This window comes from Lolium perenne, chromosome 3, assembly GCF_019359855.2.
Source record: "Lolium perenne isolate Kyuss_39 chromosome 3, Kyuss_2.0, whole genome shotgun sequence".
Taxonomy (NCBI): domain Eukaryota; kingdom Viridiplantae; phylum Streptophyta; class Magnoliopsida; order Poales; family Poaceae; genus Lolium; species Lolium perenne.
Genome location: NC_067246.2, coordinates 138655456 through 138727544, shown reverse-complemented (window position 1 = coordinate 138727544; position 72089 = coordinate 138655456). Strand labels below are relative to the sequence as shown.

General features: G+C 45.3%; 3 protein-coding genes and 1 long non-coding RNA gene across 4 annotated transcripts; 3 read left to right on the top strand and 1 right to left on the bottom strand.

Moving 5' to 3' along the window:
- The first annotated feature begins 6313 nt into the window (after positions 1–6313).
- On the top strand, positions 6314–8946 carry LOC127342579 (purple acid phosphatase 15). The gene is made up of 5 exons (XM_051368551.2): positions 6314–6918; positions 6991–7182; positions 7288–7845; positions 8017–8207; positions 8312–8946. Exons 1-5 carry the CDS (start codon positions 6678–6680, stop codon positions 8729–8731), a joined length of 1602 nt encoding a protein of 533 aa, XP_051224511.1. The 5' UTR covers positions 6314–6677; the 3' UTR covers positions 8732–8946.
- Positions 8947–14181: 5235 nt separating this feature from the next.
- On the top strand, positions 14182–19224 carry LOC127342578 (uncharacterized). Its single transcript, XM_051368550.2, has 4 exons — positions 14182–14874; positions 16498–16661; positions 16840–18342; positions 18522–19224. Exons 1-3 carry the CDS (start codon positions 14298–14300, stop codon positions 17926–17928), a joined length of 1830 nt encoding a protein of 609 aa, XP_051224510.1. The 5' UTR covers positions 14182–14297; the 3' UTR covers positions 17929–18342; positions 18522–19224.
- Positions 19225–34646: 15422 nt separating this feature from the next.
- Positions 34647–38230, top strand: LOC127342575 (tubulin beta-4 chain). The gene is made up of 4 exons (XM_051368548.2): positions 34647–34734; positions 35223–35626; positions 36409–36678; positions 37347–38230. The coding sequence occupies exons 2-4, from the start codon at positions 35233–35235 to the stop codon at positions 38021–38023; spliced, it is 1341 nt and encodes a 446-aa protein (XP_051224508.1). The 5' UTR covers positions 34647–34734; positions 35223–35232; the 3' UTR covers positions 38024–38230.
- Positions 38231–55420: 17190 nt separating this feature from the next.
- LOC127342574 (uncharacterized) lies at positions 55421–58127 on the bottom strand. Its single transcript, XR_007876736.2, has 2 exons — positions 55756–58127; positions 55421–55596 (listed from the first exon to the last, which is right to left on the bottom strand). It is a non-coding gene; the product is annotated as an uncharacterized lncRNA (long non-coding RNA).
- Positions 58128–72089: the final 13962 nt, after the last annotated feature.

Sequence of the window (72089 nt, the reverse complement as noted above, 5' to 3'; positions counted from 1 at the left end):
TTCGAATACGAAGAAAAGCAATGGACTAAAAAGTCGAGACGACGTACCGCGGTTCCGGAACCATTCGTGTGGATGTCTTTGTTACACACGTGAACGTGAAGTTCACGCGGAACCTTGATGAGGAGCCGGATCCTCTTGTCGATGGCGTCGGCGGATAAGTTGTCCTTTGTGGCGCGCATTGGGTCGTCGCGCCCTGAGTACTGGAACATCAGCCGGTCCCTGTGTTGGAGCGGCTGGATCCGTTTGGTGAACCAGGAAAGGGTCAAGTCCTTCCCTGACAGCCCCTCCTCCGTGAGCTTGCAGATCCGCCTGACAGCGCGAGTGAGCTGGGGCGACTCGGAGAGGTGGGGGCAGTGCGTCCATGTCGGAAGCTCGGTGGCGGGGCAGTTCTTGAACGGCGGCAGCCTCCTTGTGCTCGCCGGGTCGGAAACGTCCTTCAAATAGAAGAAGCCTCCGGACCAGTACCGCGCGGATTCGTGGCGGTCGGTGTGGGGGTAGACGCGGCCCGGGCGGATCATGAAGGTGATGGATCCGCATGTTGCCAGCTCGGTGGAGTTCCGGATCTTCTCCTTCTTGACGGTGAAGTAGTATTGAAACAGAGGAAGCTCGGGAGTTACCCGGAGATGGCCCTCGCACAGGGTGACGTGATTGCTGATTGCAAGCACGCTGTTTGGAGAAATGTTGTGGGGTTGGAGCCCGTAAACCTTCAGGATCTCCAGGAAGAAGTCCGAAGGCGGAAACGAAAAACCCCGCTCCACCAGTGCCTTCGTCAGCACCATCTCATTGTCCTCCGGAGCTGGGGCTAGTTCATCAGGAACCGACCTCCAGCTTCCGGGTTGCAGGAAGCCCTCCGTCTCGAGGTTCGTCAGCTCCGTCTTGGTGGTGGTGCAAGGCCACCATTTTCCCCTGGCTTCAGCATCTCGTTGGCGAGCCTTTGATTTTTTGGCAGCGGCCTCTTCCGCCTTGCGCACCGCCTGATCCTCCCTGGAGGCCTTTTCCGGTTTAGCAGAAGTCCCTTCGTTTTCCTTGCCGGAATCCTTTGAAGGACCCAGCTTAACTGGAGCGAAAGGTGGAGGGGCGGAGGAGATCGGGGTAGCCATGATCGGTTCAGAGGCTGGAGGCGGAGTCGTTGAAGACATCTGAAGAAAATACCGATGGCGGAAAACGTTCTTTAGTCGGATCCAACGTCATCCTCTCCAAGTTCATCCCTACCAACTACGGCGCGAGAGAAAAGCTCAAGAACTTACCGTAATGGCGTTGGCGGCGGTCGGAGTCGCCGGCGACGAGTTTTCCGCGCGGAGGTTCGCTGATGTTAAGAACAGGATGAACACGACGCGGCGGCGAAGTAACTCCGGTGATGTTCCGGTGAGATTCCGGCACGGCGGAGAGGGAGCTCGCGGCGGCGCTCGGCAGAGAGGTGAGAAGGGGGGTGAATGAGGGTTAAGGCGTCGACGGCGGATATTTATAGGCCGGCGGGACGAGATTCGTGCTCCGCATCCTGTGGTCGGAACGCAAGCGTCGCACCGTTGGATGCGTGACATGTGTCCTAAACCCTAAGCGGTAAAAATGGCTAGAGATAAGTTACCGCACAAATCGCGCGAAAATGGCGCCAGAATTGGCGGAACCGTTTGAGTCTTTTAAGATTCCGGGTAATTGCGTGAGGATAAGTTGGCTCTCATTCGCGAGCAGGGAATAACCCGGAAATGTTCTTTGGAACGTCGATGGATGAAGTCCCGCAGGATGGGAGCATTTTCCGACTATAGGTTGGAAAAAGAAGAAAATGTGAAGTTGGAGTTCTTCAAGTTTCTCCGCGTTACCAACGTTTGCCGGAGATCATGATGGACTGGCAAGGCGGAAACAGCAGGTGAAACTCAGAGAACTCTGGGGGCTATTGTTGTGGGTATACTTCATGGGTGTACCATCGACAGTGCCTGGATCCGGCAAGCCCGGGTGGCCCACAGATGGTGGTGAGGCATGTGGCCCATCGGGCGGCCCAGTTGCTGTTGATCCTGACGGAAGATGTCCGGCCCAGGAGCAGGGAGCCGGATCCAACCGACATTGAGGAGGAACCCGGATCCACGGAGGCTCATTAAGGGACCCGGATCTGGTACGACGTAGATGGAAGGGTGGATCCTTGGCGTACACGGCAAGACATTGTACCGTAGTTAGGAAACCTGTATCCGGGTAGGACTCTCCATGTAAACCCTAGATCCGTGCGCCTTTATAAGCCGGATCCTGGGAGCCCTAGAGGCAGAATCTCAACTCATTGTAACATCGCGAAAGCACCCAGATAATTCCAGACAAGCAGCAGTAGGCCCTGTCATCGTGCAGGTGTTCCGAAGCTGGGTAAATCGCGTACCACCGTCCCGTGTGCACTCCGCCCTATGGCCCCTACTTCTTCACCCCCTCGTGAGGATCCCTCCTCCGAGGTACCGTCGATTAGGCAACGACAGAGTCCATCCGGGACTACACCTTCCATGGTGATTTCTTCCGGAAGGTTCTAGAACATTCTAGCGCCTTCCATAAATGCACCGGATCATTTCCAAACTTGGAAAGTGACTTCCTATATATGAATCCTATTCTCCGGACCATTCCGGAACTTCTTGTGATGTCCTGCATCCCATCTGAGACTCCGAACAACATTCGAACTCCATTCCGTATTCCATATCTACTTATAACGACATCAAACCTTAAGTATGTCACCCTACGGTTTGAGAACTATGTGTTGGAGATATGTCCAAGAGTTAATAATAAAGTGATTATTATTATATCTTTGTGTTTATGATAATAGTTTGCATCTCATGCTATAATTGTATTGACCAGAAACATTAATACATGTGTGTTATGTAAACATAAAAGAGTTCCTAGTAAGCCTCTTGTTAAACTCTTATTGATTAATAGATGATCATAGTTTCATGATCATGAACATTGGATGTTATTAATAACAAGGTCATATCATTAGGTGAATGATGTGATGGACATACACCCATAGTAAGCGTAGCATATGATCAGGTCATATCAATCTTTAATATGCATATTAACTTAATCCTTCGACCATGAGATCTTGTTAATCACCTACATCGGATGAATGCTTTGATGACACCAAACACTACTGCGTAAATTGGTTGTTATAAAGGTGGCATTAGTGTTCGGAAAGTATAGGGTTGAGGCACTTGTATCAATAGTGGGATTTGTCCATCCTAATAACGAATAGATATACTCTGGGCCCTCTCGGTGGAATGATATCTGATTAGCTTGCAAGCATGTGACTGGTTCACAAGGGATATCATATCACGGTACGAGTAAATAGTACTTATCAGTAATAAGGTTGAACTAGGTATGAAGATACCAACGATCAAACTTCGGATAAGTAAAATATAGCGTCTGAGAAGGGCTCCGCGGATGCTTTCTTACATGGACGAGGGTGCCAGCACATCCGATTCGCACCCTTTGCGAAGGAGACGACACGGGTTATCGGCGCTTCTATTGAGCTCGGATCCACGCTGACGCTTTTGCAGCGCGCCGATGTGAGCCAAAAAACCATGTCAACCCCTAAATATCTATTGGGGGCACCGGCGCCTTGTGGAGATGCTCGCTGAAAAAAATGCAAGAAGATTCTAGCCATTCACAGAGAACCAAAGTTTGAAGACATGGGACTAAAGCAAAAGCCTGGCACACACACAAAAAAAGCCGAAAAAAACTCAAATTTGGTAAATTCTTTGTTCAACCCCACAACTGCGAACTCCATTCTCCAAACACCTATCATTAATGCAAATGACCAGGATACTTTGATTTGAAAACTAACCCCTGCAGGTCAGTTTTCATCCAAGAGTGCTTACAAGCATTGTTTCAATAATCTTCAGCTTCCCTCACGACAAAGACCCAAGATTGTTCCACCGCAGGTTATTTCGTTACTTAAACAGGTATGGAGTGATAACCAGATGGCACCAAGAGTTCAAACGTTCGCATGGAGATTACTTAGAAAAGCGCTTCCAACTGGAAAGAGGGCAAGCAGGTACTCAAAACACATTAATGAAAGTTGCTCTAGGTGTGGCAACCTTGAGGACGAACTGCATATGTTGTTTTTGTGCCCTTTTTCCAAAGCTGCTTGGTATTGCTATCCTTGGTTTATTAAAATTGAACTCATTTCTAAGCATCATCGTTCTATTCCTGATTTGATCCAAGCTTTGCTCATTTCCCAACATCCACAAAGTAACCCTATGACTCTTTAAACTTTCTTTTGGTGTCTTTGAAAAGCTCGGAACGACACTTTGTTTTGCAGGAAAGTATGCAAGCCATCTCAAGTATTTGCGACGGCAAATGCAATTATCACAGGAGCATCTCTAGAGACCAAGGAGATGTCCAGACTGCAAAACAATAACCTTTCACAAGACAAGAAGCAAGAAATGCAGCCCTCGTCGCAACTTCGGGAGGTTACCAATCCTACATCGACTGCTACCTTCTGTGATGCAGCCTGGGAGAAAGAAGCAGGAACTCACATGAATCATGCTGGAATAGGCATCGCCATCAACATACAAGACAATCAGCACCTCAAGCAAATACATATTGCTGCACTCTCACCCCAACTTCATCGCCTCTCCAAGTAGAGACATACGGTTTTCTACTAGCTACAAAACTAGCACATCTTCTCCAGATTCAAGACCCTGAATACTACAATGACTGCTTGGTGTTAGCTTCAGCGGTAAAGGTGCCATCAGTGTTCGCAGCTCCAGGGCATTGGGAGAACAGACCATTACTTGCAGAGATACAAACTTCTCCCTCTTTTCAATCCAGCAGGATCACTCATGTCAGGAGGTGCGATAATGTCAAAGCAGACCATCTAGCTAGATTAGCTCTTCGAATTCAAAACAGATCACTACTGATCCGTTGTTTAGGTTCAGAAGCAAGTGCACGTCCAGTTAAGGACATTATCTCTGTATCTAGCGTGAACGGATTCATGCTTCTATCTGTAAAATGCATGAAGTTAAATAAATTATGATGTGTTCAAAAAAAAGCCAGAAAAAACGAGATGTTTCTTTTTTTTTGGCTGCATGAACAAGTTGAATATGGAAACTGTCTCCATCGGTGGACTAAGAGCAGGTCTAACAGACCCCGTAAAAGGGGCAAACCCGTATAATAACCGCCGATTTGAGGGTTTCGGCTCTACCCGGCCGTCTAGCACGCCCCGTAAAAACGGCCCCCCGCATCGTTTTTTGCTGTTTTCGAGTACGGGGCGGGTCGTCGCCCCCTACTTGTGCGAGGTGGGAGCGGGGATAGTGGGCGAAACCAGTATCCCAATTCCGAAAGCGCGCGCGGACATTTCAGTTCCCCCCACCCATTTTCCCCCGCGCGCCGCCGCCACCCGCGCGCCGCCGCCGGAATCCGTCAGATCCGCGCCCCTCCGCCGTCCGCCGAGCCGCGTCGAGCTGCGTCGACGCCCGCCGCACCTCCGCCGCACCCCCGACGAAGTTCCGCGTCCCTCCGCGCGCGCCGCCCGCCCTCCCGCCGTGGTCTTCTCCGCCGTTTGTCGCCGGTGAGTATTCCACCGCGTTCTTCTTCGTTGCCGCCGAGACTCATCACCAGCTCACCCAAGATTTGATTGATCACCATTGGCAGTTGCATGGCCAATGATTTATTACATTCATTTCCCATTGTTGTATGTGTGGAACATTCATTTCCTATTTGTTGTATGTGTGAAACATTTGTTATTTGTTTAATTCTTCCATTAGAACATTTGTTGACATTTCCGAAAAACATTATTGTAATAATTATGATGATTATTGTGTGATGTAAAACATTTATTTTATGTGAATGGTGTGTTGGTTCTAATATGCAATTTGTCAAAAAACCCTGTTTTCAGGGGTTGAAAACTCGGATGAGCTAGCAGACCCCGTATCTCCACCCCGTGGGGATACGGGGTCTGCTAGCTCGTCCGAGTTTTTGGCCGGCGAAAAGTGAATACAGGATCCTCTACTCGCATTTTAAGGGGCGAAAAAATACGGAGCCTGTTAGACATGCTCTAACAGACTCAAGTAAAGAGCCATCATGCTGTGACGCTTTCTAGCTGTATATTTTTCGGGGCTCCTTTTGTAGAACATGGCATCGTGGAGAAATACAAGCTGCACTTGTTCACCAAAGAATTCATGGGACGCCGTGAGCGGCCGCAGCATGTGGATACTGGATAGCAAATCCAATCTCTTGAACTGGCATCTTCCCTGGCACCGCAGAATATTCCTCTCACCGCCGTCAGAATGAGTCCGTTGACGTGTGCTTGAGAACCGTCCCTAACTGTAAGCCGACATCATCACCATCAGTTTTCTTTGCTTTCTGTGCACACATTCGGAAATACTACAGGGAAAAGTGAGAAATGATTCGAGTAACCAATTTCTGCTTCAGGGAGTAAAACATACTATCGTCAATGTCAAGGCAACTGCTTGTCTCATCCTCTGTTTCCAAACTGGCCGGCGGCAGGTGAGATCACCCAGTTCCGTTTCTCAGACAAGGAAAGACGATCACCGAATTCCATTTCCCACTCCCAAATCTTGCCTGCTCGAATCCTATAAATTTCCCTCCAAAACCATCCCAGATTCATCCGTACCAATCCTTCTCCACACTCACCTCTCGCAGTACTGTCCCCCCATTGATCCTGGCGAAAGAGGAAGCGCCCGCACCAAGAAATGTGGTTTAGGTCGCTGCTGCTTGTGCTGGCGGCGGCCGTCGCGGCGGCTGAGCCGGCGTCGACGCTGACAGGCCCGTCGCAGCCGGTGACGGTGCCGCTGCTGGAAGACAGGGGCCACGCGATGGACCTGCCGGACACGGACCCGCGGGTGCAGCGCCGGGTCACGGGCTGGGCCCCGGAGCAGGTCACCGTCGCGCTCTCCGCCGCGCCGACCTCCGCCTGGGTCTCCTGGATCACAGGTAAGCTATTCGCAGGGCTCCAATTCGTGGAATCTGTTGTTGGATGTCATTTGATTCAGTGTGGTTCCGCAGGGGATTCCCAGATGGGCGGCGCCGTGAAGCCGCTGGACCCCAGCACGGTGGGCAGCGTCGTGCGCTACGGGCTCGCCGCCGACTCCTTGGTCCGCGAGGCCACCGGCGAGGCGCTCGTGTACAGCCAGCTCTACCCCTTCGAGGGCCTCCAGAACTACACCTCCGGCATCATCCACCACGTCCGACTCCAAGGTGACAAACAAACAAACACCTTTGTCTATGTCGTTCCCCCTCTCCACAGTCCACACCAGTGCGAGGCAAGACGTGGCGGCGACTGAAGTTCTAGCTTCCTTGCAGGTCTGGAGCCTGCGACGAAGTACTACTACCAGTGCGGCGACCCGGCCATCCCGGGGGCGACGAGCGCCGTGCACGCGTTCCGGACGATGCCGGCCGTCGGGCCGCGGAGCTACCCGGGGAGGATCGCCGTGGTCGGGGACCTCGGGCTGACCTACAACACCACCTCCACCGTGGAGCACATGGCGAGCAACCAGCCCGACCTGATCCTCCTCGTCGGCGACGTCAGCTACGCCAACCTGTACCTGACCAACGGCACCGGAACGGACTGCTACTCCTGCTCCTTCGCCAACTCCACGCCCATCCACGAGACGTACCAGCCGCGCTGGGACTACTGGGGAAGGTACATGGAGCCCGTCACGTCCACTACGCCGATGATGGTCGTCGAAGGGAACCACGAAGAAGAGCCGCAGGCCGGGAACAGGACGTTCGTCGCCTACAGCTCGCGGTTCGCGTTCCCGTCGCACGAGAGCGGATCCTTCTCCCCGTTCTACTATTCCTTCGACGCTGGGGGCATCCACTTCGTCATGCTCGCCGCCTATGCTGACTACAGCAAATCAGGTACTAACACGCCTCAATCTGAGACAGCTGCATAGTAAGCTCCGGTGGATAGGTTCATACTCTACTAAGAATTTAGTAAGGAAGTTGGTCGGAAGGAAATTCAGTTCTGAGCTGACTTTAGTATTGCAGCAGTGAACCTTTACTGATTCTTTGCACCACAAACGAATTCAGGGGAGCAGTACAGATGGTTGGAGAGGGACCTGGCAAAGGTGGACAGATCGGTGACCCCATGGCTGGTCGCCGGCTGGCACGCGCCGTGGTACAGCAGCTACAAGGCTCACTACAGGGAAGCAGAGTGCATGAGAGTGGCGATGGAGGAGCTGCTCTACTCCTACGGCCTCGACATCGCCTTCACCGGCCATGTACTAACTAACACCTGAATCTATATTCTCTGACACTGACTGACTTATCTCTGAATACTAGTACGGAGTAGTTGAGAGTGACTTGTGTGCTCTGGCTCTGTCAGGTGCACGCCTACGAGCGTTCCAACCGGGTGTTCAACTACACGCTGGACCCGTGCGGCGCCGTGCACATCTCCGTCGGCGACGGCGGCAACCGCGAGAAGATGGCCACCACCCACGCCGACGACCCGGGCCGCTGCCCGGACCCGCTCTCCACGCCTGACCCCTTCATGGGCGGCTTCTGCGCCTTCAACTTCACCTCCGGCCCCGCCGCCGGCCGCTTCTGCTGGGACCGCCAGCCGGACTACAGCGCCTACCGGGAGGCCAGCTTCGGCCACGGCATTCTTGAGGTGAAGAACGAGACGCACGCTCTGTGGAGATGGCACAGGAACCAGGATATGTACAACGGTGTCGGAGATGAGATTTACATTGTCCGGGAGCCGCACACGTGCTTGCTCAACTCGACCAGACCGGCAAGCTATTGATCATCCGACACTGAGCAGATCAAATTGTTCCCATGTACTACGTTTTGTCATCGAACGAATTCTCTATTCTGTAGCGAACTCTGATGAGATAATAAGATAGGTTCTGAACTGACCCATCAAACATTCTTTCCCATACAAGAAATTATATGGAAATTAGGAGATTGTTGTACTACTCGATGAATTGGCTATTAATAATACTTCTCGGAGTTAGATCATGATAATCCGATGCTCACAACCCAAAAGGTTATTATCACAAAGTTTTGGAAGTAAAGAGTAAATTGTACTCCTCCAATCTTTAAGTATCTTTAGCGGTCCGGCGCAAAATGACCGACGCTCCGTACAAACGTATTTAGGGCATCTCCAACCGCGCGACCCAAACGCGCCCGCGCGTCCGTTTGGGTCGAGCCGGACAAAAACGCGGCTCAACGCGGGGACGCACCGCAAAAGCGGACGTCCGCGGAGTCCGGAACGACGCAAACCCGGCCCAAATCTGGGCCGGTTTTGCGTGGCCGCGGATGGCACGCGGCGTCCTCACGTGTCCGCCTCGTCCGCGTGGCTGGCCCACCTGTCGGTGCCCCAGTCCTATTAAATGTGGACTGGGGAAGGGGACTGTCCCTATCCAGTCCCCACTTTCCACTCCGGCCGCACGCGCGAGCTCGAAGCTTCCGCGCCGCCATGGCCCCGAAGCGCGAGTTCTCGCCATCCGCCAACGACCACGAGGCCGGCAGCAGCCGGCCAGTCGCGCCGGCGCCGTTCGCCATGGGGCCGCGGCGACGCCCGGACGCGACCGGATCTACGTCACCGTAGCGGTGGCGCGGATGTTCGGGGACGCCGGCGTCCCAATGCCGTGGGGACGTGCACCTCCCCACGGCCGGGCACCCGAGCCCGGATCGGGTTCCGGTGCCGCCCATCCCGGCTCCGCCGCGCCGCTACGCCGAGATCCGGAGGCGCCGCGCTCAATCGCCGGCGGACCTCCAGCGAGACCCCGCGTACGGCGACGCAAGTCCCAATCGGGACTTGTGGTTCGAGGTGGAGCACGATGCGCGCGGCGCACGTGCTTCACATCCGCGACGGCGCGGCCTCGCGCGCAGCCGCGCACACCCGCTAGGCGGGCTGGCGCCGCCCCGGCGGCCTCTACATCAATGAGCCCGCGCCCCGGCCCGGCCACGCCCGCAGCCCCAGGAGGAGGAGGACGACCCGGAGCCGCAGGGCGGCGCTCGCGGCGTCCCGCGAGCAGGCGACCTCGACGAGCCGGCCAAATGGCCGCACCTCGCCGAGACGCTGCGCACCTCCGCGCCGGAGGAGGCTGCCAGAAGGCCCAGAGGACGCCCATGCGGAGGCGTGGGCCTTCCTCGAGCCGGCGCGCCGCCGGGAGGAGGCAACGCGTCGCGGCGCTCCGGGAGGAGGAGGAGCGCCGGCCGCGCGCCCGGCCACGCTCCGGCTACGTGCGGAGCCGCAGCCGCAATGAGGAGCAGCTCCGCGGTGAGTCCGCGCGGAGGGCACGGCCGCGCAGCAGCCGGCGAGCCCGCCGAACCCGGACTCCGTCCGGGAAAGGGCGCGATGGTCGCCCGGCCGAGTCCCCGGTGCCCTCCGGCGTTTCGAGCCGGAACAGCGCGTCGCCGCCGGGGGGCGTCGTCGTCATCGACGCCGACGACGATGAGTACTACTGGGGGTAGTACTGCCGGCGGCCACCGCGTGCTCGCAAACCCGCGTGCTAGGATTTTTATTTAGTTTAAAGCCATATATGGCTTTCTTTTGTGTAAAATTTGCCCAAAATATGGCTAAGTTTAATGACCAACTAGTTTAAATTTATGTTTTGTTCTTTTCCTTTTTTATTTTCATTTTTGTTTTATTTTATTACAAATGCGCTGCGTCCGCGCGTTGGGCGCAGCGCGCGACCCAAACGGACACGCGGACGCGGGCCGCTGTCCGGGTGTCCGCTTGGCCATCCAAACGGCCCAAAACGGACGGCCCAGCGCGTCCGTTTGGATCAGCCGGTTGGAGATGCTCTTAATGCTCTAAATTTGGACTGCAAATACGTCACCGCAAAATGACCGGCGTGTCTGCTGTCTAGAATTCGAGTGATCAGCTTGCGCGTCCGCTGTCTAGAGTTCGAGCCTTCAGGACCGTGACTCATGACTCAGATAAGCAAAAAATCTATACCTATACTAATAAAGGATGTAAGGTTTCTCCCCAATTTTTTCGTCTGTTTTGAAATTATCCTCCGTTTTCAGCTGAAATTACGATCAGTGCCACCGGTTAGTAAATAATGGTTCGCGGAACACCCTTCTGCTCTCTCCGCTTCCTCCATGGCTCCATCCAGGGCGCCTCCGCCCCACGCCTCCAATGTCCCCACCGGCGCCCCTCCCTGCCTTCCTGCATCTCCCGCAATTTGACGATCCTCTCCAGATCCCCGCACGAAAGGCCGCCCTCCTCCCCCGTGATCGAGCGCCGGCACGGCAAGAGGACCACATCCATGTCCTTCCGCGATGCAGCCGTTGGCGGAGGGTCGCCGCTTCAACCTCCCTGACTCCTTTGTGGAAATCACTCGTGAAGGACTCGGGTGGCAGGGGATCTCGACCAGGCTCATGGGGCGGAGTTTCTTCAGCGAATGGATGCGCCGGCCACCGGGGAAACAGAGGTGGTAGACTACAGCGGCGTCAATGCTAAAAATTCAGGTATAATGTCTGACTGGTGAGGCTCTGGTTCGTTGCCGGCCCTTCAACGGGTACGTTGGCGCAAAATTTTCGAGCGAACTGCGTGTCTGTGTTGTAAATGTTTGATCTCCTCGTTTTTATTATTAATATTGGTTGGCTAAAAAGACTATCTTTACATGGATGGTTAGAGTCGAGTTAACATAAACTAAGACGCCAATATCTACTCATCGTCGCGCGACGTATTGGCCGTCAAAGTGCCCTGACCCGACGATGTCATAGCTCATCCGCGCGGCGTGAGCCTTCCGCACCCATTGGCCATCGAGACGAGCGGCGTAGGCATCCCGATGGCGCATGGTCTTCTCCACGGGGGAGTTGGGACCCCTGACGGCGGCTACGTCCTCTAGCCGGCGATACGCCTGCCCCTCGACTACAGTTACATCCCAACGGCTCTCTTCGCTCTGCCTCTGCCGCTCTGGTCACCGCCGGGACCATCTCCCTTTCGGCCTCAAAGCGGGTCATGTCCCTCGCCATGATCGCCTCCGTGCTAGCCATCGCCGCGAACGACTCCTCAAGCTCCCGGTTCTCCCCGTTCACTCGCGGCTGCTCCTTCCTTCTCGCCGCAACCACCTCCTAGCGCGCCGCGCTATGAACCGCCGTCGGGCCCGACAACTCGTACGCCCTCCTGATAGCACACACTTGTGCCTTTTCCACCAGGGCCTTATGGCGATCGGCGTCCCACGGGAAGCTATCGAACAACACGGCCAACGTCACTTCATATGCCCTCGTCGCCGCTGAAGTCGAGAAAGACGACGATGGTATCCTCGCCCCAGGGCGCGCAGGGCTTCTTGCGACTCCCGCAGCTGCGCCCTCGCGTTGGCAAGCACGGCATTGGTCCGCGTGGATGCCGGGTCTGCGTGGATGCCGGGTCGAATCACATTATTACAACTACCTGAATATATCTTGGGTGTTCGTGTATATGCAAATTTTTCGAAATGCATACACAGTCCCTTCACGGCTCGCCGACGGCGAAATGGTTGAAACCATGAAGACTTGGGAGGGTGGTGTGTTAGTGTTTTAGGATAATGATGGTGCCCCGCTAGGGGGGTCGGATGTGTGTTATATCGTTAGGGAAAAACCTCCTAAGTGGCGTTACAAGGTTGTACGGTATACGCTTGGAGTACTACTCTGTATCATATAAATACAGATATTACAGCTCTAACACCCCCTTAAGCTAAATTTCGGAGAGGTTTAGATTAAACTCATCTAATTTCTTAGAATAAAGAGTTTTGGTGAAGCCATCACCAATCTGGTCTTTACTAGAGATAAAACTTGTTTGCTAGCAACTCTTTCTTAAACAAAATAAAAGTGTATATCAATATGTTTGGGGCGGGCATGGAAAACAGGATTGACATACAAAAAGTGGCACAAAAATTATCACACGATAAACATGGTTTTTCCTTAAGCGAAACATCAAGCCCTCGTATAAGGGCTTCAACCCAGAACAGTTCAACATTTTCATTCCAGTGCTTTGTATTCTGCTTCGGTGCTGGATCGAGACACATGTGGTTGTTTCCTAGCACTTCAGGATATGAGATTGGGACCAAAGAAAATGGCAAAACCACCATTAAACCGTTCACCTTCACCTGCCCAATCTGCATTTGAAATAGCACTAAACAGTTTAGAGGAGGACTTCACAAAAGTAAGTCCAACTTTGTGTATACCATGAATATACAGTGATATCTGTTTAACCACTATCTAGTGAGTGGTAGTATAAGCATGAAAACTTGACACACCTTATTAACTGAAAATGATATGTCAGGTCGAGTCAATGTTAAAGCTCTAACAATGCTCCGTAGTGGGTACTGTCCTCAGAGCCAAGAGGAGAGCCATCATGCAAGGATAATCATGCAAGGATAATGCATCATTAACAGAGAGAAGTGTAGGACATGATGTACAATCCTTCATGCCAACTCGAGTAAATAAATATCCAGAGCATATTTGTCTTCATTCAAGATCAAATCATTCTACCCCAGAAAACATGTAGATCTCCAAGATCCTTAAGAGCATACTCATTACCTAAATTGTGTAGCAAGGTTGAGATAGCTGATGAGCTTGTCACTATAATGTCATCAACATAAATGAGTATGAACATAGTTATACCTTATTGATAAAAAAATAAACGATGATGTATCTCCCTTGGAAGGAACAAAAATGTTCATATCTGAAAAAAAATCAAACTGAAAATTTATTTAAATTTTTTTGTTCATGTTTTGTTCATTTAAAAGTTTTTTAAGAATTTAAACTAAAAATTTCCAAAAAGAAATTTCAAATTTCTTTTGTTTACAAATTTTCTACTTAAAAATGTTCATATTTAAAAAATATTAAAAATTTAGAAAATATTAAATAAATTCAATCACAAAAGGAAGAAAAAGAAAAAGAAAAGAAAAAGAGAGTAAACAAAAAAACCTAAGAAAAGCGTGAAAGAACATGAGAGAAAAAAACGAAAAAAACCAACCAAAACTTCTGGATTATTCCTAAAACCGGAAGAACCAAAACTATCACAATTAATGGGCGGCGGCCAGGTCATCCTATTAGGGAGCGCGCCGTATTAACACACGCCAATGGGCGGCACTCGGCACCCGTGCGCACCGATCTGGTCGGTGTATAGGAGCTCCGCAGGTGGAGACCCAAAATCCGAAAACCGAAAAAAAAAGACCATGCGCAACCAAACTCGCCCATAGTGGCTGGTCCCAGGAAGCCCAGCGGAGCATCTTCGTCCAAGGCTCGAAGCCCAATCCCTACCGAAACCCAAAACCTCACTTCACACCTCGGCCCACTGCTTTCTCTCTCTCGACTCCGGCGATCTCCAGTTCTCCACCACCACTGCCACGGCGTCGCTCCCAAACCCAATGGCGCTGCCTCGCCGCCGCTCCCTCCCGCTGCCCCTCCTCCTCCTCCTCTTCCCCGTCTCCCTCTCCGCCTTCCTCCTCCTCCGCCGCTCCTCCTACCCGGCGCCTCCGCTCCCCGCCACCGGCCCTGCTCCGGATCCCCGCCGCTTCTCGCTCCTCATCAAGCTCCTCGCCTACGACCGCCCCGCCCCGCTCCTCCGCTGCCTCCGCTCCCTGGCCGCCGCCGACTACGACGGCGACCGCGTCGCGCTGCACGTCCTCCTCGACCACCGCCCGCCCAACTCGTCCCTCGCCGCGTCCCACGAGATCCTCCACGCGCTCGACGCCTTCCGCTGGCCGCACGGGGAGAAGCGCGTCCACTACCGCGCGGCCAACGCGGGGCTCCAGGCGCAGTGGATCGAGGCGTGGTGGCCCGGCTCCGACGACGAGTTCGCCTTCGTCGTCGAGGACGACCTCCAGGTCTCGCCGCTCTACTACAGGTTCCTCAAGCGGGTCGTCATGACCTACTACTACGACAGGGACAACTACAGTCCCTACATCTTCGGCGCGTCGCTGCAGCGCCCCCGATTCGTCGCAGGTCAGACCTTACTTAGTAAGCAGTGTCAATGCATCCCTGAATGCATGATTTGCTGCACAAATGTGGTTGCTAAGCTGGATAGACCATCTTGCTGCTTAATGCATTTGTGTAAATGTGGTTGCTAAGCTGGATAGACCGTCCTCTGGCTTAATGCCCAATTGGGAGTATATTTTTAGGACCCTTGGGTTGGTTAGAACACTATTACATGGGGGCGGGGTGTTTTGCCTTGCGTTATCATGATCTATCCCTTGGAGCTCCCGAGATCAAAGAGGTTTTCGGGTAATAATGAAGTTCATTGTCTTATTTGAAATTTGTGATGCTAAATCCATGAACACCGAACCAGTTAGTTCTTGCTAGAGTTTTAAAAGATAGATAAGATAAACTGGATTAGATGCTGCTATTTCTCTGCTGTCATCTCGTGTATCAGCTATGGGCAGCTTACCAGTTTCTTCATTAGCCCCTCCACAAGCTGGCCTTGTAAGCATTGATTCAGAAATTTCTTGTAGAGTTGTGCTAATAAACTCTTTTCTGCCTGCTAAAAGATAGAATGTGCATTGAGTTGCTAGAGCTCTGTGTAATTGGCTTGGACAACGGAGCTTTGATCTGTTAGCAAGCGGTGTGGGTGCGCACGCTGCCCACCCAGGTTTGAGTCTTGGTCTCGGTGGGTGCTCATGGTTGTTGCTCCTATAAAACAACACCAGCCAAGGGCTAGTCCTGGCAGGTCTCGTTGTTTTGTAATTGGCTTGGTAGCTGGAGTGCATAGGAGCTTTGGGATTCTCGGAATCCCATTATTGTTGTTTTCCTTCTTTCTAGGTTTTGTTGACCTTCCTTTTATATGGATCTTCAATTCTTAATTTCCCGTAAAGAAAATGCTAGGGCTAGTCTTTCTTCTGGTGTAGTTGTCTCATTTGTTTTGGGTGACTACAGTTGGGTCTTCAATTCTTAATTTCCCATATTGTGAAGGTTTGGCTTGGGAATATGGAGATGTGATCATTGTCCCTAGATTCACTTTGTCATTTGTGCAATGTCATATCATGTGGGCATAAAGCCCTAAACTATCTTAGGTAAAATACATAACAGTTAGACTTTGAGGTGAACTTGCAGTACTTATTATATCTTCACTGTTTTCTTATTACTCGTATTTTATAATTAAATTTGTATGAATCTGAATGAAACTTGCACTGAGTGTGAGTTATCAAACGAGTTCTTTCGGCTGTGTATTAGATGATGAGGATTGGCTTGAGGTTCAGTTTAAGCTAGTATTATCAGCCACACTTCGCTGTGGATTTGTTTGATGATAATTTCTTTTATTAGCACTAGTAAATGTGTTCTCAGACTATTTATAATCTCCAAAGGTTGTCATGCAGACGCCTTTTCATCAAAATAACTTCCTTCGAACTAAAAGGTGTCTAATCAAAACATATGTTTGATCTAATGGTTATGTTGTGTTATAGCATAATTTGGATTTGGCATTACAGTCGATTTTAGAGTTAAGAGAGCTTTAAACTAAACCAAATCCTAACCAAAATCCCCACTGCCGAACATTACTTTCATAGTTATTAGTTATTACATTAAGTACTAGCAGTTGTTCAGTTATTTACTAGTTGACTTTGAACTAAATAGGTAAACATGGAAACAAGATAGAGCTGGACAGTGAAACTAGGCTATTCTTGTACCAGATGGTTGGTACATGGGGACAACTTTTGTTCCCCAAACCATGGAAAGAATTTCGATTGTGGTACGATGAACAAAAAGCCAAAGGAATCAAACCTATTCTCCAAGGCATGGTAAACTCTCTTCTTAATTACATTACAGTGTGCTTCTTCAGTTTATGCATTACATAAATATCAACTAACCTACGTATTATGTTTAGTGGATTAGTTTTGTTTGGATTATTTTGATGTCTATGTCCTGTTGGATTTGTTTGATTGTTAGTAATTGTTGTTCCACTTTCATCCTCTGCAGAAAACTACAGGATGGTACAAAAAGATGGGTGAGAGAATATGGACCCCTTGGTTCATTAAATTTGTCCACTCACGTGGATACTTCAACATCTACACAAACTTCCTGAAGGAAAGGGCCCTCAGCATCTCTCATAGGGATGCAGGTGTCAACTATGGAAGAAGTGTTGGACCAGATTCTACACTGTTAGATCAGAATAATCTCAATTTCAATATATGGCAATTGCAACCTCTCAAAGAGCTAAAATGGTACGATTTTTGCTTTGCTGAAGTTCTTCCAGGAAGGGCTGTTAGGAAATTTAGTGAACTTGGTTCTGTGCTCAAGTCTGTGCAACTAGAAAATAATGTTTTACTCATAAGTTTGTATTCAGTGGAACAGAGGATTGTGAGAAACCTCATTTGCCATCTTGAGAAGGCAGGCACGCGGAATCACATTTTCCTTGGTGACAATTCGGAGTTTCTGGATGACCTTGCTCATAGAGGGCATGCTGTCATTGATGCTACTGAGTTGTTGCGCAGCAGCAAAATGAGTAGTTCTATGAATTCTGATGGTTCTGTTATGGAAATTTTGGCTAAAGCTTATGTGATACAATATTGCTTGGATCTGGGTTACAGTCTATGGGTACTAGATGCAAATGTGATTTCACTTGGCAGTAAGTTGGCTGAACCATCAGATCAATCAGTCGACTTTTTTATTGCAGAGTCAGTGGATTTGATGTTTATAAGAAGCTCACAAGGCTCGAGAAAAGCATGGAATGACCGTATTATATCAAAAGTAGCAGATAGTGTGATATCTCCAAAAAGTGATTTTGTTGCTTCCCTGAAACATGTGAATTTTGTTCACGTACTTACGGAAGTGTTGCAAAGCAATGGTGGTGTGAAGCTGGGGAAACTGAATGAGGAGATCATGGTTATGGAATTAGGGCCTAACATGTCTAATAGATCACTGTCAGATGGTCAAAGTAAAATGCTTTCCTGGCCTCACAATATGGCTTCAGATTTAGTTCAAAGGCAGCTCCAAAATGTGAATTTGTGGTTAACTGACTCAGATTCATCTTGTAGTGCTGTTGTTTGTAGCCAAAAGCAGAAGTAGCCTTTGTTATCTGATGCATGTTCTTTTGTTAACATTTGACCCCATTAACGGATCGATGGTAATATCAAGTATTTATGAGACTTGGACCTGCCCTGCCCTGACACTTATCCAAGAAATCTTGGGAGCAACTTATCTTTGGATGCATCGGTTATTTCTTTGTAATGTTTGTGGCCTTCAATAGCTTTTGATGTTGATTACTGCTGGTCTTTGGAGACACATATATTCAGTACCTATGAGGTCTTGAGGTGCTGATCATTCTGATTGTTTGGTGAGGTTGAAGTATTCAGTTATATATGCTGCTAGTTCCCATTCAATGGGAATGTTCTGGAGAAGAATGTTTCCTGATGTGCTCCCTGTTATATCAGCATCTCAACTACAATCATGACAGGCCTCAGACCTTGAAGACTGAACTTGGTATGAATCTACTGTAACAACTAACTATGTATTCTAGTTCCGTAACAACAATGTTTTCTGTATTGCAAGTGATTTACTTGTGGGCAGCTGCAGTGAAATACTGCCAGAAGTTTGCTTGTGCTTGTTTTGTTTTTCGCAGTATGATTAGTTTGCCTAAAGTAATGCTCGTGTCTTTTTAGGTAACCAGAGTTTCTTGACCACTTGCAAATGAAAGAGATATAGCAAGTGTGTATCTGAAGGCAAACTGGCTGATGCGGTTGGTGGTGCAGACGCAATATCAGCAAGGTAAAGGATATTCAACTGTAAAGTGGTTAGACAAATTTTACTGGCAGATACGATGGACATGCATCATCGGAAGAGACTTCCCAACTATACAGCTGAAAATTCCTAGTAGCGCAATGTTCTTCCACTTGAAAGAGGTAGGATTACCTGTCACTGGACTGGATCCAACTTGGAATGCAAGCTAAGCATGTAGGTGTGACAAAGTGGAGCATGGATGATGACATCCAAATTGTTCCTTGTGCATCCTTGCATATAAAAACTTAAAAACTATATACCAATGTATCATTACAGGGTGAGATGGCCACATGAGTGTGATGTCTGTTCTGCATGCTACCTTATTCCCATGGATTTTATTAAATTGTAGTCAACAACTCAATCATGATTACTTGCCAATCCTTTGTCTCTTGGTTTGCTTATTGCGTAGCCCTGTCTGGTAGCAGCATCTCCACACACTTGGGCAGAGCGAAGTGGCAAGCACCTACTATGGCCTAAGGCCCTAGGGACACGCCTAATTAGGGGCATCTATTATGATATTATTCCTAGCATGTATTGTTAAAGACAGCCATTTTGCTATCCTATTTATGATCTTAAACTCGTGAAGTGCTTCTATCACCTTTAAGATTAGCTGCATTTGTTATTGTTGTAAAAAGAGCCTTTTTCAGACCTTTTATTATTATTATAAGGAGAACAGCTGTCTGCTTCGTCATGTGAAAGGACATGTCAACTAATTAGGTCTACCAAACAATAAATAGATGCGAGCAATCTCCTTATGCAAATCTTAATCACGCCACCTTAGAACTATGATGCCCTTGGACTCTCATGGCAGTCTTGTCAGGGGTACTGTCAGGGCTGGGCTGAGCACAGAAACAATGGTGACTTGCCAGTAGCCCTTGGATACCATGCGATAGATGATGTACAAGTACAACCGAACTCATTTGTCTGTGTCATCTCACTGTGTATTCTTGGCCCTCCATACTTCCATAGCATAATTGTGATTGAATAAATGATGGTTGTGGTCAAGAATCTAACATTACTCTTTATCGAAAAAAAGGAGTTTAACATTACCGAGTCATTCATGGAAATTGTGTTGAAAGTTGTGTATCTGGTACATTTATGTATGCACTGATATCTGGCGAGGAAACTCTTGCCCGATTCGTATAAATTTCTTTCATTCCGATATAGTTGCAGTTGAGGTTCTATCAGTAATGCTTTATGTCCTTTGATCTTGAGCCATTTTTTTTCCTGTCTTCAACGAAAATGCTATAGTCAACTAAACCTACACTCAACTCATGTGAGCCGATGAGCACAAGAATGGCAAGTTGGGGGTTCAGCCAGCTGGGCTCGTTATCCTGAACTAAAACGAGTACCTACAATCACAAGTTCACAACAGGGCAGCCATTGCAGTCGACGTAGCAGTAAGCACTGCCGAGTGTGGGCACTCTCTTTCTAGGAAATGGATCTGGACTGTCGGCAAGGCGACGGCTGTGCCGCAGATGCAACGCGATCGGCAGGTGAACCCGGTCCTTTCAACCGGGTCGGGATCAGAGCATCCTCACAGATTAATTGCTTCCGCAACTACGGCTCGGGCCAGCGCTCACATGTTTCTCTCCGGCGATAATAAGCCGGTGGCGATAGAAAGCCAGGCTCGTCCGGTTGTTCCTCGTGCACCCACAACGACGGCGGTGGTGAGAGTCGCCATGCCATGAAGCACATGGTTGTACAGTAGAGGCTGTAGAGCGCTCTCTGAAGCTCCGATGGAATGCAGGATCCAATGTTTAGGGTACTGTTCCTTCCGATGTGTCCGTGTCAGGGTGCAATCAAACTGAAGAAGCGGCGGATCTAACCTTTGACGGGTAATTAAGGCTTGGTTTGCTCAGGTCCCCGCCCTGGTATGTCAATTACCAGCCAATATAACAGTGACACTGCTGCCACACATAGGAAGATCTCACCTCAGGAAAAAAGAAGTGCAGCATGAATTATTGGTCGTGGACGGTACAACGACTAACCGCAAGCTACATCTTGTTCGGGCACGGGAGATGAGATCGATGGGTAGCGACCAACCGTATCCGCTTCCGAAGAGGCAGTAGTGAGTGAGGTGTAGATGCAGATGCAGATGGCAATCGCCAGCCGCGATGCAATACATGTGAGGTGCTCGTGGCCTAATTGTCACCGCAACAGTTTTTGCCCCCAAGTTCAATTCATGGACCATGCGTAAACGATACTCCCGCGAAAGCTGCTGAGAAGATGGCACATGCGTGTAGTAGATCGGACTGAGCCACTGAGACTGAGGGGAGAAGATACGGCGGAGCTAATGAACACGCAAAGGCAAGCAAAGACAGCGGAGTACCGGTGACACGTTGCGGGGCACCGTTTTGTGTTTGGGCAGGACGGGGGGATCTTGGCTCGTACCGTGGGCGTGCAGACAGTGCCAGGAGGGATGGCTTGTGATGGTGTCGGCGAGCGAAGTGACAAGCTGATGCATTATAGGGTGTGAGGTCGAGAATAGCCCAGCCAGCCTCGCACCCTCTGATCTGGATCTCATGCCATGGGTGTTGTGAATGATCGAGGTGAACTTACTGGTCAGTACCACCCTGGCTGGAAATTTTAGAGGTGCTCGCCTAACAAGTTATAATCCATATATGCGTGTCACATGACATGAATATATCTCGGTTATGTATCCTGAATATTGTCAGGACGGTTTCAACACACCGGAAACTCAATTAGCACGCCATATATACACACACACACCATGTCAGGCGTTTACAACGTATGCCAAGCAAACCAGTGTAAAATGTGTGAACTGAAACTTCTCCAAAAAAAAAAAACTATCCACAAAAAGGAAAACTTTCCATGACCGGCCTTCCAACATGCACATGGTGGTTACGTGCTACGATCGGGAGTGCATGTAGCCATGTACCACTAGTAGATGTTAGTGTTTGTTTTCATGTGACAGCGGATGACAATGTCGCGGGCCGGACGCCGGCTGATAAAATAAACTTGGGAACAAGCTCATCCACTTGTGCTGTATGGTCAAATCTGCTCCTTGACTACAATGAAGTAATGAACAAGCCAAATGGATGCTCCAGCTTCTGCTCTACCCAGTATAAATCGCCAACTTTGTCACTTCAGCCCTTGTTTACTTCTAGGGTATTTATGGGGATGAGAGGGGATTATTTCGTATCCCGGAAAATCCCCACTAGTCCGTTTACTTCTCCGGTTTTGAACGACGTAATCCCGAAATATCCCCTCCCATCCCCTTTTATCCCACATTTTTTGCCTAAATCAAAAACTCTACATCATACTAGTGTATTTTTGGGGAAGGGTATTTGAGGGGATTGGGTGAACACCAAATCCCCTCCCATCCCCATACCTATTGGGAAGAAAAATACGAGAGAAGTAAACAAGGCCTCAATGTGCCAAGGAGAAATGACCTGTCGGCCCTCCTTCAGGACTTGGTAAACCATTGGACTTTCTTCAAGGGAAATCTCAATGCAGGATTATTACATAAATTTTCTATACTAATATAGAAAGCATGAGCTATAATGAGATGCTTTTCATCCGAGCCATCCAAAAATAAGTTAAGTTTGTAGTTGTCCGTCCAATGGTTTGTGGGGGTAGGCTAGAACTTCTTTTTAATAGAAAAAAGTCCCAAAGAACCTGAAAATTTCGTTAACTCTCAGTGATGGGTTTAAAGATTACATAGAGGACCTTGCAAATAATAGAAATTATGCTATAGCCCTTTAGTTTTACATAAATGACCTTATGAAGAAAAGGTAGATCACTTTGGGTCCTTCTCCGCCACTCTTGTGCTGAAGCTTCAAACCACGACCACCCAACATCACTTGGGTGACTTGGGTCAACATCATTTGGGATAAAGCGGTCGATGGGAGCTGTGTTGAATTAGGAGGCCTCCATCTCGGTAGCCGGACTAGAGGTTGAGAACACCATGGCGCTGACCATTGAACACTTGAATAACATGCAACACCAAAGACCAAAGCGGCACCCTATCGTCTAGAGGAGCCAACAACATGACAACAATGATTATCTCCCAGCTATTGGGATTTTGCTTGGAAACATAGGTGCAACTTTGTTGATTTCGCAAGGAGCTAGATGAACTAGGAACAAAAACCTCTCATCATCCCTTCCACCACCAAAACGGCAAGGAAGAGGAAGATGAATCACCATATCACCATAACATCGATGCTCCAGTGAGCTTATTAGAGAAGCCCACGCTAGATCGACCGTGGTAAAACTGCCCGCGGTATATTTTAGCAATTGAACCGGTACTACTTCCTATTTCGCATGAGCGGTGAAAATGACAAGGTACCGCTAGAACTTCTTTTTAATAGAAAAAGGTCCCAAAGAACCTGAAAATTTCGTTAACTCTCATTGATGGGTTTAAAGATTACATAGAGGACCTTGCAAATAATAGAAGTTATGCTATAGCCCTTTAGTTTTACAAAAATGACCTTAGGAAGAAAAGGTAGATCACTTTGGGTCCTTCTCCGCTACTCTTGTGCTGAAGCTTCAAACCACGACCACCCAACATCACTTGGGTCAACATCAATTGGGATAAAGCGGTCGATGGGAGCTGTGTTGAAGTAGGAGGCCTCCGTCTCATTAGCCAGACTAGAGGTTGAGAACACCATGGCGCTGACCATTGAACACTTGAATAACATGCAACACCAAGACCAGAGCGGCACCCTATCGTCCAGAGGAGCCAACAACATGACAACAATGATTATCTCCCAGCTATTGGGATTTTGCTCCGAAACACAGGTGCAACTTTGTTGATTTCCCAAGGAGCTAGATGAACTTGGAACAAAAACCTCTCATCATCCCTCCCACCACCAAAATGGCAAGGAAGAGGAAGATGAATCACCATAACATCGATGCTCCAGTGAGCTTATTAGAGAAGCCCACGCTAGATCGATCGTGGTAAAACTGCCCGCGGTATATTTTAGCAATTGAACCGGTACTACTACTTATTTCGCATGAGCGGTGAAACTGACAAGGTACCGCTAGAACTTCTTTTTAATAGAAAAAGGTCCCAAAGAACCTGAAAATTTCGTTAACTCTCATTGATGGGTTTAAAGATTACATAGAGGACCTTGCAAATAATAGAAATTATGCTATAGCCCTTTAGTTTTACAAAAATGACCTTAGGAAGAAAAGGTAGATCACTTTGGGTCCTTCTCCGCCACTCTTGTGCTGAAGGTTCAAACCACAACTACCCAACATCACTGGGGTCAACATCAATTGGGATAAAGCGGTCGATGGGAGTCGTGTTGAAGTAGGAGGCCTCCGTCTCATTAGCCAGACTAGAGGTTGAGAACACCATGGCGTTGATCATTGAACACTTGAATAACATGCAACACCAATGACCAGAGCGGCCACCCTATCGTCCAGAGGAGCCAACAACATGACAACAATGAATGTCTCCCAACTATTGGGATTTTGCTCCGAAACACAGGTGCAACTTTGTTGATTTCCCAAGGAGCTAGATGAACTAGGAACAAAAACCCCTCATCATCCCTTCCACCACCAAAACGGCAAGGAGGAGGTGTAGGGATTCGTTGCATAGAAAACAAAAAATTTCCTACCGCGAGAACGCAATCCAAGCCAAGATGCAATCTAGAAGACGGGAGCAACGAGGGGATGATCGAGACTCACCCTTGAAGATTTCCAAAGCCTATAAGGGTAGGCTCTTATTGCTGCGGTAGATGATCACTTGCCGCTTGCAAAAGCGCGTAGAAGATCTTGATCACGGTGCCACGAACGGGCAGCACCTCCGTACTCGGTCACACGTTCGGTGTTGATGAAGTCGACGTCCACCTCCCCGTTCCAGCGGGCAGCGGAAGTAGTAGCTCCTCTTGAATCCGGAAGCACGACGGCGTGGTGACGGTGGTGGTGGAATTCTCCGGCGGAGCTTCGCTAAGCGTGCGGGAGAGAAGGAGGAGTGGGGCGGCTAGGGTTTGGGGAGAGGGGGGCGCCGGCCACTTGAGGGGTGCGGCCACCTTGTGGTGTTAGGGTGGCCGGCCCCCTCCCCTTGGCCCTCATTATATAGGTGGAACACCCAAGAGTTGGTCTACAAGTCTTCGAATAAGACCCCAAACCAAAACCTTCCATATGACATGAAACCTACCCAAGCTAGGACTCCCACTAGAGGTGGGATTCCCACCTTCCCTTGGGAGGGGGTGGCCGGCCACCATAGGTGGAGTCCACCTGGGACTCCACCCCCTAGGGTTGGCCGGCCATGGTGGTGGAGTCCCTTCGGGACTCCGCCTTCCAAAGTGACTTTCTTCCGGAATATTCTAGAACCTTCTCGCACCTTCCATAAATGCACCGGATCATTTTCAAACTCATAAAATGACTTCCTATATATGAATCTTATTCTCCGGACCATTCCGGAACTCCTCGTGATGTCCGGGATCCCATCCGGGACTTCGAACAAAACTTCGAACTCCATTCCATATTCAAGTTCTACCATTTGAACATCAAACCTTAAGTGTGTCACCCTACGGTTCGCGAACTATGCGGACATGGTTGAGTACTCTCTCCGACCAATAACCAATAGCGGGATCTGGAGATCCATAATGGCTCTCACATATTCAACGATGACTTTAGTGATCGAATGAACCATTCACATACGATACCAATTCCCTTTGTCACGCGATATTTTACTTGTCCGAGGTTTGATCATCGGTATCACTCTATACCTTGTTCAACCTCGTCTCCTGACAAGTACTCTTTACTCGTACCGTGGTATGTGGTCTCTTATGAACTTATTCATATGCTTGCAAGACATTAGACGACATTCCACCGAGAGGGCCCAGAGTATATCTATCCGTCATCGGGATGGACAAATCCCACTGTTGATCCATATGCCTCAACTCATACTTTCCGGATACTTAATCCCACCTTTATAACCACCCATTTACGCAGTGGCGTTTGATGTAATCAAAGTACCTTTCCGGTATAAGTGATTTACATGATCTCATGGTCATAAGGACTAGGTAACTATGTATCGAAAGCTTATAGCAAATAACTTAATGACGTGATCTTATGCTACGCTTAATTTGGGTGTGTCCATTACATCATTCATATAATGACATAATCTTGTTATTAATAACATCCAATGTTCATGATCACGAAACCATGATCATCTATTAATCAACAAGCTAGTTATACAAGAGGCTTTACTAGGGACTCCTTGTTGTTCACATAACACACATGTATCAATGTTTCGGTTAATACAATTATAGCATGGTATGTAAACATTATCATAAACTTAAAGATATATTATAATAACCATTTTATTATTGCCTCTTGGGCATATCTCCAACAGTCTCCCACTTGCACTAGAGTCAATAATCTAGTTTACATTTGTAAAGATATAACACCTTGGTCTTCCGGTGCTTTATCATGTATTGCTCACGGGAGAGGTTTTAGTCAACGGATCTGACATGCTCAGAAACGTATGTATTTTGCAATTCATTTGTGTCTCAACGCATCACTCATTTTCCAAATGAGTTAGCATTAAATATGTTTGGTCTTCTGGTGGAACCTTAATTTCGCGGTCTGAAATATGTCACTAATATTGTCACACACAATATAGCTTCAAAGTTCTAACTCTGTCGGAACTACACCAAGTTCTCAAAGAACTTCTTAACTTTAACATCCTTTGTCATTGTCAAAACAATGACATACTCTGCCTTCTTTTGTAGAATCCGTCACAATATTTAGAACTCTTCTAAATCTAGCATAGACAACTTCTAGCTCATTGTGCTACCTTTTAAACGACACTTAGTCTAATTTGAGATTGAAATTTTATTTTCATATGTGACAAAACAAATATCGGTGCAACACCTTACAGCGATTTGTTTGTCATTTCTCCATACAAAAAAAAATATATATCCTTGATTCTTCTTAAGTATTCAAGAATATTTTTACTGTTTTTCAATGATCATCACATGAATCATTCTGGTACATGCTCATAACATTTTTAAGAGCACATGACATCTGATTGTGTACATATCATTTGTGATCTATAATCACTTATGTGTTTTTACTCATTTAGTGTCAGATACACTCAAGTCTTGTTAAAACTTCACATGATAAGAACATTTTCTTAATATTTCTATATTGAACTACTTCAATATCCATTCTATGTATTTGACTTAAACTTATTATGTGTTTCAATCTATCTTCATAGATCCTGACACTAAATATGTTTCAGTCCATATCCTTTCATTGAAGTTTAATTTTCAATGAAACCTTTTAATCAAGTATATAATTACATTATTTATAACTAACTATATGTCATCTACATAAGTATTATAAAAATGTCTCAGCGCTCCCACTTAATTTCTTGCAAATGCAAGTCTCTTCATCGTCTCTGATGAAATCAAAAACTCTTTGACTATTTCATCTGGTGAAGATTCCAACTCCGTGATACTCACTTCATCCAATTGAAGTTTGTACACCTATCTAGTATCCCATGGACCAGCAAAACTCTTGGTTGTATCTTGTATACACCTTTAATACATACTTCTGATAAGTAATGTATTTTGCCATCCTACTATCATATCTCATAAAAGAAATATGTAGTGATTACTAGAATAATCCACATAGACCATAAGCATTGCTACGGAAGATCTAATCTTATCGTAGTCAACTCTTTGAATTTTGTCGTAAACAATTTTTCGACAAGTCGAGCTTCTTCAAGGATATTTCATCCAAGTCCATCAATTTTATAGATCCATTTACTTTCAAAAAGTATTCATCTATCTTGGATTTCATGGCGTATAGCCATTTTAACGGAGTCAGGGCCCATCATAACTTCTTTGTTCGTAGTTGGTTTATCATTGTTCAAAATCAATCCTTTGTCCACAAATCATTTATTTGATCACAAAGTAAACCACACCTACAAGGTTCAATAAGTACTTCGATCTCCATGGCTAAAACACTTTGTAGTCATGGAAGCCATGATCGTTGTGGCTGCTTCCGGAACCATTTCCGATGCTGCGCTACTCTGATCATTATGCTCAGGTTCATAAACCATATCAAGTTCTATTGTCCTCCCACTCAAATACTTCGCTAGAAAACAATTTCTTGAAAATAAGAAACATTGACAAACACTTTTGTCTTTTATTTCATAGTGGAAAGAATTCCCAATCAATTCTTTGGGATAACCAACAAAGACATTTATTCGTTTTTGGTTGTAAACTCTTAGACCAAAATTTAAAGAAAGGACTATTAGGGTTTATACCCATGCCATAACTTGTATGGTGTCATTTCAAAGGATCATGATGATGCTCTATTTAGTGTAAAAGCGGTAGTCTCTAAAGCATAATCCACAAAAATTATAATGGCATTAATATTTTATCTCATCATTGACCCAACAAGGTTTGGATACATCTCTTGGATACTTCATCATCACTATGATACTTCAAGAAATGTGAGTTGTAGAACAATTTCATAACTCTCTTAGATGTTCGCTAAAACTCGTAATTCAAATATTTTCCCAATGATCCAATCATAGATATTTGACTTTTCTATTACGATGATTTCCACTTCATGCTGAAATTTATTTGAATCCATTCAAATGTTTCAAACTTCTTCCTTATCAAATATATCCACATATATATGCTCAATTCATTGTTGGAAGTTTTCATGAAGTAGAAGAATCTCCCGCACACAACTATGCCTAGTGAGCCACATACATCATCATGTATGTTTTCACTAAGTTAGTTGCCCGTTCAACTCTTGGCCTATGAACGGTATTTTAGTCATTCTCTTTAGAAAAGATTTGCAAGCGCCAAACGATTCAAAAAATCAAATGACTCCAAAAATCCATTTGCATGGAGTTCCTTCATGCGTTCCTTTCTAACATGACCTAAATGGCGGTTCCACAAATAAGTGGAATTCAAATCATTTGCCTTATGGCATTTTAGCGTCAGTGTTATGTATGTGTGTTTCACCATTAAAATTTATAATAACTTATCCATCGTACATGGAGTAATGTCATAATTTGAACAACTCATTGTTTTTATTTGACAAGAGCAAAATAACAATTATTAAGTTATTTATTATAAATTCTAAGGGCTAGATAGAATGCCAACAATGAACATAATAACACTTTATTTTTGTTCCAGACGTGCATTCCTATCATATTCCTTGTCAGTCACTTAGGCCATTGTATTCTTGTATTGCGTTGTTTTGTATGACACTTCATACCAACCAATATGGTACAAATACCCAAGAATTTCATTGTGTTGCCAAACGAGGAATACATCCATAACATGTATATCTTTTATATACATCTGAGCTAGACTTTCTAGTCTTTTCTTTTCTTTTTGCCAAAATATCTTTTGCAGTTTCTCTTTTAGCTTTCCTCATTATTCAGAAAAACACTTTAACATTGTTAACTTCTAGGTTTGTTGGTCAAATACCGATAACCTTGAGGTTCTTACTTTAAGTTGATCATCATATGACAAGTGTTTCAGATTTCACTATTAGTAACTTTGTAATATGATGAACAATTTCACTCATAATTTTATCCATTATATCATGACGATTTTCCGAGACCATGTCTATACATGCTAGGCTCGTAAAGTTTTAACCTTGGTATTCGCATGTGCAAATCTGGCTTGCACCCGTTGTATGCACACGTAGAATCTATCACACCCGATCATCACGTGATACTTCGAAACGACGAGTCTTAGCAACGGTGCATACTAAGAATGATAACTTCATGGATATGCGAATATTATTAGTGCCCCAATAGTTGGAGGATTGGGACGCCTTGCGTCTTCAACCTTCGTACATTCCCATAAAACTTATGAGTTTATGTAGTCTCACCAAATTATATTCTATCATCTTGCAATAAGGTCTTAGATATCACATATATCTCATACCTTGATTATTTCTGAAAACTAAATTTTCAGCTCCTTACTTTTTAAACAAATTTGAACTTCAAGTTTCACGGAGACAAGATAACTTTAGGTACTAATTGAAACCATAGCTCTTTGAATCAACAATGTGAGGTTTACTAAATTTTTTGCAATAGGACTTAATTAATTCTTGATTCTTTAACAATACGGTACCAATCCGTAAAGTTTCTTGTCAGATTTTAACAGTATTTCTATCTCAATAACAAGACTAGCGCATGGTATAAAACGGATGCCAATACTACAAAATTAATTCAAAATACTACTCAGATTATGTTTATGATAATTAGTTCATGTTTTAATCTAATTACTAATGAACTCCCACTTAATACAACATCCCTCATAGTTGTTAAGTGGTACACGATCCAAATCCACTACACCAAAACCGATCATCACGTGAGATGATGTAGCTTCAATGGTGAACATCAACATGTTGATCATATCATCCATATGACTCGTGTTCAACCTTTCGGTTTCCGTTGTCCCGAGGCCATGTCTGTACATGCTAGGCTCGTCAAGCAAACCCAAGTATTCCGCGTGTGCAACATGGCTTACACCCGTTGTATGTGAACGTTGAGTCTATCACATCCGATCATCACGAGATGCTTCAAACGATTTAACCGTACAACGGTGCATACGAGGGGAGAACACTTTATTATCTTGATATTAATGTGAGGGATCATCTTATAATGCTACCGTCGCGATCTAAGCAAAATAAGATGCATAAAAGGATTAACATCACATGCAGTTCATATGTGATATGATATGGCCCTTTTGTCTTTGCGCCTTTGATCTTCATCTCCAAAGAATGGACATGATCTCTATCATTTTCGGGCATGATCTCCATCATCATCGGCGTAGCGTCAAGGTCCATGGCGCCGTCTTCATGGTTGTTCACCTCATGTAGCAACTATTACAACTACTTTGAAATACTACTCAACATGAAATTTAAAGACAACCATAAGGCTCCTGCCGGTTGCCACAATACAATAATGATCATCTCATACATATTCATCATCACATTATGGCCATATCATATCACCAAACCCTGCAAAAACAAGTTAGACGTCTCTAATTTGGTTTGCATATTTTACGTGGTTTAGGGTTTTCGAGAAAGATTTAACTACCTACGAACATGAACCACAACGGTGATACTAGTGTTGTCAATAGAAGAGTAAATTGAATCTTCACTATAGTAGGAGAGACAGACACCCGCAAAGCCTCTTATGCAATACAAGTTGCATGTCGAACGAGGAACAAGTCTCATGAACGCGGTCATGTAAAGTTAGTCCGGGCCGCTTCATCCCACTATGCCACAAAGATGCAAAGTACTCAAACTAAAGACAACAAGAGCATCAACGCCCACAAAACCATTGTGTTCTACTCGTGCAACCATCTATGCATAGACACGGCTCTGATACCACTGTAGGGATTCGTTGCATAGAAAACAAAAAATTTCCTACCGCGAGAACGCAATCCAAGCCAAGATGCAATCTAGAAGACGGGAGCAACGAGGGGATGATCGAGACTCACCCTTGAAGATTTCCAAAGCCTATAAGAGTAGGCTCTTATTGCTGCGGTAGACGATCACTTGCCGCTTGCAAAAGCGCGTAGAAGATCTTGATCACGGTGCCACGAACGGGCAGCACCTCCGTACTCGGTCACACGTTCGGTGTTGATGAAGTCGACGTCCACCTCCCCGTTCCAGCGGGCAGCGGAAGTAGTAGCTCCTCTTGAATCCGGCAGCACGACGGCGTGGTGACGGTGGTGGTGGAATTCTCCGGCGGAGCTTCGCTAAGCGTGCGGGAGAGAAGGAGGAGTGGGGCGGCTAGGGTTTGGGGAGAGGGGGGCGCCGGCCACTTGAGGGGTGCGGCCACCTTGTGGTGTTAGGGTGGCCGGCCCCCTCCCCTTGGCCCTCATTATATAGGTGGAACACCCAAGAGTTGGTCTAGAAGTCTTCGAATAAGACCCCAAACCAAAACCTTCCATATGACATGAAACCTACCCAAGCTAGGACTCCCACTAGAGGTGGGATTCCCACCTTCCCTTGGGAGGGGGTGGCCGGCCACCATAGGTGGAGTCCACCTGGGACTCCACCCCCTAGGGTTGGCCGGCCATGGTGGTGGAGTCCCTTCGGGACTCCGCCTTCCAAAGTGAATTTCTTCCGGAAGATTCTAGAACCTTCTAGCACCTTCCATAAATGCACCGGATCATTTTCAAACTCATAAAATGACTTCCTACATATGAATCTTATTCTTCGGACCATTCCGGAACTCCTCGCGATGTCCGGGATCCCATCCGGGACTTCGAACAAAACTTCGAACTCCATTCCATATTCAAGTTCTACCATTTCAACATCAAACCTTAAGTGTGTCACCCTACGGTTCGCGAACTATGCGGACATGGTTGAGTACTCTCTCCGACCAATAACCAATAGCGGGATCTGGAGATCCATAATGGCTCCCACATATTCAACGATGACTTTAGTGATCGAATGAACCATTCACATACGATACCAATTCCCTTTGTCACGCAATATTTTACTTGTCCGAGGTTTGATCATCGGTATCACTCTATACCTTGTTCAACCTCGTCTCCTGACAAGTACTCTTTACTCGTACCGTGGTATGTGGTCTCTTATGAACTTATTCATATGCTTGCAAGACATTAGACGATATTCCACCGAGAGGGCCCAGAGTATATCTATCCGTCATCGGGATGGACAAATCCCACTGTTGATCCATATGCCTCAACTCATACTTTCCGGATACTTAATCCCACCTTTATAACCACCCATTTACGCAGTGGCGTTTGATGTAATCAAAGTACCTTTCCGGTATAAGTGATTTACATGATCTCATGGTCATAAGGACTAGGTAACTATGTATCGAAAGTAGAGGGCAAGTAGATCACGAAGGTTCAGCCGAAAGAGGTGCTCGACTATGAAAAACTAGGGTTTGTGTTGGCAATGAGTCGATCCTTTCTTTCTCCCTCGGCTTCCCTTTATATAGGAAGTGGAGCCGAGGTTTCGTATCGTACAAGTTACAAAGTCCGGGAGACTTATTTGAGTCCTTCCCGTATTGACACAAGTCTGTTATTCCTAATCTATCTCTATTTTCCATATCGGTACTTATTGGGCTTCCGAGCTTCATAGACTTCAGGTCGTGGGCCTTCAATTATCCTCGGGTACCTTATTCGACAGGCCCATCCGAGATGCCTATGTCACCGGGCTAGAGGGACGCTGGATCCACCCACGTGCAGGGACCTCTTAAAGGACTTTGTTGCTCTATTCTTTGTATGGGCACTATTAGGAAAAACCTTATTGCCGGTGCACCAAAAAAAGCTACCGCCGGCTCACCAGAGCCCGCCGGTGGAAACACGCCGGTGGTAATGAGTTACCGCCGGCTCACCACCTGGTGCCCCATCAGTAACATGAATTATCCCCGTCGCACCAAGCCTGGTGCGCCGACGGTATATTTTTTTTCAAAATTCAAAAAAATGGCATCTAGATCTAGCTCGGTTTCATCTATCTCGTGTTCGTCCTCGAAAATGGTGGTCGTGCGCCTTCTTGTTGTCATTGTTGCGCAGGTGTAGGAGTAGGAGTAGGAGGAGGAGGAGGAGGATGAGGCCGGAGGTGGTGGTTTAGGATGAGGTGGTGGAGGGAGACCGGAGGTGGTGATTTAGGAGGAGGAGGAGAAGGCCGGAGGTGGAGGTGGAGGAGGGGGAGGAGGAGAAGGCCGGAGGTGGAGGTGGAGGAGGAGGAGGAGGAGGAGGAGGAGGAGGAGAGGGAGAATGAGAAGGTCGGAGGTGGAGGTGGAGGAGGTTACCATATTAGGAGGAGGAGGCCATTGGTGAGGATTACAAGGAGAAGAGGAAGAGGGAAATAGGAGAAGGGAGAGAAGTGAGGAAGGAGAAGAGGCAGGAGGGCCGGCCTTGAATATATAGTCTAGGGTTACCACCGGCGCACCTAATACAGCGGTGCGCCGGGGGTATTTTTTTTATTTTTTTACTAAAATCTAAAAGCTTAAAAAAGTCTCGTTTCTGTTTTAAATTTGACGAATCCATTTTTTGTCCAAACAGGTCGTAGATAGATTTTGATATAAAATAGTTTTTCATCGGAGGTCGTATGCAACCAGAAATCCCGTTTTACCAAAACATGACGCTATTTTGCATAATATATCGAAATTCATGTTTTCAAATTTTCATTAAAACTAGATGGCATAATACATGGGCATCTCGAAGGATTTAATTTTTTGAAATTTTTATCATTTTCTTTTATCTTTTTCAAAACTGGAAAAGGCGTCCCTGGGGAGGGGTGTGGAGAGAAAATATGTGCTCCCCTTACCCCTGGCGTGCCTCCATGGTGGTGTGCTGGTGGTACATTGTTTACCACCGGCGACCGGCGCACCACCATAGATGCGTACCGGGGGTAAGAGGAGCTCGATTGTTTGATATGGCCTGAACCTCTTCTAACTTTATCCTCGGCGCACTAAATTTATGCTGCGCCGGCGGTCTTGGGCAATCTCCGGTGCGGTCGAAACATGGTGCGTCGGTAGTATTTACCACCGGCGCGGTCAAAACTTGGTGCACCGACCGCTGGCAGCTATAGGCCTTTTCCTAGTAGTGGAGGTTTCTTTCTAGTATATACTTTTTTTAGGGCAGCTGTCTTTGCACATTGTTTTTGGTAGTATCCAGAAGGATCTTCTGTATATATATATTTACATTAATGTAAATAGACGGTTGTTATTAATTGCAGGCAAGCAAACAAACTGACAGCCGGCAGAAGTAAACAAACTCGCTGAGGGCATTTAGGTCAGAGCAGAACCTCCGTTCCGTCCTGTTGCGTTTATAGGGGCAAAGCTGCCATTTCGCGGTGGCCAGCAAACGGACACCCGTGAAAGTTCAAAATGCAAACCCCTCCCAACGGGCCGTTTTCGAAGCGGACGCGGGCGTCCGTCCGATGGGAGCGATCCGACGGCCCGTGGTGGCCGTCTGCTGTCGCTGGCGGAGCAACGCGTCTCGGCCCTCCGATGCGACGCCCTAGCCCCCGGGCTGCCTATAAAGCCCGCTTCCTTTCTAGGGTAATTTCTCGCGTTCGTTTGCATTTCCGCTCTGCCCCCACTCTCATCGCGACGGCCTGCTCTCTTCTCTGACTGAGGTAATGAGGCGACGAGTTTCCACCGATTTTGGTTCTGTATTTGTTGGTTTTCCGGTTTGATTGGTGTTGCAGCGGAGGATTTTGGGTGGGCGGTAGGAGATTTTGGGTAAATTTTCGTTTCGTTCTGTTGTTCAATTTTGGTTGGAGATAGCGTGATGATTGGGTGATTTTGTGGCACGATTTGAGGATGGTGCGGCTAGGTTGAACATTAATCTGTGGGGATCTCCGTATTATGGTTTAGCCTCAGGTTTCTGCTTGTTTTGGCCTCCATTTAGGGGATATTGAAGGTTTATATGGTTTTATTTTCTGGATCGGAATGAGAATTTAGGTGTTTTTCAGATTCCTCTTTAGCTTTGAGGCGCTCTCAGCTCAATCTTTGAGTACAAAGTAATTCAGAATTCTGCAGTGATTTTTTTCGTCCCAGATCTTGTTTCCCATCGTTTTCCTGCACATTAACAGCTCACCCGCTGCTCCCTTTCCACCTACAGGAAAGCAGCCATGAGGGAGATCCTGCACATCCAGGGCGGCCAGTGCGGGAACCAGATCGGCTCCAAGTTCTGGGAGGTGGTCTGCGACGAGCACGGCATCGACCCCACCGGCCGCTACGTCGGCACCGCCGACCTCCAGCTCGAGCGCGTCAACGTCTACTACAATGAGGCCTCCTGCGGCCGCTTCGTGCCCCGGGCCGTGCTCATGGACCTCGAGCCGGGCACCATGGACAGCGTCCGCACCGGGCCCTACGGCCAGATCTTCCGCCCCGACAACTTCGTCTTCGGCCAGTCCGGCGCAGGAAACAACTGGGCCAAGGGCCACTACACCGAGGGAGCCGAGCTCATCGACTCCGTGATGGATGTCGTCAGGAAGGAGGCGGAGAACTGCGACTGCCTCCAAGGTCGATTTCTTTCTCCCCTCGACACTGTTCTGTGTGAACTATGCATGTGCGACTCCTATGATATGTGCTAGATCTGCTCTGTTGCTTCTAGAATATTTGGAGGATCGAATCATGTGATGATTTATTTAGCTTTATGTATGCTGTCTTTCTATTTGTAGAAGTACCTTTTTGTTAGCTGGTATGGTGGATGCATCGGTTTCTGGTTAGCATGTCATCTCGATCTTATTAAACTATAATCTGTAGTATTATTCATTATGTTGTTCGCCTTCGACGCTGTAAAAAGGAACTTTCCACTGTCTTTATCTGTTCTGCATCTAGCAAACTGGAAGTGCATACCTTCACACTGTTAAGTCTCTTAAAGTCCAATTACATGACTTCTAGATTTAGTGCACACAATGATTTGCGCCTTAAAATTGTCCAGACTCACGGAACATTTAGTCTTGGTCGGTGTAATTACGAAATCGTGCAAATTTGAATGGTGTAATTGGCTTGGTCATATTTTTCTAATATAAAGATCTGTCAGGAGTCCAGGCTTGGGAATGAGATCAGTCATAGGTGTTGATCAGTTCGTTTTCTTGATCACTGTTGGACTCAGAATCCTTTTCTGTTGGCATGCAAATGATCAGCTTTACTGTTTCTAGTTTTAATGCAGATGCTTACCATTCCGATATAATTTTTGGTACAATCCAGAAGCTGCTTAGTTAAATTACCATAGTGTGTTTGTGACAACTTATGGACACCTATAATCTGGTTCTCAATTTTATTACTGTTTCTGTGATCAGGTTTCCAAGTTTGCCATTCCCTGGGAGGAGGAACTGGATCTGGAATGGGCACACTCTTGATCTCCAAGATCAGGGAGGAGTACCCTGACAGGATGATGCTCACATTTTCTGTCTTCCCTTCACCAAAGGTCTCAGACACAGTTGTTGAACCCTATAACGCTACACTCTCTGTCCATCAATTGGTTGAGAATGCCGATGAGTGTATGGTTCTTGACAATGAGGCGCTTTATGACATCTGCTTCCGTACCCTGAAGCTGACCACTCCCAGCTGTAAGTTCATTCATATTCAGATGATTTCGTAACCTGCTTTCTTACTTATGTTATATTATCATGCCGTAGAATATTACTCCTTTGAATTTTGCCCAAATGTTCAGAATCGCATCTGTTAGCTCAATTTCAGCACTGGCTTGCTTTAGTAGACCCGTAGATGTAACGTTTCTTATGCAGCTCAGCTGTATCAGTATCATTTTAGTTTGTCCTACACATCTAGGAGCACATGCTAATTTGTTTTCATCTGGTTGTCCTTGCTCTCTTTTTTCTGTCTATTGCAACTAACAGTACACATCATACAGTTAATTTGAGAAAATATTGTCATTGTAGTTTGCTTGATGGCATCTCACTTTAGAAACACAAAATTGGCTTTTGTTGAATATTCCCCTTTCACTGACTTGCACTTGTCTCTGAATGAATCAATTGATCAGTGCAACAATGAGTACTATGCCTCACATGCTAATTTGTTTTTATCTGGTTGTCCTTGCTGTCTATTGCACCCATCTGTACACGTTAAACAAGTATATTTCCCGTTTCACACATTATTGCCCTTCTAGTTGTCTTGATGGCATCAAACTTTAGAAATACAAAATTAGCTCGTGTCACAGTTATACTGATTGCAGAATCTTTACATCTTAACTGACTTGGCCTATCTTTGAACCCAACAGTTGGAGACCTGAACCACTTGATCAGTGCGACAATGAGCGGTGTCACATGCTGCCTTCGTTTCCCAGGACAGCTGAACTCTGATCTCCGGAAGCTTGCAGTCAACTTGATCCCGTTCCCAAGGCTTCACTTCTTCATGGTTGGCTTTGCGCCACTCACCTCCCGTGGCTCCCAGATGTATCGTGCCCTCACCGTTCCTGAGCTCACTCAGCAAATGTGGGACTCGAAGAACATGATGTGCGCTGCTGACCCGCGCCACGGTCGTTACTTGACAGCCTCTGCTATGTTCCGTGGGAAGATGAGCACCAAGGAGGTTGACGAGCAGATGATCAATGTGCAGAACAAGAACTCGTCATACTTTGTGGAGTGGATCCCGCACAACGTCAAGTCCAGCGTCTGCGACATCCCTCCGCGTGGCCTCTCCATGTCCTCCACCTTTGTCGGCAACTCGACCTCCATCCAGGAGATGTTCCGCCGTGTGAGCGAGCAGTTCACGGCTATGTTCAGGAGGAAGGCTTTCTTGCATTGGTACACAGGTGAGGGCATGGACGAGATGGAGTTCACTGAAGCTGAGAGCAACATGAACGACCTGGTCTCCGAGTACCAGCAGTATCAGGATGCGACAGCAGATGAGGAGGGTGAGTATGAGGATGAGGAGGAGGCGATCCAGGATGAGTAAAGTGGTTGAAGCTGCCGGATTGCCTGTTGTATAATTACCCTCTGAATCTGCCGTTTTAAGCTGCCGTATGTGTTTGGTTATGCTATGCCTATATGTTGAGTATGTAGTACCGCCGTGGTAGCTTACTACGGCTACCAGACGGGACATGTTTTCTGCCTTATCTGTATTGCTGTCGCATATATGGAAGAGTATTTGCACCTTCTTGCAGTTTTCTTTGAAAATTGAAATGCGTGAAGAGTAGTGTTGGTGCAAAAAAAAAAAATCACTTTGAAGCAGGGGCTCAAATTTTTTTAACTTTGAAATCAAAGTATTTTATTTTTCAAAAATACCTGGTGCTTTTGTTATTTTTGCTGAGTCTATGTATGCACTGGTATAATACAACATTGACTATATGAAGTTTTTTGGTTTTTGATTTTGTGAGAACTCTGAATGTAGCCCCTGTTCGAAAAGGCTGCTCTGTTGGTTCTTGTATACAGGGGCGGTGCGTCTTGGATAATGGAGGACAACAGGGCCTGGTGTCTTTGGAAAATGCAAAACACACCCCAGGTTACATACGCATGGACCATGGTCCAGCTTGCACCATGTAAATATTCATCACTACTTGGTCCAGTTTGCTTCCTCTAGCCCAGGCTAGAGAAGATTCCATGGGCTATGTGGCTGTTTAGCCCATGCTGCTTTCTTTGCAGTCACGCTCTGCCACTGCTTACATGGTAGCTGGAAAATAATTTCTTGAGCTAGCATCATACATTTGACGAGTGGTTTCCAGTAGGAAAATGATCCAATCCCTCTGGGGATCACCCGCAGGCCAACCTCCGGGTGCGCGTCCGTCGGATCTGACCGATTGTGCGGGCTGCCTCCCCCGCGTCGCACCACCCCTTACAGGAAAAAAAAACAGCCTTATCCTCTCCTCCATGACTTCATCTTCTCTACCTCCACCGACCGCTGCTGCTCCGGTCACGCACACCGCCGCTGCTCCGGCCACGCACGCTACAGCCCAACCTCACGCGGCTCCCTCGGTGGAGCCCCGCCACCGGGAGCCATCGGAGGAGCCCCGCAACGGGATGGATGCCACGGATCCCGCCCAGAAGTGCTTCTGAGGGGCAGGGGGTGCCGACGGTGGAGTAGCTTAGGGGCGGGCGTGCCGATGAAGAAGCAGCTCAGGGGTGGGGTGCTCTTGCGCAGGAGCATCACGGGGACGGGGAGGAGCAAAGTGCAGTCGGGCGCTTTGGTGGAGGAGCTAGGCGACGACGCAGTGGTTTGGGGCGCGGTGGTCAACAATGACGATGCGAGAACCATGGAGGGAAGCTCAGGGTGCTACTACCTAGAGCGCTCGGTGGTGCTACTGGCGGAGGTTGGCTTTGCTACCTTGGCTATCAGGCGTTGCTCCCAGCGGAAGCTGGTTTTTCTATGTTAGGCGGTGAGCGTTGCCGACAGCTGAGTGAGGCTTTTGCTACCATCAGAGGCCGGCTTTGCTACTGACGGTGTTGGGTATTGCTGCCTTGGTGGATGGCTTTGGGCGACACCAAGGTTGTGGGCGAGGTCTTCGATGAACTCTCTGTTCCCGTGGATCGTAACATAGGAATGTCTTTTTTCTGCTACAACTTTTCTCCGATTTTTTACAATTGCACAATATATATGCTACATGATTTCCGGCGAGTTCTTCGCTAATAACTCCAATGAGGTCTTCGTTATGCATATTTGCAACCTAGGAATACTTTTTTTACTACAATATTTTACGGTTTTGCTACAATTGCAAAATATGTTCGCTACTTGGTCTCTGGTGAGTTCTCCGGCGAGTTTCTCGTCGATGTCTCGACGATATCTATTTTTGCTACAATAACATAACTTTTTTGCTACGCGATCTCCGGCGAGGTCTCCAGCGAGACTCCGGTGGTTTGTCCGGCGAGCTCAACATCTTTCTTTTATTTCGTGGGTGAACCGTTTTTTACTACACTGGAGCAAAAACGGAATGTTTTTGCTACCCAGCAGCAAAAAGGACACGTGTCAGCACGGGGATCGGGGGCTGGGAAATCAAATGCCCCGGAGATTCCTAGCACTTCTACCCATGCGAGTATTGTTTTTAGAACAACCTACCGACACACCGAGGAACGGGATAAGTCAACGATGATCCAAGCTGTACACTGTACAGGTAGAGAATGAAACGGCGACAATTGCCACGCCTATGACAATCCCAACTACACTCATGCATTTCTTGTGCCGGGCTGGGCCTAAAAAAGCATGACAATGAATACCCATACCCGAGCACAGCCTAGCCCAACCGTTGGCCTTACTAACCTGGCCTGAACAAGGCCCGAGCAAGGAAAAAGCCTGGCCCGACAAACCCGGACTGATCTCAACCTAAATCTTGTTTCTGCAAGCCTGAGTCTAGCTCGGCCCTACATCTGGGCTCCAAATTTCAGGCCTGACCCGGGATTTTCGAGCCGGGCTGACCAGGTATAATCCCAGCAGTACAACCAAGGTTTTAATTGAGAGCGAGTCAGAGAAGGAAAAAGAACCGCATTACAAAGCTGACGAAGCCCAGCGGTCAGGTGACGAGTGACGAAGTGGAGATGAAGAATATGACCACGGCTTTTTATAAAAATCTGTACACTTCGGAGGAAACGATAGGCATGGAGGGGGTACTTGATACAATGCCTACCAAGGTTACACCAAGGATGAATGACTCATTGTTGGCTCCGTTCACGGAGAGCGAAGTGAAGGAAGCGCTGTTTCAGATGTTCCCTACTAAGGCGCCGGGGCCAGATGGCTTTCCTGCTCATTTCTTCCAGCGGTATTGGGAGTTATGTGGCGCGGAGGTGACTACAGTGGTGATGATGGTGCTGAAAGGAGAGGATGATCTGGCAGTAATTAATAAGACTTTGGTAGTGCTGATACCAAAGGTGGCGAGCCCGGAAGAGTTGGGCCAGTTTCGACCAATAAGCTTGTGCAATGTTATTTACAAGATAGCGTCGAAGGTGGCAGCAAATAGACTGAAGGTGATTTTACCAGAGATCATCTCAGAGGAGCAGTCTGCATTTGTACCTGGCAGACTAATTACGGACAACATCATCACAGCATATGAATGTTTACATTTCATGAAAAAGAAGCGAGCCAAGGGGCTTCGATGCTGTGCCTTGAAGTTGGATATGAAGAAAGCCTATGACCGAGTAGAGTGGAGCTATTTACGGGCCATCATGCTTAAGCTGGGGTTTCATAGGCTTTGGGTGGAGATGATCATGCGTTTGGTTACCTCTATATTTTTCTCAGTACTGTTTAATGGAGAAGCTACAGAGAGTTTTACCCCTTCTAGGGGGACTCGGCAGGGAGATCCAATCTCCCCCTATCTTTTTCTGTTGGCAGCAGAAGGCCTTTCTGAAGGGATTCGTTGCATAGAAAACAAAAAATTTCCTACCGCGAGAACGCAATCCAAGCCAAGATGCAATCGAGAAGACGGGAGCAACGAGGGGATGATCGAGACTCACCCTTGAAGATTTCCAAAGCCTATAAGAGTAGGCTCTTATTGCTGCGGTAGACGATCACTTGCCGCTTGCAAAAGCGCGTAGAAGATCTTGATCACGGTGCCACAATCGGGCAGCACCTCCGTACTCGGTCACACGTTCGGTGTTGATGAAGACGACGTCCTTCTCCCCATTCCAGCGGGCAGCGGAAGTAGTAGCTCCTCCTTGAATCCGGCAGCACGACAGCGTGGTGGCGGTGGCGATGGAGAACTCCAGCGGAGCTTCGCTAAGCGTTGCGGGAGAGATGGAGGAGAGGGGGCGGCTAGGGTTTGGGAGAGGGGGTGGCCGGCCACTTAGGGGTGCGGCCAGCTTGAGGACTTGTGGTGGCCGGCCCCCTCCCCTATGCCCCTCATTATATAGGTGGATCCCCAAGTGTTGGACTACAAGTCTTCGAATAAGACCCCAACACAAGAACCTTCCATGTAGTAGGGAAACCTACCCAAGGTGGGACTCCCACCTCAAGTGGGATTCCCCCCTTCCATGTGGGGGGGTGGCCGGCCCCCTTAGGTGGAGTCCACCTTGGACTCCCCCCTCTAGGGTTGGCCGGCCATGGGGAGGTGGAGTCCCTCCGGGACTCCTCCTTCCTTAGTGATTCCTTCCGGACTTTTCTAGAACCTTCTAGAACCTTCCGTAAAATCACCGGATCATTTTCAAACTTATAAAATGACTTCCTATATATGAATCTTATTCTCCGGACCATTCCGGAACTCCTCGTGATGTCCGAGATCCCATCCGAGATTTCGAACAATACTTCAAACTCCATTCCATATTCAAGTTCTACCATTACAACATCAAACCTTAAGTGTGTCACCCTACGGTTCGCGAACTATGTGGACATGGTTGAGTACTCTCTCCGACCAATAACCAATAGTGGGATCTGGAGATCCATAATGGCTCCCACATATTCAATGATGACTTTAGTGATCGAATGAACCATTCACATACGATACCAATTCCCTTTGTCACGCGATATTTTACTTGTCCGAGGTTTGATCATCGGTATCACTCTATACCTTGTTCAACCTCGTCTCCTGACAAGTACTCTTTACTCGTACCGTGGTATGTGGTCTCTTATGAACTTATTCATATGCTTGCAAGACATTTAGACGACATTCCACCGAAAGGGCCCAGAGTATATCTATCCGTCATCGGGATGGACAAATCCCACTGTTGATCCATATGCCTCAACTCATACTTTCCGGATACTTAATCCCACCTTTATAACCACCCATTTACGCAGTGGCGTTTGATGTAATCAAAGTACCTTTCCGGTATAAGTGATTTACATGATCTCATGGTCATAAGGACTAGGTAACTATGTATCGAAAGCTTATAGCAAATAACTTAATGACGTGATCTTATGCTACGCTTAATTGGGTGTGTCCATTACATCATTCATATAATGATATAACCTTGTTATTAATAACATCCAATGTTCATGATTATGAAACTAATCATCTATTAATCAACAAGCTAGTTAAGAGGCATACTAGGGACTCTTTGTTGTTTACATATCACACATGTATCAATGTTTCGGTTAATACAATTATAGCATGGTATATAAACATTTATCATAAACATAAAGATATATAATAACTATTTTATTATTGCCTCTTGGGCATATCTCCAACAGTCTCCCACTTGCACTAGAGTCAATAATCTAGTTTACATTTGTAAAAATATGTCACTAATATTGTCACACACAATATAGTTTCAAAGTTCTGACTCTATTGGAACTACACCAAGTTCTCAAAGAACCTCTTGACTTAACATCCTTTGTCATTGTAAAAACAATGACATACTCTGCCTTCGTTTGTAGAATCCGTCACAATATCTAGAATTCATCTAAATCTAGCATAGACAACTTCTAGCTCATTGTGCTACCTTTTAAACAACACTTAGTCTAATTTGAGATTGAAATTTTATTTTCATATGTGACAAAACAAATATCGGTGCAACACCTTACAGCGATTTGTTTGTCATTATTCCATACAAAACTATATATATATCCTTAGTTCTTCTAAAGTACTCAAGGATATTCTTACTGTTGTCCAATGATCATCATATGAATCATTCTGGTACATGCTCTTAACACTTTAGAGCATAGAACATCTGATTGTGTGCATATTATTCGTGATCTATAATCACTCATGTGTTTTTACTCATTGAGTGTAAGATACACTCAAGTCTTGTTAAAACTTCACATGACTATAACATTTTCTTAATATTGAACTATTTCAATATCCATTCTATGTACTTTGACTTAAACTTATTATGTGTTTCAATCTATCTTCATAGATCTTGACACAAAATTTGTTTCAGTCCATATCCTTTCATTGAAGTTAATTTCTCAATGAAACCTTTTAATCAAGTATATAATTACATCATTTATAACCAACTATATGTCATCTACATAAGTATTATAAATATGTCTCAACGCTCCCACTTAATTTCTTGCAAATGCAAGTCTCTTCATTGTCTCTGATGAAATCAAAAACTCTTTGACTATTTCATCCGGTGAAGATTCCAACTCTGCGATACTCACTTTATCCAATTGAAGTTCGTATACCTATCTAGTATCCCACGGACTAGCAAAAACTCTTGGTTGTATCTTGTATACACCTTTAATACACACTTTTGTTAAGTAATATATTTTGCCATCCTACTAGCATATCTCATAAAAGAAATATGTAGTGATTACTAGAATAATCCACATAGACTATAAGCATTGCTACAGAAGATCTAATCTTATCGTAGTCAACTCTTTGAACTTTGTTGTAAACAACTTTTCGACAAGTCGAGCTTCTTCAAGGATATTTCATCCAAGTCCATTAATTTTATAGATCCACTTACTTTCAAAAAGTATTCATCTATCTTGGATTTCATGGCGTATAGCCATTTTAATGGAGTCAGGGCCCATCATAACTTCTTTGGTTTGTAGTTGGTTTATCATTGTTCAAAATCAATCCTTTGTCCACAAATCATTTATTTGATCACAAAGTAAACCATACCTACAAGGTTGAATATGTACTTCGATCTCCATGGCTATAACACTTTGTAGTCATGGGAGCCATGATCGTCGTGTCCGCTTCCGAAACCAATTTCCGATGCTGCGCTATTCTGATCATTATGCTCAGGTTCATAAACCTTATCAAGTTCTATTGTACTCCCACTCAAATACTTTGCTAGAAAACAATTTCTTGAAATAAATAAGAAACATCGACAAATACTTTTGTCTTTGTATCCATAATGGAAAGAATTCACAATCAATACTTTGGGATAACCAACAAATACATTCATCCGATTTTGGTTGTAAACTCTCAGACCAAAAATTTAAAGAAAGGACTATTAAGGTTTATACCCATGCCATAACTCGTATGGTGTCATTTCAACGGATCATGATGATGCTCTATTTAGTGTAAAAAGCGGTAGTCACTAAAACATAATCCACAAAAATATAATGGCATCATTTTATTTTTATTTCATCATTAACCCAACAAAGTTTGGATACATCTCTCGGATACTATATCATCACTATGATACTCCAAGAAATGTGAGTTGTAGAACAATTTCATAACTCTCTTAGATGTTCGGTAAAACTCGTAATTCAAATATTTTCCCAATGATCCAATCATAGATATTTGACTTTTCTATTACGATGATTTCCACTTCATGCTGAAATTTATTTGAATCCATTCAAATGTTTCAAACTTCTTCCTTATCGAATATATCCACATATATATACTCAATTCATTGTTGGAAGTTTTCATGAAGTAGAAGAATCTCCCGCACACAACTATGCCCAGTGAACCACATATATCATCATGTATGTTTTCACTAAGTTAGTTGCCCGTTCAACTCTTGGCCTATGAACAGTATTTCAGTCATTCTCTTTAGAAAAGATTTGCAAACGCCAAATGATTCAAAAATCAAATGACTCCAAAAATCCATTTGCATGGAGTTCCTTCATGCGTTCCTTTCTAACATGACCTAAATGGCGGTTCCACAAATAAGTGAAATTCAAATCATTTGCCTTATGGTATTTTAGCGTCAGTGTTATATATGTGTGTTTCACCATTAAGATTTGTAATAACTTATCCATCGTACATGGAGTAATGTCATAATTTGAATAACTCATTGTTTTCATTTGACCAGACCAAAATAACAATTTATTAAGTTCTTTATTATAAATTCTAAGGGCTAGGTAGAATGCCAACGACAAACATAATAACACTTTATTATGTTCCAGACGTGCATTATTACCATATTCCTTATCAGTCACTTAGGCCATCATATTCTTGTATTGCGTTGTACTGTATGACATCTCATACCAACCAATATGGTACAAATACCCAAGAATTTGATTGTGTGACCAAACGAGGAATACATCCATAACATGTATATCATTTATATACACCTGAGCTAGACTTTCTAGTCCTTACTTTTCTTTCTGCCAAAATATCTTTTGTAATTTCTCTTTTAGCTTTCCTCATTATTCAGAAAACACTTCATCTTTAACAACTTCTAGATTTGTTGATCAAATACCAATAACCTTGAGGTTCTTACTTTGAAGTTGATCATCATATGACAAGTGTTCTAGATTTCACTATTAGTAACTTTTTAATACGATGAACAATTTCACTCATAATTTTATCCATCAATTCATGACGACTTTCTGAGACCATGTCTGCACATGCTAGGCTCATTAAGTTTAACCTTAGTATTCGCATGTGCAAATCTGGCTTGCACCCGTTGTATGCACACGTAGAATCTATAACACCCGGTCATCACGTGATGCTTCGAAACGACGAGTCTTAGCAACGGTGCATACTAAGGATGATTACTTCATGGATATGCGAATATCGTTAGTGCCCCAATAGTTGGAGGATTGGGACGCCTCGCGTCTTCAACCTTCGTACATTCCCATAAAACTTATGATTTTATGTAGTCTCACAAAATTATATTCTATCATCTTGCAATAAGGTCTTAGATATCACATATATCTCATACCTTGATTATTTCTGAAAACTAAATTTTTAGCTCCTTACTTTTCAAACATATTTGAACTTCAAGTTTCATGGAGACAAGATAACTTTAGGTACTAATTGAAACCATAGCTCTTTGAATCAACAATGTGAGGTTTACTAAAGGTTTGCAATAGGACTTAATCAATTCTTGATTCTTTAACAATACGGTACCAATCCGTAAAGTTTCTTGTCAGATTTTAACAGTATTTCTATCTCAATTACAAGACTAGCGCATGGTAGAAAACGGATATCAATACTACAAAATTAATTCAAAATACTACTCAGACTATGTTTATGATAATTAGTTCATGTTTTAATCTAATTACTAATGAACTCCCACTTAATACAACATCCCTCATAGTTGTTAAGTGGTACACGATCCACATCCACTACATCAAAACCAATCATCACGTGAGATGATGTAGCTTCAATGGTGAACATCAACATGTTGATCATATCATCCATATGACTCGTGTTCAACCTTTCGGTTTCCGTTGTCCCGAGGCCATGTCTGTACATGCTAGGCTCGTCAAGCAAACCCAAGTATTCCGCGTGTGCAACATGGATTACACCCGGTGTATGTGAACGTTGAGTCTATCACATCCTATCATCACGAGATGCTTCAAAACGACGAACTATATCAACGGTGCATACAAGGGGAGAACACTTTATTATCTTGATATTAATGTGAGGGATCATCTTATAATGCTACCGTCGCGTTCTAAGCAAAATAAGATGCATAAAGGATTAACATCACATGCAATTCATATGTGATATGATATGGCCCTTTATTCTTTGCGCCTTCGATCTTCATCTTCAAAGCACGGACATGATCTCCATCATCAACGGGCATGATCTCGGCGTAGCGTCAAGGTCCATGGTGCCGTCTTCATGGTTGTTCACCTCATGTAGCAACTATTACAACTACTTTGAAATACTACTCAACATGAAATTTAAAGACAACCATAAGGCTCCTGCCGGTTGCCACAATACAATAATGATCATCTCATACATATTCATCATCACATTATGGCCATATCACATCACCAAACCCTGCAAAAACAAGTTAGACGTCTCTAATTTGGTTTGCATATTTTATGTGGTTTAGGGTTTTCGAGAGAGATCTAATCTACCTACGAACATGAACCACAACGGTGATACTAGTGTTGTCAATAGAAGAATAAATTGAATCTTCACTATAGTAGGAGAGACAGACACCCGCAAAGCCTCTTATGCAATACAAGTTGCATGTCGAACGAGGAGCAAGTCTCATGAACGCGGTCATGTAAAGTTAGCCCGAGCCGCTTCATCCCACTATGCCACAAAGATGCAAAGTACTCAAACTAAAGACAACAAGAGCATCAACGCCCACAAAACCATTGTGTTCTACTCGTGCAACCATCTATGCATAGACACGGCTCTGATACCACTGTAGGGATTCGTTGCATAGAAAACAAAAAAATTCCTACCGCGAGAACGCAATCCAAGCTAAGATGCAATCTAGAAGACGGGAGCAACGAGGGGATGATCGAGACTCACCCTTGAAGATTTCCAAAGCCTATAAGAGTAGGCTCTTATTGCTGCGGTAGACGATCACTTGCCGCTTGCAAAAGCGCGTAGAAGATCTTGATCACGGTGCCACAATCGGGCAGCACCTCCGTACTCGGTCACACGTTCGGTGTTGATGAAGACGACGTCCTTCTCCCCGTTCCAGCGGGCAGCGGAAGTAGTAGCTCCTCCTTGAATCCGGCAGCACGCCGGCGTGGTGGCGGTGGCGATGGAGAACTCCGGCGGAGCTTCGCTAAGCTTTGCGGGAGAGGTGGAGGAGAGGGGGCGGCTAGGGTTTGGGAGAGGGGGTGGCCGGCCACTTAGGGGTGCGGCCAGCTTGAGGACTTGTGGTGGCCGGCCCCCTCCCCTATGCCCCTCATTATATAGGTGGATCCCCAAGTGTTGGACTACAAGTCTTCGAATAAGACCCCAACACAAGAACCTTCCATGTAGTAGGGAAACCTACCCAAGGTGGGACTCCCACCTCAAGTGGGATTCCCCCCTTCCATGTGGGGGGGTGGCCGGCCCCCTTAGGTGGAGTCCACCTTGGACTCCCCCCTCTAGGGTTGGCCGTCCATGGGGAGGTGGAGTCCCTCCGGGACTCCTCCTTCCTTAGTGATTCCTTCCGGACTTTTCTAGAACCTTCTAGAACCTTCCGTAAAATCACCGGATCATTTTCAAACTTATAAAATGACTTCCTATATATGAATCTTATTCTCCGGACCATTCCGGAACTCCTCGTGATGTCCGGGATCCCATCCGAGATTTCGAACAATACTTCGAACTCCATTCCATATTCAAGTTCTACCATTACAACATCAAACCTTAAGTGTGCCACCCTACGGTTCGCGAACTATGTGGACATGGTTGAGTACTCTCTCCGACCAATAACCAATAGCGGGATCTGGAGATCCATAATGGCTCCCACATATTCAACGATGACTTTAGTGATCGAATGAACCATTCACATACGATACCAATTCCCTTTGTCACGCGATATTTTACTTGTCCGAGGGTTGATCATCGGTATCACTCTATACCGTGTTCAACCTCGTCTCCTGACAAGTACTCTTTACTCGTACCGTGGTATGTGGTCTCTTATGAACTTATTCATATGCTTGCAAGACATTTAGACGACATTCCACCGAGAGGGCCCAGAGTATATCTATCTGTCATCGGGATGGACAAATCCCACTGTTGATCCATATGCCTCAACTCATACTTTCCGGATACTTAATCCCACCTTTATAACCACCCATTTACGCAGTGGCATTTGATGTAATCAAAGTACCTTTCCGGTATAAGTGATTTACATGATCTCATGGTCATAAGGACTAGGTAACTATGTATCGAAAGCTTATAGCAAATAACTTAATGACGTGATCTTATGCTACGCTTAATTGGGTGTGTCCATTACATCATTCATATAATGATATAACCTTGTTATTAATAACATCCAAGATTATGAAACTAATCATCTATTAATCAACAAGCTAGTTAAGAGGCATACTAGGGACTCTTTGTTGTTTACATATCACACATGTATCAATGTTTCGGTTAATACAATTATAGCATGCTATATAAACATTTATCATAAACATAAAGATATATAATAACCATTTTATTATTGCCTCTTGGGCATATCTCCAACACTTTCGTGCCTCTTAAAATCAAGAAGTGAGTCATCGATCTTAAGTGGAATTAAAGTGGCCACAACCGCCCCGGTGGTAGGACACTTACTCTTCGCTGATGACAGCCTGCTGTTCTTCAGAGCTGATAGGGAAAACGCGGAGGAGATTAAGGAGGTGTTGGAGATTTACTGTCGGGCTTTAGGCCAACAGGTGAATATGGATAAATCGTCCATTCATTTTGCCAAGGGCTGTAGTCAGACTATCAGAGATGAGATCATGGATTTGTTGGATGTTCACAACGAAGCTTTGAGCGCGAAATATTTAGGGATGCCTACAGATGTGGGTGCCTCAACTAATGGAGCCTTTAAATATTTGAAGGACCGAGTTTGGAAGAAAATCCAGGGCTGGTTGGAGATGTTACTATCCTCGGGAGGGAAGGAGGTTTTGATAAAATCAGTAGTCCAGGCTTATATTTGCGCCGAGTCAAGCTAGCGAGTGACTGTGCCAATGTGATCAAGAGCATCAACAACAATGATGTTCTCATAGCATATGGCCAGGTGGTGAGGGAGATCAGGACAACCAGGGAGGAGTTTGAGTATTTTGATTTTTTTCATGAAGGTCGGAGATCCAATGGAGATGCACATGATCTAGGTAGAGGCTCCTTGTATTCTGGTGAGGGGCGGCATGTTTGGCTTAATGACCCACCCGCAGGGGTTTGTAATAACATTTTGATTGAATAAAGCTATAAGGGGTGGTGTGCTAAAAAAAGTGCACAACCAATATGTTTGGTTGTACATGACCTTCGACAAGGCTCTTGTATGCAACTTTTAGCGAGTCGGGCTCACGCGTGCACAAAAGAGACCATGCGGTTGCATGAGGGAAGAAACGCAGAAAACGAAGTGTCCTCTTTGGAACATGTGTCATAACTCATATCACTACTCGTCTCTCTCTGTTTCTCTCCCTCGTCTCATCTCCTTGGTGGATACACTCCATTGGCTACCACCACAGCGACTCAACACCGACTTCATCAACTACAGGAAGATCCGGAGTTTGTGACTACCGCCTCCTCTCCTTCCCTCGGTGACACATCTTGTCCTGACCACAACATCAACGGCGATAAGAACTACCTCGACGTAGCTTAGTATGTGGTGTTAATATATAATAAGATGAACATCAAGCACTCTAGACTCTAGAGAATTAGCGATGTTTTTTATTAGAACGATTATTTTGTGCTTATGGATGACATGCACGGTTGATTTGTGCTTAGATCTAGCGCCACCAACAATGCACTTAGTTCGATTTAGCACAATTGATGATGTTTGAGGCCGACATGCATTGGTAGATCTGCTTCCAGTTGGCACATGCATGTTTTTTTTCTAAATTGAGGGGAGTTGCACAGACGATGATGTGTGTTGCTGGCATGTTTCGATAAATCTTCTCCCGGTTAATATTGTTGAGCTAATTAGTTGTGATTACTACGTCCTTTCAGATATAATCAACGCGGAGTGTAGTGACACGAACATGCACACAAGCAGTGTCTCACATCTATTAAACATGAACGGAAGGAGTATGTGTTAAAGAGCCACCAGGGCTTGGATGTACCTTTTTCCCACCATTATTGGTCTTCCCACACATATTTAATATGCATGAGGCATCTTTCTTATTGTTTGGCTCGAAGCGCTGGTGATTACACACTACCACATTTTGTTTGAGTGATGGGCAATCACACTAAGTGATATGTAGAACTATGTTCCTTCTTCGTGCTCCACGGTACTCTTATATCATCTCTTGAAAGTAATATGTGTGTTTTTTTAGTATGAGGCATCTTTCTTCATTGCTTTGCTAGTTCCATATGTGGGTGATTGAGTTATTATACGGAGGTCTTTATTTCCTTCTTTGCTCACAGTAGAAGTTGGATCATGGAATGAAACCTCCATCCTGGTTGCTGGATAGGGAGGTTGATGAAGGAAGCTGAGGGGAATGTCAATTAAGGCTGGGCACCTCCATGAGGAGAGGTAACTCCCGCCCATTGAAAGGATCGTATGACACCTAGGAGGGTGAATAGGTGATATCTCAAATTTTAGTTCTTTTTCAATTTAGGTTTGACAGAAAGGTAAATTCTCTAGATATGCAACTATGTGATTTTACCTATATGACAAGATACAAGCAACAATACATAATACAAGATATAAGTAGTAAAGTGTAGTAAGAGGATAGAGGTAACCGAGGTGGAGCACGCAGAGACACGAGGGTATGATTCCCGTAGTTCCTTCCTTGTAATGGGAAGTACGTCTACGTTTGGTGGGGTGTGGTTCCACGAAGGCCAACCAACGCTATGAAGGCTCACCCTATTCTCCGGCGAGCAACGCCACAAAGGCCTAGCTCATGATCCACTAAGTGGTTGCCTTGAGGTCGCAACCGGCACCTTTACACAAAGCTTGGGGCACACATCCACAACCGAATTGGAGGCTCCCAAGATGCAACCACGAAGCTTTACACGAAGAGTAGCTTCGAGGTCACCTCACAAAGATCCGCTAAGAATGTTGATGAAATACAAATTCCTTTGGTGGAAGTATAGATCTAGGTCTCCTCTACCAAATCCTCAAATATGGTGAAGTTTGAGTGGGGGAGTAGAGAGATCTAGGAGATTTAAGCTCTAGCAATGGAGTTCCATGACATGTGCTTCAAGTGTTGACTCCATTGGGGAAGAAGGGGGTTTCTATACCCCCGTTGGAAATCCTGCCGTTGGAGCCTAATGGCGGTAGTACCGGCGAGGTTGGGCCGGTACTACCGACCCCTGGTCGACGTGGCAGAGGAGGGGGAGAATTGTCATGCGGGAGAGGAAGGGACCGGTACCCCCGGACGTGCCCGGGCGGTACCACCGGTCGCGCCCGGGGCGGTACCACCGGTCGCGATACTGGCCGCGGGAACTTGGTGACTGGGAGCTTGTCTCCCCCGCCGGTAGTCTGGGCGGTAACCGGGGCGGTACAACCGGCCTTGCCCCAGCGATGGTACCGCCCACTCACGGGCAGTACCACTAGCCTCCTGGCGTCGAGCTCCTTCTTCCTTTTTCTTCTTCCTTTCTTTTCTTTATCTAGTTTCTTCTATTTTCTTCTTCCATTCTTTGACACAAATGAAGAACATAGAATTGCCCAACTATAACATCCTTGAATATAAATGATAAATCCCACATAATTCTCTCTTGTCATTAATCATCCATAGAGAGAAATAGCAAGACACACTTGAAGCTCTTCAATCTTTTGGGCACTAATGCTTCAATTATTATCATTGATAAAATCCTACAATTCTTATACAAATAATTAGTTAAACACAATCGTTGTCATCAAAACCAAATCCACTTAAGGAGATATGTTCTTTCACTAATGTTCTGCATGGTGCTATTAGGACCTGGGTTAGGGGCGATTTGCATCCATGATGGCTTCATAGGCTTGCTAGGTGGTCTGGTCACTAGGAATATCAAGCTAAAGACCACCTCTATGATGAGGACATCCCATCTATTGATACACCCGCTGTACCTACAACTACACAAATACAAGGACCCATCACTCGAGCTCGTGCCAAACAACTTACCTATCAAATACTTCCGCTTCTTGGAACTATTCCTCACATCCATGAGAATATGATGCTGCCTAAATCAGATATTTTTGTTACTCTTAGGAATGCTGGACCTAACTGTAGGGATTCGTAGCATAGAAAAGAAAAAAATTCCTACCGCAAGAACGAAAACCAAGCCAAGATGCAATCTAGAAGATGGTAGCAACGAGGGGATCACGAGACTAACCCTTGAAGATTTCCAAAGCCTACGAGATTAGATCTCGTTGTTGCAGAAGATGATCACTTGCCGCTTTCAAAAGCGCGTAGAAGATCTTGAAAGTGCCACAATCGGGCAGCACCTCCATACTCGGTCACACATTCGGTGTTGATGAAGATGACGTCCTTCTCCCCGTTCCAGCGGGCAGCGAAAGTAGTAGATCCTCCTCGGAATCCCGGCAGCACGATGGTGTGGTGACGGTGGTGGTGGAGATCTCCGACAGGGCTTCTCCTATGCGCTGCGGGAGAGATATGTGGAGGAGGGGCGCTAGGGTTTGGGGAGAGTCTAGGGCGCCAGCCACTTGGGGGCTGCGTCCTAGGAGGCTTTGGTGTGTCCGGCCCCTCCCCTTAGCTCCTCATTATATAGGTGGAAGCCCCCAAGAGTTGTAGTCCAAGTCTTCGAATAAGACCCCAACAACAAAACTTGCCATAGGTGGGAAACCTACTCAAGGGGGGAGTCCTACTCAAGGTGGGACTCCCACCTTTCCTTGAGGGGGGGGTGGCCGGCCACCTTAGGTGGAGTCCACCTGGGACTCCTCCCCCTTAGGGTTGGCCGGCCATGCTAGTGGAGTCCCTCCGGGACTCCACCTTCCATAGTGATTTCTTCTGGACTTTTCTAGAACCTTCTAGAACCTTCCATAAATGCACCGGATCATTTTCAAACTTATAAAATGACTTCCTATATATGAATCTTATTCTCCGGACCATTCCGGAACTCCTCGTGATGTCCTGGATCCCATCCGAGACTCCGAACAAAACTTCAAACTCCATTACATATTCCATATCTACTTAAACGACATCAAACCTTAAGTGTGTCACCCTACGGTTCGCGAACTATGCAGACATGGTTGAGACCTCTCTCTGGCCAATAACCAATAGCGGGATCTGGAGATCCATAATGGCTCCCACATATTCAATGATGACTTAGTGATCGAATGAACCATTTACATATGATACCAATTCCCTTTGTCACGCGATATTTTACTTGTCCGAGGTTTGATCATCGGTATCTCTATACCTCGTTCAACCTCGTCTCATGACAAGTAATCTTTACTCGTACCGTGGTATGTGGTCTCTTATGAACCTTTCATATGCTTGCAAGCTAATTAGACGACATTCCACCGAGAGGGCCCAGAGTATATCTATCCGTCATCGGGATGGACAAATCCCACTGTTGATCCATATGCCTCAACTCATATTTTCCGGATACCTAATCCCACCTTTATAACCACCCATTTACGCAGTGGCATTTGATGTAATCAAAGTACCCTTCCGGCATAAGTGATTTACATGATCTCATGGTCGAAAGGACTAGGTAACTATGTATCGAAAGCTTATAGCAAATGAACTTAATGACTTGATCTTATGCTATGCTTAATTGGCTATGTCCTTTACATCATTCACATAATGACATAACCTTGTTATTAATAACATCCAATGTTCATGACCACGAAATTATGATCATCTATCAATCAACAAGCTAGTTATACAAGAGGCATACTAGGGACTTGTAATATCCCAAGATTTGGGGTTACAAAAAAATAGAGGAAACAGATGTGTGCATTGCATTCATGCATAGAAAATCCGGGGAATTTTCGCGCGTTCAACTAAAACACAAAGTGATCGAGGTTTCTCTTGTGTCAATGGAATTGATTTATGTCATCGACACAAGTGCGATAAATTTCGGCATGACCTTTGTTGTACTATTTGGATTTGGGGGGAACGATTTGAATTCAATTCAAATATGAATAAGACAAACTCAAATAAGTATTTGAAATGGCATTTGAATTTGAATCCAATGTTTAAATACAACAAATAATGATATTACAGAGCATATATCAATAAGGAAAACATTGATCTTTATTGATATAAGCACACAAAATACATTGTCTTTACAAAAGGATAAAAGAGAGAAAAGGAATTTCAATTACAAATCAGCTATTACAAGAAAAGAATTAATCCAATAAAATAAAACTTGAAGACTTTATCTTCAGATCGTCTTGATTATTTTCAAGCACCTGCAAAACAAACACAAACAGAAAAGGAAAGGGCAACACCATGTGTCAAGGTTAAACAAAGAATAAAACGAGATATTTGTGGTCGTACTGATCCTCAAGGGGAGACGTACTACGGAGTAGATCACAACCAGCAGCCATACAGGCTAGCAGCTTACTCACAGAATGCATGGTCGTGCTGTCGACCAAAGGGCAACACCAGCCGACCATATAAAAGCTGCTTCTTGCCGGCCAAGCACTGCCTAAGCAGCTCTCATTCATCTCAGCACCTCAACCAAGCAAAGCACCACAAGAACACCACTTTTCTGTGTTTTGGAGATCCTTGAAACCAACCTAGTAAAAATTCCAGTAGATCCCAACCAAGAACCAAAAGCAATCGAAGCAAAAGAAGATGGTTATGGGAGGCTAGCTGGAGCAAGGTATAACATCAAACAATCATAGACCACCAGCATCTATTTTCCATATGCAACACAACATATAGTTCATATCGCCTGTATAGATCACAAGGATCTATTCCAGCTCATATTTGCATCTGGAAAATCAATACAAACACAACGGCTAGATCAATCTACAAGACTAGATCACAGTCGGGGCACGCATGACGTGCTTAGCCACTGAGCTGAGCTAAAACTGTCAAGTTAGTCACCACCAAGCACTCAAGGCATTCAATGGAGGTTTCTATTAAGAACTGAACCACTCAACCATAGGAAATCATCACTGTCAGAGTACCACTCTATTTCAGCAAGCTCTGGATAAAGCTTAGGCCTTAGGCTCACACAAACATTCTCACAGATTAATTATTTAAGCCATCAGTTTAGTGCATGTTCAGTTCGTCAGTAATAGAAGCACAACAAGTTAACTATGCTTGGAGGATTAAATCATCCAAATAGGTGCATAACCCATACCCTTGTCCAGCAACAACGAAGCAAAAACACTGAAGAATACAAGGCAGCATCACCACTTTTGTAGCGTTTAGGCCTACACTAAACTTGGCATGACCAACTTGTTAACTAGTTGATATTTTATACAACTTGATCATGCATGTTTAAATTCACCAACAAGCCATCAAATAAATTTCGTATTTGAGCGCCACAACACATTCTTCTTGTATAACATGTAAACCCAATACGAATTAAGCAGAAACATAACTGAATACCTACAGTTAACTGAAATTGTCAAACTCCAGTTGCATCAGTAATAACAATACCACCAGCCATATATGCCAGAGATGAATAATCATCCAAATGGAGGCCTTATAATAAAGACTAGGCATTTGCTAAATGTAGAAGAGTTTGTCTATTTCTTTAACAACACATCGCACCATATTATCACTACAAGCCATCTAAGTCAGGGATGATTAACTCATCCAAGTTAAGGCATTGGATCAAGCACAAGGCATGGATCAACTGGAGCAACGCTTTCCCACGGAAGCCAGCACTTGTGCATATACAAACAGACTAAAACAAAATTCTTTAGTTAACAAGCTATATGAAATTACTTAGGATCCAGTAACCACTTTCAGACCAACCCAGTAATACCAAGTACCTTCAATACTAAATATGTTGCTGTGTAGTTGCCAACCAGCTAGCACAGGGAAACATATTATTACCCAGACTACACAATTGGTGGCTAGGAATTATTTCTATAGCTGAAGTAAACGACCCAAGTCCATGCGGTACAAGTAATCAACAAGATTAAATAGTGCCTCACACATTAACATAGCACATTATTCAGAATAAAGAGGGGAGAAGAAGTAGCTCACAGTGAGTGCAGCAGAGAGAAGTAGCGAGGTAGGTGACACCGGGGTTGCGTCCGCGGCACCGTTCAGCCGGGGTGCGTCCGCGGAACCGTCCAGCCGGCGTCGAGGATGAAGTAGTCACCGTATTACAGCACCATCAGCAGCAGTACAGCATCCCCACACCAGCACCACACCACCAGTACAAGTACACGGATGCCAGGGTTGCAGATACACCGCCATCCCGCCAAAGTCGAGTAGCAGTAGTCGTGGAGGCCCTAGAGGAAGCAGCAGGAGGCACGACTCAATTGAAGATTGGGCGTCGGTGCGGACGGAAGACCGGGAGGAGCCCAGACAATGTCGCCGACCAGCATCCCGAGCTGCGGCGGCGGATCAAAGGGGGTTACAGGAGGTAGATGCAGGGGTGTAGAGCATCACCGCAGAAGGAAACCGGCGGAGGAGGACGAGCCAGAGGTTCGCCGAACTGCGGCGGATCTGTAGTCGGATGGCGACGGCCGAACCCCAAACGGCGAGCCCGAGCCACGGCTAGGGTTTCGCGGGGCTACGCGTGGGGGCGCCGGCGAGCGCTGCGGCCATGGGGAAACATCACTGGAGGCAGAGGCGGAGTTGTGGCGGGTGCAGCGGCACCGGACTTGGCTGGCGTGCGGCTGCAAGGGCAGGAGGCGGCGGCAGCGTCACAGGGGCGTGCGGGCGTGAGTTGGGGATCGATTAGGGAGAGGAGTGTGCGTGCGAGGGCCAAGTCGTGTGCGTGCGTGTTCAGCATGCTGTGTTGGTCCAACTAGTAGTCTACTAATGTGTGAGTAGCACTAACGCATGTTTTTCTTTACAAGTAGTACTACTAAAACATACAATTAATATTTACACGTTCGATACATTTTCCCACTACACTATGTGAGATAACTTGTACAACTATTGTATCATCATTTGGAATATAAAATTACTTCACAATTTCTAGAAAAGGATTAGTATTTTTTTTAAGAATTTTGAATAGAATTTCTAAATGTTTGAAATATTATTTCAACCTTAATCCTGTAATAATTTTCTTATTATAATCTTGACATGATTTAATAAACAAAACATAGATTTTTTACTTTTGAATTAATAAATGCCATTTAAAATTTGCATAAAACATATAAAATAAACATTCGCCAATATTAAACTATATTCTAGTATTTGCATATATTTTTGGATGAATATTTTCTTTATCTTAAACTAGTAAATTAAATTCAAAACAGTTTAATACCTTGTAGGAAATTCGTTCAACCCTAAAAGCATATTACTTGAACCGAAATATACTATAAGTTGCGATCCCTTCTATTTTCTAAAACAATATTATGAGTTACCATGAAACCTAAAGATATAAAATCCAACAACACTTTAAGTCATACACTTATACATCTCTAGGAATAGTTTGATTTAATTTTGCATGATCGTGATTTAATCTTTGCCTATAAGACATGTCTGATTGGATGTTATGTAGAAGGTCATAGCTAGAAATTATGTGTTACTTATTTTATTATGGTAGATAATCTATTAAGTCCTAAATTTAACACATGAACCTAAAGCTAACAATTATTCTTCACAACTATTATCAATCGTATGCTCATATATTGTTATGCTTTGTATACACCTCGTAAGAGATACCAAATTAATTAAAACCCTAGTTCCTTTATACATAAAGTAGTAGTTCCATGGAACCCTAAAAACCCTAATCCATTCAGGAAGCCTAGATCCACTATTTCATGTGAACCTTAATTTACTTCTAACCCAAACCTTAGGTTAGAACATGTGATCATGATATTTTCCAAGCTCCATAGTAGCAACTAAACAATTGTCATGTCTTCATAAGATAATAGAGACCCATCTCTAATACATTGGTATTAAATGTGTTCATGCCTAGATTATCAAATAGGACCAACTCTAGTTCCTATCTTCTGAGACCCCAACCTTTAATCATCCTTACTTAGCATCACACCATGGTGAGGAACCCTAATAGCAACCATACCTACTATTTTGCACTACATAACCTTGTTCCACTAAACCCTGCTAGTATGAGATAATTATTAATCATCCTATTTAGGAAACCACCATTCCTTACTTAGTAGCTCCAATAGCAAACCCTAGACAACCTCAACCCTAATTGCAATAATTCTTATTACTTAAGACGTATGTTCTTCAAAAGTTACTCTTTTGAAGCAAATAAGGAGTAGTCATCAACCTTGCCTAACAGGACCTATAAACCCTAGCTATCTATTACCACTAAGATATATCACCATGATAGCAACCATTAATTGCTTAAGATACTTATGCTTCACTAAAACCATACAAACCCTAGTTATTAATGAATCCAACATTGTTGTGATCCACCTAACACTTACTCCAGAAACTACTTGGAACCATAATAAATTATAGAAACCCACAAACTCAATTGTCGTACTTGTTCTTTATTAAAGGACATGTTCTTCAAAAGTTATTCTTTTGAATAATATAACAAGTAATCATTAACCATGCCATATAGTACTAAAACTGACAATTGTTCTTTACATATTAACAATATGCCAATCATCATTCCTTGTGTGCTCAATTAATTACTATGCTTTATTATATAACTTGTACATGATACCAAGTAACCAATCTTTAATAAGAACCTTGTTTGTGAATCACTTTAAAAGTGCAACACACCCTACACCAATCATACCAACTCACTAATCCTAAATCATCGGGGTTAGGTCACGCTTAGAACGATTGCATCTCATACTTATGCATTATTGCATCCTTGCCAATCTTTTAAACATCGTCCTTACCGGACGATGATGCTATTTCAGAATTTGGAGTTATTGCGTATCGAAGACCTTGCCTGCATAATCTTGCAGTCAAGAAAGGCAAGTTCATCACTTGCTCATGTCATTTGAGTATCTTTATCAAATTACTTGCAAAGTACTATGATTATCACTATTGCATAAAAACCAAAACCACTACTTTCATAACTATGAATATGACTATGTGGTGGGCAATGGAACCATGGATTGTGTTGATATGGTGGAGGTTCCATTGCAACGGTTTATATCCATCTAGGATTAAACAACAAATGTCGCCAGTGATTCTTGTGCCGTAATACCCGTGTTAACCATAAGATCCGGAGTGGGACGGAGTAGTCAAAAGTGTTTCCACCTCTCGTTCATCAACGGATGCTCATTACCGGGTGCTCATGATCTTGCGAGACTTGATGCAGGGGTGGGAACCCGTAGAAGTCCCAACGGTAATGAGGTCTATGATGGGTTGCATCTGCCGGCGTAGGAATGTATGGTAGAGCCCTGCATTGACGTCGTGGTCGGAGTCCACCCTGAAATCTATGGGAATAATGGGGCCGGCGTGGACCCAGGGTCGGAGTATGCAACAAAGGGTGGGTGTTCGAGGTAGCGGAGGAACATGATTGGCTAGACCTTATACCGGGCCTCACACCATAGGAAGTGTGGACGGGGAAATTGCCCGGTTGGCACCAAGGTTAAGATCTCTTATGGGTAAAGCAACACACCTCTGCAGAGTGTAAAGAACCGTGACCTGTCACTCCCTGTTCCGGGATATGGAACTGCGAACGCGGCCGGAAAGGAGCTCCATGAAGTTCTAGTAAACCGGTGAAGGCTGACGGACATAGTTCTTCTGAATAAAAGCAACCTCTTGAAGAAATGATTATGAAAACCTGCATTGGTATTAGACTTTCTGGTCTAATGCCGTAGCTAGTGCATTAAACACCTCTTTCCTATAATGAACTTGTTGAGTACGCTCGTACTCATCCCACTCTTAAATCCCCTGCTTAGATATGGAGGCATCGAAGGAGGATCTACAGCGCAACTCGAAGACCAAGGAGTCAACAACTACTTCAAGAGACAGGACCCTGGTAGAGGAGTCAGATACCACATCCAACAAGGAGAAAACCTAGTTTAGCCATAGAGGGGAACTAGCTTCCTAAACCTAGCTCCTATTTAGCTAGAATCTATTCATAGCCTCTGTAGCTAGTTAAATACTCTACAAATAGAGTCCGTGATAAGACTAGACTACGAGTCGTTCTTCTGGAGTTTATTTGCAGATTTACCTCATTGTAAAGTAGGAGGCTGTGCTGATCTTATGTAACAGAGTCTGTATGTAATTCTATAGACATGCCTTGGACCCGCATATGTTTCTGTTGTACCACTCTGAGCGATATAATACTCGTGGAACGGTGTTTCATTGGTGTTATATCAGACTTGCATACTACACCATGCAGTGGTATGCCGGGTCACCACAGGACTCCTTGTTGTTTACATAACACACATGTATCAATGCTTCGGTTAATACAATTATAGTATGGTATATAAACATTTATCATAAACACAAAGATATATAATAACCATTTTATTATGGGATTTCTATTTTCGTGACCCTGGTTCGTTAGTTGTACTCAGTTATCCCCAGTCCCTTAGTTTTTCCTCAGTTTTCCCCTCCTCTAGTTTGAAACACGCACAAGTGCTGGAACGGCCGGTAGCAGTCAGGTCAGAGGCCTTGACCGTTATTCTGACCGGGTGGGGCCGCACATGGGCAGCTCCTCCCTGACCGTCTCGTGCTGACGGGTAGGGTCAGGAGACACGTCGGAGCAGCCATCCATCTATCGCTGACGTGTGGGCCATTTTATGTCATGATTTTATACGCGTTGCTGCCAATGACAAATGGGGCCGCTCTATAGGGCTGCCGCAGTCAATGACCAGTGGGGTCGTATATTTTTCAGGAAAAGACATATATTGCCGCTCTGTGGGGCTGCCGCAGCCAATGACCAGTGGGGTCGTCTATTTATTTAGAGAAAATCATATATTGCCGCTCTGTGGGGCCACCGCAGCCAATGACCAGTGGGGTCGTATATTTTTCAGGAAAAGACATATTGCCGCTCTGTGGGGCTGCCGCAGCCAATAACCAGTGGGGTCGTCTATTTATTTAGAGAAAATCATATATTGCCGCTCTATGGGGCCTCCACAGCCAATGACGAGTGGGGTCGTCTATTTTTCAGGAAAAGACACATATTGCCGCTCTGATATATGTCTTTAGAGAATATCATAGAGAGAAGCAACAAGTTCGCTAATTAATTATTCTTAAGCTAGACCGGAGTACCGCTGGCAGCTCGTTCCCCACCGTCGGACGGAGCAGCCATCGCCGGCGCCTCGTCGCGCCGCCGGCTCTGTCCCCCGGCGGCGTCAGACGGACTGCGGCGCTGCACATCAACCACGGCTTCAGCACTTGTTTCATCCGCACACAAAGTACCCACAGCAGGAAAGTCCGCCGCAAGCAGATCCACCGCCCACGACGACCGGGATTTGTTCCGCGCACCAATTGGTAGTATAGCTTGGTAAGACCTCCGCTTCTGCCTCCCCCGCCCCCTAATCGATTTGGTTCCCGTAATTTATTGGAGTTTGCAGGTACGAAATAGTCCTCAATGTCTGGTCGTAGCGGGTACACCGGCGAGGGTGGGGATTCGATCATGTCGTGGCCACGTTCTACTTCTCCTACCTCGTCGGAAGTGCAGGTATCTAGCTTCAGCTCTCTGTACTACCGTTGAAAGTTCCGCCATGGCCTGTTGGAGTAATTTGAGTTGTTCTTTTTTCCATTATTGTTACAGTTAGCCAGGCAAGCCGATGATCCATGGTACATTGCATACCAAGATGAATCAACCCAGTGGTGTAGCCAGAGGATGGATTTGGAGGAGAAGGTGGCCAATTTAGGTGATGAATTGGCCTGTAAAAACCTGATGATATTCGAGCTGAAGCGTATTGTGGAGGAAGAAAAGAAGAATTCAGAGCTTATTCGCAAGGAGAAGTTGAGAGTTGAGACAGATCTTGCCGTATTTGATCAAGTGGTAGAAAATCTAGAACATGAACTTAAAGTGATGGGAGAGGAGAAAAGTAGATTCATCTGGGCAGTTTTATTAGGTGTCATCCCTGTCCTAGCAGTTATGTGGTTCTGGTAGACGATTTTGTATAGAATTGTTATTCAGTAGATGGCTCTAACCACTGTATTTTGTTGCGGCTCTAAGCACTGTATTTTGGCGTACAATTTCATAGTTGTGCTATGTAATGCGCGCGATAATTTTAGCATGCATGAACATTTTATAAAAGTGAAGGGATCCCAAAAGTGAAAGCATGTACCAGCCTCCAGATCAAATACATATCAATATCTTCCCAATCAAGTTGGGATAGAATTCAAATCATACATACGGATGTACATGGACACATCAAGAACGTGGAGAAGCTTTTTTTGAGACGGTGGTAGTAGTTCGAACAATTTTATCCCAATTGGAAATTGAAAAATACAAATTTATCATAATTTATCTCAATTTGTGGCGTCAAACACGGCCGCGCAGTGATGGGCAAGAAAGGCCGGGTCGACGGGCGGCTGAGGGTGGTCATCTGCGCCATCCACCGTTGAAGCGATGTTATCGGCGATGGCTTCAATGTTCGTGGCATCGATGACCACTGTCAAAACCGCCGCTGTCCTGGTGTACTTCATCAGCGACGGATCTGCGGAGGGCTGGATCGGCGGCTTTGCAGCGCGGTTGCAGGTGATGGCTTCAATGTTCGTGGCATCGATGACCACTGTCGGAACCGCCGCTGTCTTGGTGTACTTCATCAGCGACGGATCTGCGGAGGGCTGGATCGGCGGCTTTGCAGCTCGGTTGCAGGCGATGGCTTAAATGTTCGTGGCATTGATGACCACTGTCGGCACGGCCGCCGTCTTTTTGTCCTTCATCAGCAACGGATCTGAGGAGGGCAACGGAAGTGAGACATCAACAGCCTCCGACATTGAATGCTGGATCTGCGCCGTCGAAGCGATGTTGTCGGCGATGGCTTCAATGTTCGTGGCATCGATGACCACTGTCGGCACGGCCGCCGTCTTGGGGTTCTTCATCATTCAACAGATCTGAGAAGAGAAACGAAAGTGAGACAGAGAGAGACATTTCAACTATTTCTGACGGTTAGATCCTCACCGGCACTCTTAGATCCGCGCCGCCGCACGCCACCGCACGCACGGTTAGATCCGCGCCGCTGCACGCACGGTTAGATCCGCGCCGCCGCGACCGCCGGAGTAAGAGAGGAAAGAGGAGAGAGGAAGATGCGACTGGAATATGCGACTGCCAGGGTTGGTAGGTATGTGCTCTGCTCTTGTCTCCGTATGCGTCCATCGTGGTAGAGAGAGATATACAGGCCGTTCGATCATAAATGATCGTACGGTGCAAGCATTCGTTGAGCTTTCAACCAACCAAGATCCGTGTGACATACATCTCGACCAATCAGTGATCAGCCAGTGAGTACAAGTTAGGAAAATTGAGTAGAACTAAAAGGGGGAAAGTGAGGAAATGTTTATCGGAAGGGTAAAACTGAGTAGGACTGAGTACAACAAGTGGGCCCGGAGGGGGAAAACTGAGTAACACTAAGTAAAATAGGGGCACCCAAATAATAAAGGGACTAAGGGAAATTGAAGCTTTTGGCATAAAAATTGTAAAATTGTGTTATTTGAACAATATATTACATTTTGGCCAACTAGATATTGTTTGCAATTCAAAGATACACAAGTGTGACGAATTTGGACTCATTTGGACAAAGTTTGTAAGCATAGTGGGTATTTGGGAGGTGTATTGAGCAGAAAGCCCTGCATCTTCATATCTAGTAGCTCATGGACTAGGAAGTGGTTTTGAAGCTTTTGGCATAAAAACTTCATATCTCTATATTTCCTTTTCCATTGTTATTTCTCTAGGTTGTAGGTAACATAACAAGGCTCCATGGGAAGGTTCCACCATGTTTTGAATTATTTTGAATTGAACCCTAAAACCCTAAAACCCTAAACCCTAGAGAAAATGATAAATGTGGCTTAAATGTGGCATACAAATTGTTCATACAAATTCAAATTGTTGAACACAAAGGCATCCCCAGTACAAATTGTTCATACAAATTCAAATTGTTCATACAAATTCAAATTGTTTATAGAAATTCAAATTGTTCAACACAAAGGCATCCCCAATACAAAGGGAACCCCAATACAAATTGTTCAACACAAAGGGATCCCCAATACAAAGGGAACCCCAATACAAATTGTTCATACAAATTCAAATTAGTTGTTCAGAATAAAATCTTTCTCTTGCTCCTGGTGTGACTCGCCGGGGCCACCACCTTACTCCGGGTAACCCTACCAGGGATATTACCGGTGTCTACCTTCCTTTTGCCCTCTTTCTTGTTCTTCTTCTTCTGCGAAGCTTGTGCTTTTTCTTCTGCCATGTACTCTGCGAAGTTAGCATCTACCATGGCCTTAGTACTTTCGAGGCACTCTCGATTATACTGTTCCCTCTCCTCTGGACTCATCAGTTGAAGCCATTCTACATCCATCTGTTCCCTCTGCTCTCGATCCATCGGTTCAATCTCCTCATGTTCAATTGCTGCTTCAATCTCCTCTGCATTTGCTGCTTCAATCTCCTCTGCATTTGCCGCTTCAATCTCCTCTGCATTTGCTGCTTCAATCTCCTCATGTTGAACTGCTGCTTCAATCTCAAGTTGAATTGCTGCTTCATTCTCCTCTGCATTTGCTGCTCCCGCCTGATCTTCCATTCCAAAAGCTGGGTCAACTGCATTTTTACAAAGCCTAGGAATGTGTCCAGGGATTCCACAACGTTTGCACTTACGTTTTCGAATCGGTGCACCACCCTCTGCACTAGCTCTGATCCTATTCTTCCTCGGCCTACCTGCCGGTCTAGTCAATACTGGAGAGTACAGTTTGAAGCCTGGATCGACTTTCATCCATTGGTCTTTTCCCAACAAGGTAGGAACATTCATAGCATATGCAGCCCTAAATTTGGCAACAGAGAAATACTCTGACACATACTGATCAACTTCACCATCTTCACCCCCTATAACACTCATGAAAAACAATGCATGTATGCAGGGTATCCCACGGATCTGCCACCCCCTACAATGGCATGTCCTATCAACCAAACTCACTGGATACATCCACTGCCTGTTTTGACTGTCAGTGTAGGTTACCTCAGCCTCCATTCCTTTTCTGACGCATTGCATCCTCAATTGTTTTGCCCTGTCATGCAAAGACTTAATCAAAGATGGGAGCATGAGATAGCCAGCATATTTTGTGGATGCAATTCTTTGACGCAGATCGATCTTTATCATGATCATCTGCCTAATCTTATCAAATATTTTCCACAGCATAAGCCCTTTCAATGACTTGACCTTTGAATTTAAACTCTCCGCAAGGTTACTTGTTACATAGTCTACCTTGCAAATTTCATTGAATTGGCTTCTTGACCACACCCTACCATGATGTTCATCCAAGTACTCCTTCACCCCAGGTTTTTGTTTATACAACACATCCAAATGAAACAGATGCTTCCTAGAGCTGCATGTGTATGAAGCTAGCCATAGGTTGTCAGTAAAACTTTACCCTTTAATTTCTTTGTAAAATTCTGTACCAAGTGTCGCATACATTCCCTATGCTCCACTCCAGGGAATACTGCTTCTACCGCAGTCTCCAAACCTTTGCAAGCGTCTGTGTGGATAACAAGTCCTGGTGGATGACCTATAAGGTCGCGCAAATTCTGCAGAAACCAAGTCCAACTTTCCTGTGACTCAACCTCCAAAACCCCATAAGCAATAGGGAACATCCAATTATGTCCATCAACTGCAGTAGCAACAACTAGCTGTCCTTTAAACCTGCCATGAAGAGCTAATGCATCCACGGCCAAATAAGTCCCGCAACCGTCCAAAAAGCCTTTCCAGCAAGATTTGAAACAAACAAAAGCCCTTCTAAAACATTCCTTGTGCATTACCTTCCCACTTTTCAATTTGTAGGGAACTGTATGCTTGTCTATCGCTACAACACTGCCTGGACTAGCCATCTCCACTTCAGCTTTGAAAGTGTAAAGCAACTGAAAGCTTTCATTCCATGGACCATTGATCTTGTCAAGAGCCATTTCCTTTGCATAGAACATCCTCATGTAAGGTACTTCCATTTTATACTTCTCAAACACCTTTTTTATGAATGCTGTTGGACCAAGTGAAGGATTTTCTCTCAGCCAATCTTGGATTATATCTGCCAACCACCTAGTCTTCGCTAGCTTTGTTTTCAGCTCTGGCTCTCCCCCTAGAGGTGGACACCTATGGATCTCCTTATTCTTCTTTATCTGAAACATAATGATAAGGGATGTCAGTAATAGATAACAAATTTTACATCGTGATCTAAATACACAACTGGTTGGCGTAGTACCTAAACCAAGCTGCTTCTGCGCATTGTGGATGCATGCAGCCTAAACCTACACCTTTGGCATGGGCATTTAATTGTGAACCTACCTGGCTCACTTTTAATAACCTCATAATTATTCTTAGTGAGAATGTGATATGTAGTAATTGCATTACGGCAGTCCATCATCGTTTGAAACACGGTGCCTTCTGCAAGCTGGGGATTCTCCCTGTTCCACTCAATTGTTGGAAAGTCTTCACCTTCGTAATCGGCTAAAACGAGGCTGTCATCATTCTCATTCTTCTCTTCATCATCAGTGTCATCAAATCTGGCACCAAAAGCAATATCTTCCATGTATTGATCCTCCATTGCACCCTTCTGCATCGATCTACCAATTCAGAAACATCAACTCATCCTCATCATCTTGAGGAGACCGATCCTCAATGTCCGCATCGTCCTCCACATCGACCGTACGAACGATCCGGCTACCACTAGCACCGGGACGGATGGTGCCTTTGTGGACCTACAAGGAGCGCCACGGCGCACACTATTAGCAAGAGGCGACAGCAGTAGAGAGACATGATGCCCGACCACCTGATGATGCCCCAGCACCAGATGATGCCTGGCCCCTGTCCACATGGATACGAATTTTACCGAACCGGCAAGAAGCATTCAAAGCAAAAAGAATTCCCAGATCGTCTTTGGAAATTAGTGGAACAAATCTTCCCTCCGGGCTGTTGAAATATTCGGCGGCTGATTAGGCTGCCAGTATGTTGATGCCGCCCCCATCTTCTAAATGCCTCTACAAGCACAAGGCCACGCGCCCGCTGGGTGGTGATCTTTTAATGAATATGGTATATTTTCTTAATCCACAAAACATGCCTTGATATTTGTCTGTTTATTGTCGGTTTTTTCTAATGCTTGCCAAAAGTTTACAACAACAACAACAACAACCAAGCCTTTCAGTCCCAAACAAGTTGGGGTAGGCTATAGTTGAAGCCCATAAGATCTCGAAGCCAAAAGTTTAGAAACACCAAATTCGTTTGCTTACAATCATCATACAGTAATGTTCATCTACTCTCCAGTTCCCCTAACCCAACAAAAAATGATGTTAATTATGATTTTTAGATTAAAAGAGCACCATTAAGCGCTGTTAATTACGATTTTGAGATTAAATGTCATTTGCAATTGCTAATTACAATTTTGAGGCAAATGATTAGTTTAACCTTGATCTGTTCCGCTCTCCATTTTTCCCAACCGAAAAAAATGTAACCATTCCATTCCTCTGAAATGGAACCATTCCATTCCATTCCACACTGTTTCAGAACCGAACACACCCTTGCATTGTTGTGAACTGTTGTCCATACACAGCCATACCCTTCCACTTACATCCAGCACTATATGCATCGATGTCTGTCTCGCAGTCATTCAATATCACTGCCGAGATCTGTTCCCATTCTTATGCAAAGCTGAACCGTTGCGCCTTTACTCAAGTGGATGCAAAATGAGGCTGATGAGGCTCTTTGTGAGGACGATGGTGCCGGCACCATCATCCGAAAACCTCTACAAGCACGAGGCCATGGGCCAGCTGGGTGGTGACCTTTTAATGAATCTGGTATATTTTCTTAATCCACATACATGATTTTATTATTATCTGTTTAATTACTATTGGCTTTGCCTAATGCTTACCAAAAGTTCAGAAACACTGCGTTTGCTTACAATCATCATACACTAATTTTTCACTTTTCAGTCTGTCTCATCCAAGATATAAACCTGTTGAGTTCCGTTGGCTTCTTTTGTAATCATTTGCATAGTTGTCAACGTTGTCTATGCACAACCCTATTCTTCCACTTACATCCCGCACTTTTTGCATCAGTCCATCTCATAGATTTATTAAATATCAATGATGAGTTCGTTGCTATTCATATGCAGGATGAAGCTTCGTGCCTCTACTCAAATGGATAAAAAATGATCCCGATGAGGCTGTTGTGAAGATGATGGTGCCGCCACCATCTTCTCGAAAACCTCCTCAAGCACAAGGCCACGGGCCACTGGGTGGTATCCTTTTTAAGCAGGTATATTTTCTTAATCCTCATACATGATTTGATTTGTCTGTTTATTGCCGGCTTTGTCTAATTATGCTTACCAATAGTTCGTAAACACACACAACCCTATTCTTCCACTTACATCCAAAGCACTATATGCATCGTTGTCTCATAGATTCATTTTATATATCATCGGATGTCTGTTGCTCATCAATTTTCATATGCATCGAAACTGCTAAGCCTTCATTGGTCAAAAGGATTGCAACTGCTTTGATGAGGCATCTGCAGAGGCTGCCACCAAGTTCTTGTCGGCCCCACCTTCGGATGCTTATATAAGCTCAAGTCCAAGGACCAGCCGGGCCGTAACCATTCAAGGGTTCGGGTATATTTTCTTAAGCCACATATACATGCCATGATTTATTTCTGATATTATCACCGGCTCGTCTCATCGCTTCTTGGAATTCGGAAACGCCAAATTAGCATGCTTATATTCATCATACACTAAATTTTGACTGCTCGGTTTGTAACACGGTGTTATGCACTCGCTTGTCAACATTTGCATTGCTCTAAACTATGCACTTTACACAACCTAATTCTTCCACTTACATTCAGTGCTACGCACCGCAGTACCTCCCATGTTTCCTTCACCATCCCGATGCCGAGCTTGCGGGAATATGGTGGGCCCATGTACATACCCCGCATATAACACCTCCTATGGCTCTATCTACCTTTCTAATAACTTCTTCACGAGTTACGGTATGTATTCTCGGTGGTTTAGCATGAATTGGCATATAGTAAAGTCTTGTTTTTAGTCTTCCCGCTTCTTACATTAGTATCAATTTTCACCGCAGACCGTACCTTGTGAACTTCGTCCAATGATTAACCGGATGTGTCCGCATGAAGGGTCTTTCACTATGCATGGCAATGGCAAATTGATGAACACCTACACGGTCTATGAGGTGTATGTCTACAAGATGCGTGCCATCACATATTTGTATGGACATGATTGGAGAAAGTTTGCTTTTGACTACGGTCCGAAGAAGGGCGACGAGCCGAGGATCGAAACTCAAACGGGCAGATATACGTAGCGCTACGTAGTTGGAGACACTTCCAAATATATAATATGTAACTTTTTTGTACTCATATCCTTTGATTACCGCATTCGAGCAGTTGTTCTAAACCATTCCCTCTGTTCTAGCTTGCTGGGTTTAACATGATCAAAGCTGCGGATCCCCGATGGAACAGAGCGGATGTCACAAAGGGCACCCACACCAAAGACTGCACCGGCTTCCCACTCTCCCCGCATCAAGACCGGTTCCTGTACCAAAGACTGCGTTTATTGCATCTACCCAGAGGCCCCTACATCGGCATTGGTTCCTATAGAGGCCCCATATACTACACACACTAGCGAGCTCTGCATCAACCTTTGGTTCCTCTAGCCGCACCGTTCGCACCTGCCCAACAGTCTCTGCATCGCACCGGTTCCTCTAGAGGCACCGTTTATTGCACTCGCCAGCAGTCTCCTGCATCGCACCGGCTCGTGTACCAGCCCGGGCTCCCGCACTTGCCCCACCCGGATCACCGAGGTCTCGGCTCATTGCTTTGTGGCCACCCGTGTGGTGACCAGGATGCATCTGAAGGCTATGTTCATGAGTATATGACAGCATAACTGCTCTTATCTTGATGTCTTCTCTGCTCAAAGTCTCACATGGTTCAGTCTTCAGTGCATTGGTGCCATTGACTAATTTTTGTTGGTATCTCTTGCTTTGAATCAGAAATTGCCTAAAAGTATCGCCAAGGATCTCAATGCTGGCCGAAGGGGCAAGATTTCCCTCGTCATGGAGAGTGAAGGTCTCACCGTGGAGGGAGGGTACTCCGTCAGTCCCACAGATGGCCGCTTGGCTGTTACTTCCAGGTGGAAAAAGTTCATTGACGGTGCCAAACTTCGCATTGGATCAAAGTTGAAGGTCAAGATCTTTCGATGCCGCTGTGACATGCTGGTCATCAAGTTTGCGGTTGTCTAGTTCTATTGTCCCATGAGCCCTTAGCAAATGCATTTGTAGTTATACTTATATAAGGTTATCTTATCTGAACTGCTAATTAATTGTATGGGTGGTAAAACTCTGGCAAGCTTTTGCTCTTAGTAAGTATGTATGTATGATCAGCTATTATGATAACTAATGTTTGTGTTCATCTTAATTTGCATTTCCGTTTTAGAAAAAAACTTAATTTCTATTTTGGCTGACCTGTTAGAGAACTATCAGATTGAATCCACAACATGATTCAAATAGATTCATTACACCAAGCCACATGTCTTGACCTTGCTATACACTAGTTCCATTAATCAGTGCAAGAAGGCTTACCTGAGCTGCCTGAACCACGGCAGATTCGAATCCACCTTAGCTATCTAGCTAGAAATACAACCTTTGCAGAAA

What these genes read in the sequence shown, in the direction of transcription:
- LOC127342579 (XM_051368551.2), top strand. Translation starts at nt 6,678, where the DNA reads ATGTGGTTTAGGTCGCTGCTGCTTGTGCTGGCGGCGGCCGTCGCGGCG. An exon ending in CTGGGTCTCCTGGATCACAG is followed by an intron (nt 6,919 to 6,990) that starts GTAAGCTATTCG and finishes GTGGTTCCGCAG; the next exon opens with GGGATTCCCAGATGGGCGGC. An exon ending in TGCTGACTACAGCAAATCAG is followed by an intron (nt 7,846 to 8,016) that starts GTACTAACACGC and finishes AAACGAATTCAG; the next exon opens with GGGAGCAGTACAGATGGTTG.
- LOC127342575 (XM_051368548.2), top strand. Translation starts at nt 35,233, where the DNA reads ATGAGGGAGATCCTGCACATCCAGGGCGGCCAGTGCGGGAACCAGATC. An exon ending in GAACTGCGACTGCCTCCAAG is followed by an intron (nt 35,627 to 36,408) that starts GTCGATTTCTTT and finishes TTCTGTGATCAG; the next exon opens with GTTTCCAAGTTTGCCATTCC. An exon ending in GAAGCTGACCACTCCCAGCT is followed by an intron (nt 36,679 to 37,346) that starts GTAAGTTCATTC and finishes TGAACCCAACAG; the next exon opens with TTGGAGACCTGAACCACTTG.
- LOC127342578 (XM_051368550.2), top strand. Translation starts at nt 14,298, where the DNA reads ATGGCGCTGCCTCGCCGCCGCTCCCTCCCGCTGCCCCTCCTCCTCCTC. An exon ending in GCGCCCCCGATTCGTCGCAG is followed by an intron (nt 14,875 to 16,497) that starts GTCAGACCTTAC and finishes TGAACTAAATAG; the next exon opens with GTAAACATGGAAACAAGATA. An exon ending in AACCTATTCTCCAAGGCATG is followed by an intron (nt 16,662 to 16,839) that starts GTAAACTCTCTT and finishes CATCCTCTGCAG; the next exon opens with AAAACTACAGGATGGTACAA.